Source organism: Zootermopsis nevadensis, unplaced genomic scaffold (assembly GCF_977971745.1).
Source record: "Zootermopsis nevadensis isolate Lab colony 2312 unplaced genomic scaffold, Znev_1.0 Znev_ptg000014l, whole genome shotgun sequence".
NCBI lineage: Eukaryota > Metazoa > Arthropoda > Insecta > Blattodea > Termopsidae > Zootermopsis > Zootermopsis nevadensis.
In genome coordinates this window covers 15,809-87,897 of record NW_028259146.1, presented here as the reverse complement: position 1 = coordinate 87,897, position 72,089 = coordinate 15,809, and the positions used below count along the sequence as shown (strand labels likewise).

Sequence of the window (72,089 nt, the reverse complement as noted above, 5' to 3'; positions counted from 1 at the left end):
CTGCAGAATCATTCATCTCTTCGGATTCTTCAATATCCAACTTCCTCGATAGACACGAATCTGTAAAATTTTATGAACGCTTGAAATTGTCTGTAGAATATCTCCTGATAAAAGTACATGACATTTATTCTTTAGCTACGATAATCACATCAAGAAGGATGAGATTGGTGGGGCACGTAGCATGGCAGAGATAAAAAGCACATACAGGATTTAGTTCAGAAGCACTGATTGGACAAGACTGAAGACATGAAGAGGAGGATAATATTAAAATGAATTGTGAAACACTGAAAGGAAGGGGAACCTGGATTGATACGGCTCACAACCGACACCACTTGTGGTCTCTCGTGATTCTTACGGTAACAATAGCAACTGAAATCCTTGACAAAATGATGGATAATTTTTCAAAATCTGACATGTCTCATTCCCGATAGCCAAAGCCGTTGAAAACAACACACTAAGATTTCATCTTCTTTGGAAGCAAAACTTATTCTCTAACTCGGATGTAAGAACAAATTTTGGGAGCAATTGCTTGTAACGTCTTAATCACATCTGTCTGGATAGAGATCGTGGCCTCATGCTTCTCCACAACTCATTTCTGAAATCTCACTTCGTTCTGTAGATCCATATCTGAAACATCTGCTAAATTCCTTGCATGACAGAATTTCAAGAAACCACGCGCTACAGCACACAGTCTACATAGCTAAAATTTAAACAAAGGATTTAAATAAAGTGAGTATCTTCTTTGAACACCGTTTGTCTACATTACTGGATCCCAAAAACTGTCGAAATCATTAGACGGCAAAAGACCAGTGCCTTTTCCAATTACGGTGGCCTGATGTCACACAATATATACGTCCTTTCATCACCGACACAATCAGTAGGGATGTGGTGGATGGAGCATGTAACAGGCTTCAGAAATGAGAAATTCATAAAGAATTAACTTTGTAAGGAAAATGTCACTTTGACAGCCCGGGGATAAGAAGCCGAGTAATATTAAAAGGGTATAATAAACACAGAGCGTCTTCAGAATATGAAAGTAAAACATCTTCTTCTTCTTCTCTGAAAGCAGAACTTTATCTGTAACTAACTAAAGGGAGGCGAATAAATTTTGAACAAAATTCCAAGCAAAATATCTGCGCTTCTGAATAGACATGCAGTTATATGGTAATTGACAAAATTTCATACTAAGAAGTGTCTGCACTATTCAACTTAAAACATATATAGAATAAAAGCATGCATACCCTCTGTCTCGCCCGCTCATTCTCCTGCATCTGGAAATGAAGTGCGTCTCCATTCTTCTTCGCAATAAATTTATGGTGTCTGAGTTCATTCCGCAGCTCTGTCACTGTAAAATTTTGTGACTACATTAGTTCATCTTCTTAGTCTTTTGTAGCTCGAGTTAAGATTATAACTACGGCTTCCAGGAATAAGTCTTGATAAATATCGAGAATGATCCCGCGTTACAGCTGACAATGGAACTACTTCTTTCAGGGGGGCAATGTCAACTTAAATATCTGTCAAAATCTTGGATAAGTTTTAAAATTTGACAAGATTCGTCCCAGAGAGCCATAGTTGTTCAAAATATGACAATAAAATCTGTTCTACTGTACAGCAAAACTTCATCTTGAACCCACTAGTTAGGAAATTTTTTTTTAAGATAACTGGAACAAACTGCCAAGCAGAATATCTGCACTTCTGAAGAGACATGTAGTTAATATGGTAATTGACAACATTTCATACCGCGGAAGTATATAATCTGTACTCTTCAACTTTGGACATAAACACAATAAAAACATACATACTCTCTGTCTGCATTTTGCTAATCTCTCTCGCCTGCTCTGACAACATTTCTCGTAATTTCTTATTCTCCTGTGTCTGAAATCGAAGTTCGTCTCCATTCTTCTTCGCACTAAATTTATTGCATCTCAATTTATTCCGCAGCTCTGTATCTGTAACATTTTATGACCACGTAAAATTGTGAAATTCCTCCTGTGAGGGTATTTCAGGAAATAAGAAATCAAGCATTACAGTTAAGAGCAAAATTTATACACAGCTATTTGAGTCCACTAGTGAATCATACGAATTTCTGAACCATTGTGTGGCAAACAAGCAGTGGCTTCTCCAATTACACCGCGTGACATCATACTAAAAACATGTCTCCGAGAGAGACAAAAACAACTGGGATGATGTGTGTGTCGAGAAGGCAGCATGCATGAGCCAGATGAGAAATTCATCAAGAAAATTATATTCGAATAATGTATGGGAAATATCACTTTCATGGGCTGGTAATGACACTGTTCGCCGCCAGGGGCGATATGAGAGAAAATGGCTGCCATCGAAGACAGGGGAGCCTTTTGTGTCCTAGATTTCCACGTTTACCGGTCTGTTATTAGTGCGCAACGGCGTTTCTGAACCAAGTTTGCGGCAGATCGACCCAGTTGGCATACAATTCGTAAGTGGTATTCCGAATTTAAGAAATGGGAGAGATGTAAGAGAAAGTCAACCGGCAGCTCGTCAGTAAGCGAGGAAACAGCGGAGCGGGTCCGAACAAGTTTCACACGCAGCCCGCATAAATCCACCGTCAGAGGCAGCACAGAGCTTGGTATTCTGCAGAAGACTGTGTGGAAGATTCTGCGCAAACTTGGAGAGTTTCTCTTTCCATAGGTACCAACTTTGTGCATCTGAACATAAATAACTCTACAGCACACACAACTTTCAACGTGTGACAAGGTTCACCCCGGAAAGCTGAAGTCAACCTATGTTCTTCTTTGGAGGCAAAGAGCTTTGTCTCTAAGCGAGACAGAACAAATTCTCAACGTAACTGGAAGAGAGTACTGGGGAGAATATCAGGGCTTCTAAAGAGACACGCGCAAACACAAAAATTGACATGGAATTAAATCTGCATTCAGAGTCCAGATCTCTATTCCCTGCCTAACGATCTTCTCTTCTGACCATCTTTTGTCCTCAATGTGAGTTTGGAGAGATTCTTTCAATTCCCTCACAATACAGCCACTCTTGTCATTGACTGGGCACACGTGAGCCGGTTTTGACTGGAAAAACAGAGAAAAAATAGGTCATTCTACAGACTAAGAATTCTCTGTAACATAATGAAGTTAATATTTAATCTGGAAAATCTGTTTCAACTTTGAACCATTACAGGAAACAAGAATTAAATTCAACACAGGAAACCAGGCCCAGGCGTCTAACCGGTAAGCTGACCATAACAAGGCGAGCTCGTGACATCATTCACCAGTCACACGGGGCTGGAGCCAGTACCCTGAGGACAACGAACTGTTGGTCTTTTCATGTTTTAACCACTTGGCGCGGCTGATAACCCGAGAGGATTTTCAAGAATTAAAACACTGAAGGCCAGTCTGCCTCATTGATGGAGACAAGCCATCATCTAAGAAATGTCTGCGAATTTCTACCAGACTGCGCAGGGCAACAACACGGAAGACAGCCATATTCCTCCGCAGATGGTTAGACAGCAATCATTCAGGTGAAGGAAACTGTGTTGACTAGTTCAAATAAGAGAGAGTGTTGTATTCAAGGAACTCGTATATTACGGCTCTACGACATTGCCATTTTGAAGGCATCTGAACCTTGCTACAATGTCACGTACACATTTGGCATGCAGAGACTTCAGAAGCAAATTTTCACTAACATTTATCTTACAAGTGCATGTAGGAAAATACGGTTGCTCAGAAAGAAACATCACTAATGTCTAATGGCCTTATGATTTATTTAAGTCAGTATTTAAATGTCACATCACATATTAGCTTGTTCGCAAAAATCTTTATAAACAAATGTGTTCCATTTTGTTGTTTTGGTTATGTTTCCTTTCATGTTTGCATACTGATTAATTCATTGTCAGGATCAATGTTAAGATATCAGGTAAAAGAAACAGTTGGAATTCTGAACCCACGCGGATGGTTAAAAGAAGGAACTTCTGAATTGATACAATTTAAATGTGGTAAAATTGAGGAGTAAAATATACTCTATCTACATCCATTAAAGAAAAGATAAATTGTATTTTGTTTCGTTCTATTTACAAAGCAGTGTATCTGAATTTTTCTTAAGCGAAGCTGCTTGTAATTTCATTGTTTTCTTTACAAAGCAACAAGTGAGATTTGAGGTTATCATGGAGGTAAGTATGAAGATGGCCGTCTTCAGGCTTGTTGCACAATTCAGTCTCATTTCCCTGATGATACAGAGAGCTAGCACCTCTGAAACATCGGCAAGCTTCTACTAAACAATGTATTCCAACAACGCACAAGACAATCACAAATAAAAAAAAAACTTTCTTAAAAACAATTTTGAATAGTACAAAAAATAATCCGATTACCGGAGGTCAGATTTCAAGTCAAACTATTTCTTCACTTACATCAGCTTCCCAAAATTAGGCCAAAATAATCTAAATACAAATTCCTTTAATTTGACAGTTCATCTTCTCTGCTCACAACTGAACGATAATGGATTCACATACACCACTCATCACAAGGCATCACATTACAAATATTTCCCTACTGACGCCATATTGGGAACTTCTGTGAAAAATGCAGAAAAGTTTAGTCACAGATGAAAACAAGCATTTTATATTTCTCACAAAACATACGTGGTCGTGATTCTTTTAGATTTCGAAATTAAAGTTGTGAAGGATAACAGACGCTTTATTTTACGAATTACTTGTCTTTAAATTGGGAGCCAGGAAACATTTCAAAGTATAAGATGGTAAAGTTGCGTCATATTGTGATATAAATATATATTATTTAAATCTTGTCCGTCTAATCACAATAAATTCTTATTAAATATTAAAATAATACAATAATTAACATTTAAAATATTAAATGATGTTCTTTATCGAAATATTCGATTTACATTAGACCATCATTTTTCATGTTTCATTGTAATATTTTAATATTTAATAAGAATTATTGTGATTAGACGGACAAGATTTAATATATACTTAATATATATTTCAAAGTATGTTGTAGGCTATACATTGCATTTGTTGATTAGTACTTAATACAAAGTAATGGCCATGGAAGTGTGAAAGAAAACTTTTGAAAATCGTGTCCACATATTTCAGTGAGAACTATGTAAAGTACGAAAATTGCATTGCAATAACCTCTAACTTCATTTGTGAGGAAGGTAAGTGGGATAAACGTGCATAATTATATCATATTGAAGAGAAACGTGTGTACATCGCCTGTGGACTACAGTGTTTACGATTATTATACTGCCAAATTAATTTTGAATGCAATGATACAAAACATAAAACAAGTGCGTACTCTGTTACACAGCCTTTACTTTCCGGTATCGTGTCGAAGTAGGCAGATACCAAATACGTTACTCCAATTAAGGGCGAGTTCCATACTTACTTTGTTCAGCGACTTTGATTTGTGACTTCCTTTGAAGTATTTTATAAAATTCTTTATCTTGCAGGGTTCGCTTTCACTGATTAACTTTTGTCTTATCTCACCACTTCGTTAGCTCTATACGGAAGGTAATGCGGCAAAGAAGTGAAACCAAGATCCGTTATCAACTATTTGTAAATATGGATCGACACCATTGGTCAGCTTTTAAATGCGCGCACCTGTTACGTAAGAAACTGATTGTTACGTCATCGCTCTACTCGGCATCGTTGTGTTAGATTGTAGCGGAAATAGCCGAGCTGCGAATCGCTTGTACACTGTGTTCAAAAAGTCACGCAACCATATGGGGAAACGCATGTAATTGGTTTTTTTTGTCCAGGTGGTGAAGAACACTGAGTAGCCATGGGGTACACGTTGCAGCAGCGTATATTTATAGTCACGCAGTTATGCCAGGACGCCTACGCAACTCATCCGCACAGTATTCAGGAATAGAAAGCGAACATTCAGAATTCTGTCGATGCAATCCCATGGCAAACATAGCAAAGGGTCCAGACCGGTGGTAAAGCACAGCTGATGCTGACCACTCATCCCCATCTAGTGCCGAGGTTAAGAATAAATTGAAGCTATAATGTATTTTCTTTCAGACTTTTTACAGATTCGAACTTTCTCAGTCGATCGCAACAAGGCTAGAAAATGGAATGGTCAGGGTATTGCACCTGTCAAGGGAGGGGGAGGGGCTCTGCACCCCTGAAAGTTATTTGCCTGCTCACGGCTGCTTATTTGAGACAATCAGTACACACAGCTGTCTGACGCTCTCTCCACCTTTAGCCAGAAAAAGTAAACATCGTAATTAACATGCCTGTGTGTGCAATTACAAATGCCAATACACACTTTTCCCCACGCAGATTCCAGTTTAATTAACTTCATTATAAATTGCCGTGTTACTGCATGTGTGACATTTTAGATGTGCATTGTACGTATACATTCACATCAATTGTTTTCAGTCAGGCATAAAATTAGGATTCGACGACCGTCGGCGTCGGTACGGCTGACGGATAATGCGCAATATATTCTCTGTTGAAGTTCTTTGAAGAGTGCGTCGACTCTTTCGTGTTGTTACAATTGGTTGAATGATCGTTCACCTCTGCTTGGGCATGTGAAGGTCATACTGCCTCCATCATCAGGACGAGATTTGAAGTTTTCACAGCGGTGAGTCTGAAGATTTCTGTCTTCTGGGTTGTTACGCTGTGTAGTGTGGTTGATGTTAACGAACGCTTCGGAGGTCATACTGCCTCCATCATCAGGGCGATGAGTATGAAGATTTCTGTCTTCTGGGTTGTTGCGCTGTGTAGTCTGGTCGATGTTAACCAACGTTTCAGGTCATACTGCCTCTGTCATCAGAGTATGAAGATTTCTGTCTTCTGGGTTGTTGCGCTGTGTAGTCTGGTCGAGGTTAACCAACGTTTCAGAGTTCATACTGCCTCCATCATCAGGACGAGATTTGAAGTTTTCACAGCGGGGAGTCTGAAGATTTCTGTCTTCTTGGTTTTTACGCTGTGTAGTCTGGTCGATGTTAACCAACTTTTCGGAGGTCATACTGCCTCCATCATCAGGACGAGATTTGAAGTTTTCACAGCGGTGTGTCTGAAGATTTCTGTCTTCTTGGTTTTTACGCTGTGTAGTCTGGTCGATGTTAACCAACTTTTCGGAGGTCATACTGCCTCCATCATCAGGACGAGATTTGAAGTTTTCACAGCGGTGTGTCTGAAGATTTCTGTCTTCTTGGTTTTTGCGCTGTGTAGTCTGGTCGATGTTAACGAACGCTTCGGAGGTCATACGGCCTCCATCATCAGGACGAGATTTGAAGTTTTCACAGCAGTGAGTCTGAAGATTTCCGTCTTCTGGGTTGTTACGCTGTGTAGTCTGGTCGATGTTAACGAACGCTTCGGAGGTCATACTGCCTCCATCATCAGGACGATGAGTATGAAGATTTCTGTCTTCTGGTTTGTTACGCCGTGTAGTCTGGTCGATGTTAACCAACGTTTCGGAGGTCATACGGCCTCCATCATCAGGACGAGATTTGAAGTTTTCACAGCAGTGAGTCTGAAGATTTCCGTCTTCTGGGTTGTTACGCTGTGTAGTCTGGTCGATGTTAACGAACGCTTCGGAGGTCATACTGCCTCCATCATCAGGACGATGAGTATGAAGATTTCTGTCTTCTGGTTTGTTACGCCGTGTAGTCTGGTCGATGTTAACGAACGCTTCGGAGGTCATACTGCCTCCATCATCAGGACGATGAGTATGAAGATTTCTGTCTTCTGGTTTGTTACGCCGTGTAGTCTGGTCGATGTTAACCAACGTTTCGGAGGTCATACTGCCTCCATCATCAGGACGATGAGTATGCAGATTTCTGTCTTCTGGTTTGTTACGCCGTGTAGTCTTGTCGATGTTAACCAACGTTTCGGAGGTCATAATGCCTCCATCATCAGGGCGAGATTTCAAGTCTTCACAGCGGTGAGTCTGAAGATTTCTGTCTTCTGGGTTTTTACGCTGTGTAGTCTGGTCGATGTTTACCAACGTTTCGAAAGTCATACTGCCTCCATCATCAGGGCGATGAGTATGAGGATTTCTGTCTTCTGGGTTGTTACGCTGTGTAGTCTGGTCGATGTTAACCAACGTTTCGGAGGTCATAATGCCTCCATCATCAGGGCGAGATTTCAAGTTTTCACAGCGGTGAGTCTGAAGATTTCTGTCTTCTGGGTTGTTACGCTGTGTAGTCTGGTCGATGTTTACCAACGTTTCGGAAGTCATACTGCCTCCATCATCAGGGCGATGAGTATGAGGATTTCTGTCTTCTGGGTTGTTACGCTGTGTAGTCTGGTCGATGTTAACGAACGCTTCGGAGGTCATACTGCCTCCATCATCAGGGCGAGATTTGAAGTTTTCACAGCGGTGAGTCTGAAGATTTCTGTCTTCTGGGTTGTTACGCTGTGTAGTCTGGTCGATGTTAACCAACTTTTCGGAGGTCATACTGCCTCCATCATCAGGACGAGCTTTGAAGTTTTCACAGCGGCAAGTCTGTAGATTTCTGTCTTCTGGGTTTTAACGCTGTGTAGTCTAGTCGATGTTAACGAACGCTTCGGAGGTCAAGCTGCCCCCATCAACAGGGCGATATTTGAAGTTTTCACAGCGGTGAGTCTGAAGATTTCTGTCTTCTGGGTTCTTGCTCTGTGTAGTCTGGTCGATGTTAACCAACGCTTCGGAGGTCAAGCTGCCCCCATCAACAGGGCGATATTTGAAGTTTTCACAGCGGTGAGTCTGAAGATTTCTGTCTTCTGGGTTCTTGCTCTGTGTAGTCTGGTCGATGTTAACCAACGCTTCGGAGGTCATACTGCCTCCATCATCAGTACGAGAATTGAAGTTCTCACAGCGGTGAGTCTGAAGATTTCTGTCTTCTGGGTTCTTGCTCTGTGTAGTCTGGTCGATGTTAACCAACGCTTCGGAGGTCAAGCTGCCCCCATCAACAGGGCGATATTTGAAGTTTTCACAGCGGTGAGTCTGAAGATTTCTGTCTTCTGGGTTCTTGCTCTGTGTAGTCTGGTCGATGTTAACCAACGCTTCGGAGGTCATACTGCCTCCATCATCAGTACGAGATTTGAAGTTTTCACAGCGGTGAGTATGAAGTTTTCTGTCTTCTGGGTTGTTACGCTGTGTAGTCTGGTCGATGTTAACCAACTTTTCGGAGGTCATACTGCCTCCATCATCAGGACGAGCTTTGAAGTTTTCACAGCGGCAAGTCTGTAGATTTCTGTCTTCTGGGTTTTAACGCTGTGTAGTCTAGTCGATGTTAACGAACGCTTCGGAGGTCAAGCTGCCCCCATCAACAGGGCGATATTTGAAGTTTTCACAGCGGTGAGTCTGAAGATTTCTGTCTTCTGGGTTCTTGCTCTGTGTAGTCTGGTCGATGTTAACCAACGCTTCGGAGGTCAAGCTGCCCCCATCAACAGGGCGATATTTGAAGTTTTCACAGCGGTGAGTCTGAAGATTTCTGTCTTCTGGGTTCTTGCTCTGTGTAGTCTGGTCGATGTTAACCAACGCTTCGGAGGTCATACTGCCTCCATCATCAGTACGAGAATTGAAGTTCTCACAGCGGTGAGTCTGTAGATTTCTGTCTTCTGGGTTTTAACGCTGTGTAGTCTAGTCGATGTTAACGAACGCTTCGGAGGTCAAGCTGCCCCCATCAACAGGGCGATATTTGAAGTTTTCACAGCGGTGAGTCTGAAGATTTCTGTCTTCTGGGTTTTTACGCTGTGTAGTCTGGTCGATGTTAACGAACGCTTCGGAGGTCATACTGCCTCCATCATCAGGACGAGAATTGAAGTTCTCACAGCGGTGAGTCTGCAGATTTCTGTCCTCTGGGTTGTTGCGCTGTGTAGTCTGGTCGATGTTAACGAACGCTTCGGAGGTCATACTGCGTCCATCAACAGGGCGAGATTTGAAGTTTTCACAGCGGTGAGTCTGAATATCTGTCTTCTGGGTTGTTACGCTGCGTAGTCTGGTCGATGTTAACGAACGCTTCGGAGGTCATACAGCCTCCATCATCAGGACGAGATTTGCAGTTTTCACAGCGGTGATTCTGAAGATTTCTGTCTTCTGTGTTGTTACGCTGTGTAGTCTGGTCGATGTTAACCAACGCTTCGGAGGTCATGCTGCCCCCATCAACAGGGCGATATTTGAAGTTTTCACAGCGGTGAGTCTGAAGATTTCTGTCTTCTGGGTTCTTGCTCTGTGTAGTCTAGTCGATGTTAACGAACGCTTCGGAGGTCATACTGCCTCCATCATCAGGGCGATGAGTATGAAAATTTCTGTCTTTCTGGGTTGATGCGCTGTGTAGTCTGGTCGATATTAAACAACGTTTCTGAGGTCATACTGACTCCATCATCAGGACGAGATTTGAAGTTTTCTGTCTTCTGAGTTGTTACGCTGTGTAGTCTGGTCGATGTTAACGAACGCTTCGGAGGTCATATTGCCTCCATCATCAGGGCGAGATTTCAAGTTTTCACAGCGGTGAGTCTGCAGATTTCTGTCTTCTGGGTTGTTGCGCTGTGTAGTCTGGTCGATGTTAAAGAACGCTTCGGAGGTCATACTGCCTCCATCATCAGGCCGAAATTTGAAGTTATCACAGCGTTGAGTCTGAAGATTTCTGACTTCTTGGTTGTTACGCTGTGTAGTCTGGTCGATGTTAACGAACGCCTCGGAGATCATACTGCCTCCATCATCAGGACGAGAATTGAAGTTTTCACAGCGGTGAGTCTGAAGATTTCTGTCTTCTGGGGTTTTACGCTGTGTAGTCTAGTCGATGTTAACAAACGCTTCGGAGGTCATACTGCCTCCATCATCAGGGCGATGAGTCTGAAGATTTCTGTCTTCTGGGTTGTTACGCTGTGTAGTCTGGTCGATGTTAACCAACGCTTCGGAGGTCATACTGCCTCCATCATCATTGCGATGAGTATGAAGATTTCTGTCTTCTGGGTTGATGCGCTGTGTAGTCTGGTCGAGGTTATCCAACGTTTCAGAGTTCATACTGCCTCCATCATCAGGACGAGATTTGAAGTTTTCACAGAGGTGAGTCTGAAGATTTCTGTCTTCTGGGTTGTTACGCTGTGTAGTCTGGTCGATGTTAACTAACGCTTCGGAGGTCATACTGCCTCCATCATCAGGGCGATGAGTATGAAGATTTCTGTCTTCTGGGTTGTTACGCTGTGTAGTCTGGTCGATGTTAACCAACGTTTCTGAGGTCATACTGCCTCCATCATTAGAACGAGATTTGAAGTTTTCACAGCGGTGAGTCTGAAGATTTCTGTCTTCTGTGTTGTTACGCTGTGTAGTCTGGTCGATGTTAACCAACTTTTAGGAGGTCATACTGCCTCCATCTTCAGGGCGAGATTTCAAGTTTTCACAGCGGTGAGTATGAAGTTTTCTGTCATCTGCGTTGTTACGCTGTGTAGTCTGGTCGATGTTAACCAACTTTTCGGAGGTCATACTGCCTCCATCATCAGGACGAGATTTGAAGTTTTCACAGCGGCAAGTCTGTAGATTTCTGCCTTCTGGGTTGTTGCGCTGTGTAGTCAGGTCGATGTTAACCAACGTTTCGGAAGTCATACTGCCTTCATCATCAGGGCGATATTTGAAGTTTTCACAGCGGTGAGTCTGAAGATTTGTGTCTTCTGTGTTGTTACGCTGTGTAGTCTGGTAAATGTTAACCTACGTTTTGGAGGACATACTGCCTCCATCAACAGGCAGAGATAAAAGTTTTCACAGCGGTGTGTCTGAAGATTTCTGTCTTCTGGGTTGTTACGCTGTGTAGTCTAGTCGATGCTAACGAACGCTTCGGAGGTCATACTGCCTCCATCATCAGTACAAGATTTTAAGTTTTCACAGCGGTGAGTCTGAAGATTTCTGTCCTCTGGGTTGTTGCGCTGTGTAATCTGGTCGATGTTAACGAACGAATCGGAGATCATCCTGCCTCCATCATCAGGGCGAGATTTGAAGTTTTCACAGCGGTGAGTCTGAATATCTGTCTTCTGGGTTGTTACACTGTGTAGTCTGGTCGATGTTAACGAACGCTTCGGAGGTCATACTGCCTACATCATCAGGACGAGATTTGAAGTTTTCACAGCGGTGATTCTGAAGATTTCTGTCTTCTGTGTTGTTACGCTGTGTAGTCTGGTCGATGTTAACCAACGCTTCGGAGATCATACTGCCTCCATCTTCAGGGCGATAAGTATGAATATTTCCGTCTTCTGGGTTGTTGCGCTGTGTAGTCTGGTCGATGTTTACCAACGTTTCGGAGGTCATACTGCCTCCATCATCAGAGCGGTGAGTCTGAAGATTTCTGTCTTCTGTGTTGTTACGCTGTGTAGTCTGGTCGATGTTAACCAACGCTTCGGAGGTCATACTGCCTCCATCATCAGTACGAGAATTGAAGTTTTCACAGCGGTGAGTTTGCAGATTTCTGTCTTCTGGGTTGATGCGCTGTGTAGTCTGGTCGATGTTAACGAACACTTCGGAGGTCATACTGCCTCCATCATCAGGACGAGATTTGAAGTTATCACACAGGTGATTCTGAAGATTTCTGTCTTCTGGGTTGATGCGCTGTGTAGTCTGGTCGATGTTAACGAACGCTTCGGAGTTCATACTGCCTCTATCATCAGGGCGATGAGTATGAAGATTTCTGTCTTCTGGGTTGTTACGCTGTGTACTCTGATCGATGTTAACGAACGCTTCGGAGGTCATACTGCCTCTATCATCAGGGCGATGAGTATGAAGATTTCTGTCTTCTGGTTTGTTACGCCGTGTAGTCTGGTCGATGATAACCAACGCTTCGGAGGTCATACTGCCTCCATCATCAGGAGGAAATTTGAAGTTATCACAGCGGTGAGTCTGAAGATTTCTGACATCTTGGTTGTTACGCTGTGTAGTTTGGTCGATGTTAACGAACGCCTCGGAGATCATACTGCTTCCATCATCAGGACGAGAATTGAAGTTTTCACAGCGGTGAGTCTGCAGATTTCTGTCTTGTGGGTTTTTGCGCTGTGTAGTCTGGTCGATGTTAACGAACGCTTCGGAGGTCATACTGCCTCCTTCATCAGGACGAAATTTGAAGTTATCACAGCGGTGAGTCTGAAGATTTCTGACTTCTTGGTTGTTACGCTGTGTAGTCTGGTCGATGTTAACCAACGTTTCGGAGGTCATACTGCCTCCATCATCAGGACGATGAGTATGCAGATTTCTGTCTTCTGGTTTGTTACGCCGTGTAGTCTGGTCGATGTTAACCAACGTTTCGGAGGTCATAATGCCTCCATCATCAGGGCGAGATTTCAAGTCTTCACAGCGGTGAGTCTGAAGATTTCTGTCTTCTGGGTTTTTACGCTGTGTAGTCTGGTCGATGTTTACCAACGTTTCGAAAGTCATACTGCCTCCATCATCAGGGCGATGAGTATGAGGATTTCTGTCTTCTGGGTTGTTACGCTGTGTAGTCTGGTCGATGTTAACCAACGTTTCGGAGGTCATACTGCCTCCGTCATCAGGGCGATGAGTATGAGGATTTCTGTCTTCTGGGTTGTTACGCTGTGTAGTCTGGTCGATGTTTACCAACGTTTCGGAAGTCATACTGCCTCCATCATCAGGGCGATGAGTATGAGGATTTCTGTCTTCTGGGTTGTTACGCTGTGTAGTCTGGTCGATGTTAACCAACGTTTCGGAGGTCATACTGCTTCCGTCATCAGGGCGATGAGTATGAGGATTTCTGTCTTCTGGGTTGTTACGCTGTGTAGTCTGGTCGATGTTTACCAACGTTTCGGAAGTCATACTGCCTCCATCATCAGGGCGATGAGTATGAGGATTTCTGTCTTCTGGGTTGTTACGCTGTGTAGTCTGGTCGATGTTAACGAACGCTTCGGAGGTCATACTGCCTCCATCATCAGGGCGAGATTTGAAGTTTTCACAGCGGTGAGTCTGAAGATTTCTGTCTTCTGGGTTGTTACGCTGTGTAGTCTGGTCGATGTTAACCAACTTTTCGGAGGTCATACTGCCTCCATCATCAGGGCGAGATTTCAAGTTTTCACAGCGGTGAGTATGAAGTTTTCTGTCTTCTGGGTTGTTACGCTGTGTAGTCTGGTCGATGTTAACCAACTTTTCGGAGGTCATACTGCCTCCATCATCAGGACGAGCTTTGAAGTTTTCACAGCGGCAAGTCTGTAGATTTCTGTCTTCTGGGTTTTAACGCTGTGTAGTCTAGTCGATGTTAACGAACGCTTCGGAGGTCAAGCTGCCCCCATCAACAGGGCGATATTTGAAGTTTTCACAGCGGTGAGTCTGAAGATTTCTGTCTTCTGGGTTCTTGCTCTGTGTAGTCTGGTCGATGTTAACCAACGCTTCGGAGGTCATACTGCCTCCATCATCAGTACGAGAATTGAAGTTTTCACAGCGGTGAGTTTGCAGATTTCTGTCTTCTGGGTTGATGCGCTGTGTAGTCTGGTCGATGTTAACGAACACTTCGGAGGTCATACTGCCTCCATCATCAGGACGAGATTTTAAGTTATCATAGCGGTGAGTCTGAAGATTTCTGCCTTCTTGGTTGTTACGCTGTGTAGTCTGGTCGATGTTAACGAACGCCTCAAAGATCATACTGCCTCCATCATAAGGACGAGAATTGAAGTTTTCACAGCGGTGAGTCTGAAGATTTCTGTCTTCTGGGTTTTTACGCTGTGTAGTCTAGTCGATGTTAACGAACGCTTCGGAGGTCATACTGCCTCCATCATCAGGGCGATGAGTATGAAGATAATGTTGATACTTTTCAGGATTATAAGAAAAGGTATGGCCTTACAGTCACTAAGAAGGCTGAACCTATGATGAAATCCAAGATACTGTTTGGCCCACAACCTGAAAAGCCTTGATGTTGGGGACCTTGTATACCGAAGGAGGGACTATAAGTGAAGAAATTCCAAAATGAAGCACTCAAATCTGTTAATATCACATTTGTACATTTTTCATTCATATATATACATCTTACATACATCACAAAGGATATTTTGGTTGTAAGTGAATAAAGAAATGTAGGAAACACTAATGTAAAATCAGATCTAATAACAACTAACTAACTAGATGGCTTATGGAACCAGAAGGTTCATCACCGAATTAACCAGACCTAATAATATTATAGCAAAACTAGATCAGCAAAACTTTTGAGAATAACATGCCCTTTTAAAACTTACGATTTACAAGTTGAACAAGCAATAAAACACGGAATAGTATCTTGAGGCTGAAATATAACACTCAAATTTAGTCGTACAGCACTAACTTTCAATACTGAAACCTTAAAAATACAACACATTACATATACAATCTATACAGAGAAGTTTTCTCATTTAATCTTAATATTAACGTTCTTTTCACTTTGGTAACAGTGACCTAAAAAACAATGAGGAACTATCTCAAACAGGGGTACATTTTATTTTTACCATATCATCTATTAGAATATACACACTCTTTCGTATTCAGAGACTAGATATTTAAAACAAATCGGACCACACACAAGAAACAAACAGCAAAACATTTCTCTAATCACCATTAAAATATTTAAGGTGTAATGGTGTTTTAGTGTGTTTTCTTGGACAAAGGAATATTTTTTGTATCATTCAAATAAGTTTTATTCTTTAGAGGGTCAAGGAACAGACAGGCGTTAATACACCTAATTTGCAAGAAAGAGATGAACATGACTAATGATTTTAATACTGCCTACAGATAACAGAGTTCTCCATTGTCAGGGTATGCTGTTCATTAAGCCTCTCCTACATCATTGCCAACCTTAACGTCAGGTGGTGAAACTTATCACAACATGTGGCAAAAGCCACGGAGATACAACCATTATTTCTAGAGTGGAGAAAATAACATTATAAAAAATTAGGTCACATAAGTTCTAAGCTCAGATTTCTATCACTTGACGTTGCTGCACATGAATTGACTACAAACTTACCAATCTACCAGTAACTTCATATTTGGCAAGAACCTCTATTTCACATGGCGTGTTTTAATGTGGAAGACTGTTGCCGTTAGCCCACAATGACTGACATAAAATGTTGTTCAAAAGTCATTGTACCCTGAACTTCAGATTACTGGTATTCTTATCCTAATCAGGTCTCATGACTAGAAAGTTCTTCCTGATCAATATGAAACACACTGGAATGACACAATGCGTACATACTGCAGTAACAGACAGAGAACATTTCTAGCACTACACAATAAAAATAAAGTACAGTGAAATTATACATGGTTCCAAAGTACTTACATATTATGTAAAATTATCAATTTAAACAACAATCCTGTTTCGTTAACTGTAATTTTTTAAAATTAATTTTGTGATAAGGGAGACATAAAAAAATAGTCCATTCTATTCAAACAAAATTCTACACAACTGTATACTTACATATATATCTTGGTATTCTTATTGATGTGGAAATTAATGGGAGAGGTTAATGTATTAGACAATTTTGTACGCCTTTTGGGCAGGCAGTTTCTAAACACAAGTATGTTATGAGATTTAAAAATATCTGTACAGAATGCAAAATTTATCAAACTCAAAATAAGTTGTTTTTTTGCAAGTGTTATGAATACTTTATAAATATATGATACAATAAATAATTAAACATATTTTAAACAACCTTTTCATATTTTCACATAAAAGTAATAATATGGCTACTGTCTAATTGGTAGTTGTAATTTTATGAAAACTTTTTCCTTTATGGGGGGAGGGGAGAGGAGAGAGGGAGGGATGGGAGAGAGAGAGAGAGAGAGCGAGAGAGACACACACATCTCTGCAAGCCATTCCTACTTTAATTTCAACCTCACCTTCATACCGTGAACCAAATTCTTACAAAGACAGGTCAGACAACTGAGACATGATGGTACAATTAACACAATTCATACACACAGAATAACAGGACCATAATTAAAAAAGGTACTATTTGAAAGCTGAAGTTGCTTTTAACAGTATAATAAGGCCACAGCTGTAGTTTCTATCCATTCAGCTGCATATCAGTTACACCCTTATAGCTCTTTATATACAGATTATAAAATTTAAAATTGCTTCACTACAAAATGTTACATGTTTTGAGTTGTGCCCATTATTCTGCGTGTGCAAAACATGAAGTGGAGGGCATGTCACTATCAAAATTTATTTGAATTTTCTTAAAGTTTCAGTTTGATTTATTTAATGAGTCTCTAAAGTTATAACAGGATTATAAAATGTCCTAAAATCACAGAAAACGATGATATTCAAGAATACTTCACTCTTGTTGATTCCTGTCATTAAAAATTTTATAATCATGGATTAATAAGTTTATCTCAGACCTCAGGGAACTGGGACAGCTCAGTTACTATAGCTACTAGGGTATGGGTTGGATGTTTGGGGTTCAATTTCTGGCAGAGGCACAGATTTTTCTCTTAGCCACTGCATCCAGACCAATTCTGGGGCCCATCTAACCTCCTATCCTAATGATACTGGAGCACTCTATTCTCTCCTCAAGTGAAAAACACTGATGTGTTTAGTTAACCATTCACTTCCATCAAGTGCCAAGATTAAGAACATTTGGAGCTATATCTCCATTCACCCAATTGTCTGCATGGTGTGCGGCTTACTTAAGCACCATGGACAAATTAACTTTAATATTAAATTATAAATGAAAACTTAATTTATTCCAAACAGGAAGTTAATGACCATGGCTCAGTTCTACAGAATACTCCATTTCTTAAAACATATCATGCAACAAATGATTAGTCCATCAGTACAGTGATTTCAAATGACAACAATGGAAAAGATATGACCAAGTACTTGCCAGTAACAGGGCTGCACAACTCCCGGTACTCTCCAAGAAGAAACAAAGCTATAATGTAACATTTTCGTTAATATGTGAGCACAGAAGAGTGAATACTCCACTTAATTCTCCACTCAAGTTTACCGAGTTCATATTTAAAAGTGTTCTGACACCATTTGCGAACCACTAATTCATAGCATTCACTCTTTTTGGAATAACTACTTACATTTGTGTGTGAATGTGTATAATGCATCTTCCAAATGCTCTCTTGGCTAATGTACAAAGACAATTTAATCCACGGTGACTTGCTAATGCTAATCTGTTAAAGTGTTCACAAACATATATCACTACGAGTTAGGTAGCAAACTTCATGAAATGCAAAACATGCACTTAAGGTTACAAAGGCACCTCTCTTGAAAAAACTATACATGAGAATATAAGGTTTTGTGTTTAATTTCAAGCCTAACATGGAGTGTCACCTATGAAAATGTACAGTAAAAATTCTCTTTTAAATGTTAAAATGAATTTTTTAATTGTGGTTTATTACTGAAATGACTGTTTGTTGATAAACTTATGGTCCTGAAAACAAATATTTAGGAGGTTCAAATTTTATCCAGAATTTTGTTAAAAGTTTCAAATCATGCAGTCTTTCTGAAGTACACACTTGTCCCATCTCATGGAATTAATGTTCAACAATTATATTAATCTACAGTATTATTCATGAGAAACAATTCAAATTCTGGGTCAGATTTGAACTGCCCTTGTATGTCAAGAGTGCAGTATGGCAAATGAAATGGTGACATACAATGTGATATAATCTCACATACTCATACTGAATGTTCTCAGAACTGAAAATCTATGTGCAGACAGTGCTCACAAATTATAACAAAAATGTTTTGTGAAGAAATTTAAAAGGGGAAAATTAATATATGTTCCTCTATTTATAAAGATGGCACTTGCTGCATTACAAAATAAAGTTAATCTATGAAGATAATAGTGTTATATACATATATAAAAATAAATTACATAAAATTAAAATACATATAGTAAAACATGCATTCAGATTTAAGAAAATATGTTACAGTTCGTATTATTAATCAGTGCCATCCTGTTTTCAATCAGCAACAACCCTTACTACAAAAATATGTTGTGCACCACTTAACAAATGATAACGGATATTCTAATTTTAATTACTCACTGCTACAACTTTGATATTAACAAGTTTTACTAAACAGATTTTATCTATGCAATGTTATTTGGGATCTCTGACCAAATTAAATCACCAACATCATCAGAAAGATACAGGCCAAATAAATTCTGAACATACATCTAGTAAACTGGCAAGTTTATTTGGGTTCAAGGTGGGGATTTTGTTAAACTCAACCCAAGATTTCTCTGGAGTTCGTCAAATCTATCAACATATTCAGCCACATGGTATGGCCTCAGTGGTGAAACAGGAATGCCTTCTGTACTCCTATAAACAGAAAATGGAAAATTAATATGAAATACTTGTATGTGACACTTCCAACCCTCAGCCAAAAATAGGCAATCAACTTTAAATGGAGTAGTTTGCATTAAGTATTTTAAGAGTATCAGTTGGTACTAAGACCCAAAGCTGAAACGCTGTGAACATAAAAGCCCACCACTGACCCAGTCTTGAGTCTGTTCAATTTAGTTTTCAACATCATAGTATATGCCCAACATAAATTACATTTTTTATCCTGAACTTCAGAGATTGCAGACCAAAATACCAAATAAACCTGTTGCCCTTCTAATTCAAGATAAATGCAAGAACCATTAAAGTCTCTTTGAGCTTCAATTATAACATTTTAAAACCCCAATCTTTCTCCTGTCAACTTACTGATCGAAACCACTCCTACCATAAAATCCTCTTCAATTCATGTCCTGCAAATCCAGAGACATGAGTTCCTTATGTCTCAAACATTACATGCTATTACAAGGGCTCAACAAGCACACTGACCTACTTGTCCCTGACAAATGAAACAAAAAAGCCAGTAAGTGCTGCTGCTGTGTTAACACACAAATTTTGTGCAGAGAAAATGGTATTTATGTCAACCTTAAAAGTAAACAGTGGTAACTCCAAATTAGACTCTTAGATGAGATCTAATTATCAATAGAAACAGGTAAGCCCTCTCAATTAAATTAGAAGTTTAAAATACAAACAGTTTGTCTCAATTATTATTTACAATAAAGGTATAGGTACATCCAGCTGTCTACTGCATGTTACTACTATTCAGTTGAGGTACAGATGTATTGGCCCTTTATTATTACCACCAGTTGCCCGATCTATATATGGCCAGTCAGAGTATAACAAAAAGGAAGAAAATAATAAGAGAAGAGGTAATAATCAAACATTTCCACACATTCACCTCACATGGTGCTGTACAAAATCAGTCTCCCACCTCTGCAACATGGGTCGGTCTCTACTGGGTGGAGACATGAGAACATCGTACTCTTGTGCAGGGGCTCTGCAAATTCCTAAACTGCTCACAGATGTTGATGACCCATGTCTTCTTGGACCTGAAACAACAAAAGACTTATGTAGGAAAGCAGCATGATAACAAAATATGTAAGTTGAGAAATGGGTATATTCAATGTATGAAACTACACAAAACACATATACTTGATACCCTTAACCTTTCGAATCAGATTGACGTACTTCAGCGTAACATCATAAAGAGCATCTTACAGAAGAACAAGATAGTAATGAAAAGACATCAATTGGACAGATTTTAAGAAGAAAAGTTGTAAGGAAGGGAGGTAGATGGAACCAGTTCAGAATGGTCTTTGGTATTAAGAGACTTAAATATTTGGATTCTGCTACCATAGTGGTAATGGTGGTATGTCACTGCCCCCCCCCCCCCCCCAACAACTCTGACATCAACAGGACCATTAGCAAATGTGCAAGGAATGTTCCACTATGTTTATATTTCCTAACTTGTTTGTCATGATGCCTAACATGTCGGATGTCTACAGTCATCAGGTACTCACATCTAACTAATCAGTTTCCTGCACCACTGCTGACTAGTGTCATAGCCACAGATATAGGAAACAGCCTACTACACATCATAAACATGTTAGGGAGTTATAATACAAGGAATGTTGAAACGCTTTTTACAGCAAACGAAGTCCGCAATAAGATGTTGTTTACTCACCATGATACGAGGACTGCGCACTGGACAGTGTACTCTCACTACAACCTCTACTCAGCACAGCACTGCTTCCTACCCGACGTCCGAGTCGCCACCGCTGCACCAAATAACGCATACGGGACAGCGCAATCATGACTATTGCTGCCGTCCTGAAACATGACAACCATGCAATGACTTCTTAAATTTTTAACAAGCACAGATGGAAAAGACTAAGGAAGAATAAGGATTGAAATAATTAGAAAGCATTTAAAAATAAAAACTTTGGAAGGTAAATTAACATATTACAGTATGGGCATGTTTTAAAAATGAATGAAGAGAGAATCCCAAAGAAGGCCTTGAATATGAAAGTAAAACACTGAAGAGGGAGGCTGAGATCAAGCTGGGAACAAATTAGGAAAGATGTCAGACAGGATAGAAAAACATGGGACGAAGAGTATCAAGGCAGAGACAGATGGAGAGGCTTGGTTGTTAGACAATCCATATAAAATGTAAACGCCTCAGGAAGAAGTTGACATAATATCAGTCTGATGAATAACTGACAGTATTAACTTAAAAATTAAAAAACTTACTTAAACCTTGTCCTTGGTTTTTTCTGAGACACAGAATGCTGCTGGTGAAGCATGGCTTCTTGTACACCAGACAGGTGAGCCAGGCGACTTACAGTGATTGCTTCTGACTCTTGATACCCACCAAGAACAACTAGAAGATACCTCTTCTGCCACACTAGAGCCTTACGATAGCTCTCTGACCGTAGATACTTTCCAAACAAGTGTTTCACCTGCAGAGGCATGTCTTATATTAATTAAGCTTTCTTTGATCCAAAATGCAACATAACATAACTGTCCAAAACTCCCCCCAAGCACCTACATGGCGTACAGCAGAACAGCTTTACTTTACTTTGTAAAAGATATTCTATAGAATTTATTTAACAGTGTTTACACTATAACTTCATAATGTATGGTAAATTGCATTTCATTTAAAAATGAACAGACTGATACTTCCAGTAAAAACCATCACCTTGAAACATGTGCCAAAACACATTAGCCTCTTAAAAGTAAGAACATGGAAAAACTCACTCTATCAGTGATGTCAGCACCTTCACCTATTCTAGAACCATGAATGGCATCAGCTTCAGCTTGAGCCAATGCCAATTTGAGTGCAGCTTTCTCCTGTGCCCATAAAGTTCTCTCTGCAGCAAATTCCATGTGTACTGAATCCATTTCAGCGGGTACCTCAAATGAGATAAAACACATCTATAAGATGCTATACAGCATGAGCATCTGACAGCATCATTAAGTGTGTCATAAAATAAAATAAGCAAAGGTTATTTAATGATATTGTAAGTTTTATGTGTATGGAATAAAAAATCATAGTAGTTCAAAATGTATACACACACATGGAAAATTTTTGCATCAATAGGAGTATAATATAACATATCTTGGAGCAATAGGTTGCGAAGTTACAAACAGGACTGAAATTGTTCAGGATATGGTTCAAAGGTACATATTTAAGTACACTACACATGCCAGTGGACAAAAACTAGGTCCAGGTCAACCCAGTTTACACAAAAAATGATTAGATTTGCAACAAAATAGTGTGTGCACACGTGTATGTGTTCTCTCTCTCTCTCTCTCTCTCTCTTTCCATCTATCTATCTCTGAAACTCTAGTATCCAGCTATGCATCCATACAGCATCACAACCCAGAAGAAAAACACCAACATATTCACTGCTGTGAGAACTTCAAATCTCAAGTTTTGACACAATGTTTTATAAATTCTTATGTCTAAAGCGGGTAGTTACTAATCACATAACAGAAACTTCAGAAATTCCACTTATATATAAATTTGTTCAGAATCCAACATTTTAATGTCATTAAAGAATAACTAATGTAAAATGCTATTAAGGATTAGAGCAAAGTAAAGCCACCTGTCCTTACCTGTGACCTATGTGCAGTCTTGAGCTGCTCTTCCAGATCTTTAATTCGGGCCTGTAGGCGTTGGCGCTCCCCTGTTAGCCGAGAGAGTGTAAGGGCTACTTCTGCATTTTCGGTCACATGTTGCTCCAGCATCACATTCACATTCTGAATCACGGGTATAGTTATATCATGCCACACTTTCATCATAACATTTTTAAAATAAAAGTTTAGAACACTATGCATTACTGGAAGAAGGTTCAGACATTTCAGAAGAAATGACCACCCCATTTCAGGGTATAAATGAAATGTTGGACGCTTCCGTCAATAATATACGACCCTACAACTCAGAAGACTAAACTGGTATACACTGGTGCACTAGTTTATTTTTTGTGACAAAAGTTCAAAATTATTGCTCCCATAACATATCTGAGTATTAGCATGTTATATTTTTTGAGAAAACATGTCTTGTTGTCCCTCTACAGTAAGCAACTCTCTCTTTAGCTGTTGGATTATTCCCTTCTCTATTTCTATCTTCTGCTGTCCCAGTTGCTTCTCCTTCTCCACTGAAGATTCAAGCTCTTCTGCTCTCTGCTGAACTCTTTGTAACTCCAACTCCAATTTGGTACCTTGCTCCTGCTCTAACTCCAGCTTCTGCTCCAACTCCAGCTTACCCTGATATGTACCAAAAAGATGATATAGGATCTTAAAAGGAGTCAGGCATACCAGCATTATCTTTATTTAAAAAAAAAGCCTAACACAAGGTTTTTCTACTTAATCACCAAGTCCTCCTTGTTCAGATTTTAATATCCATAAAAGATAAAGATATTCCTGTAACCTATGATTCCAGAAAACCTTGCATATAATAAGTATGCCCACTGTGCCACAGTACACACTATCACATCTTCCTTTCATCTTTCTGGACACATTTTGAAATGCTGTAAAATGTCTCAAAATTAAGATTGAATTATTTTTAAAAAATCATGCGACTGTGTCACAGACATAAATATCAAAGCTGTAAAAACAAATAAAAAGTTCAATCTGAAGAAGAGTCACATGAAGTCAGTGTAAGGAGAATGTTGTAATAACAGAGGTGCTTACGGCCAATTGGTTCTTCAGTGACATTATTTCAGAGTCCTTCTTGTTCAATATTGTTTTCAAGTAGCTGTTATCATGATCTACTTCTGATCCTGAAAAAACTTCACGTGGGCTAGTATAAAGCTGGAACAAAACATAAACTCTATTACCAACAAAAATATTACTGCTCCAATCATGCTGAAATCTGTATGTACCAATCCCAAGGTTCAATAACAGTTAACTAGTAAACAATGAAGTTAAAATGTTATATTAAGTTCACTGTTACAGTAATGGTTCATGTCAATTTGTCCCCTACAGGCTTCAGACCTTCTCTCATTAATAAGTTGACTCAATATGGTTGACAAAACAGAATCTCAGTGTGCATATGGGTTTACTAACTTTGTGGTACCCTGGTATTACACATGTGAAATGGGTGGCATGAAAGAAAGAATTCACACTCTTCTGGTGTCAGGTTTTAGAAATGATGATGGATGTATAGGTATGTCGTTGTGCTGTATCAACTGCAGAGAATAAGTTGTGGCAGGTGAGATGTGTGCAAGGGTAATCATGAATGAGAAGTAAAAAGGAATTTTGACGGAAGGAGTTGTTGAAATATTCATTTCAACTTTGTGAATTGCTATGCCTTATACTTCACTTAAGATTTTACCTTCTGGACCATATATTTTTCTTAAGTTAATAGAGTTTTCACTCTACTGCTCAAATAATTGACTTGTGGTTTGCTCATAAGTTTGATTTATACACAATTTTAATTATCCAGTATTGAAATAATGAACTTTCTGTATAATCACTGTTCTTTTAAAGCACAGACATAAATCAACAGACTATAACTGTATGACAGAAAGAAGACACTCAATAACAACCGCACTCACCACATCATCTCTATCGAGACTCAGAAATCCTTCAGTAATGTTTGATTTGTGGAACCTCATCTCATCTCGTGGACCAAACATACGCTCCATCTGACTGCTCCTCTGAAAATGTCCAGAAATTTAAGTCTACCACAATCAAAACCCCTGTTTCTCCCACTTTCATATTGTTCTGAGAATGAGAAATTGCAGAATAAGAACAATATATAAATGACTAACAGAATAACACTTTATTTAAAGCATGGCAGCAGAACTAAAGGCTCCAAAATCACGGTATCCAAATTCTTATGTTTCCAAGACATTTCATCAAAATGTTTTTGTCTATAACAATTAGTCCACTCTTCTACATCCACAATCATATGTCCATTTTGTCTTAGGATAAGTCACTTGTTTGTCCTCAAACATTTTCTCAAATATTTTTTTGTCCAAAGTTATATGTCTCATTGCGCTTATCTCACTAAGAATTTGTTTCTGTTCTTCAGATGGTGAAATTACATCTCACAATAGTACTAAAGAAAGAATAAACAATTGCTGACTATTGCAGTAATGTCTATGATGTAACTGAACTGCATCTGTTTATCCAGTTAATTCTGAAGAGATTAAAATTATGACACATACAAATATAATAACATCAGTTGAAATAATAGCTGTGTTCAGAACAGTACCAATACTTACATGGAATGTCATCCTTCCACTTTGCGTTTTCTTTTACAAAATGACAGCTAACACTGTAACTCAGATGTAAGAGCAGTGCAGTCTCACTGTTGCAACCAGTGGGACTAACATTAACAGAGTTTTTAGTATTTAAGGAGTTAAATCAAGAAGCATGAAATGAAAATTCTTCTGTAACACTTTTCATCCTTCTTATTTTATTTAATTCCTTAGAAACTGAAAGACAAACATGTAAATGACTTTTGAGGTTCTCACAGCGGTGAGTATGAAGATTTCCGTCTGAATATCGCCCTGATGACGGAGGCAGTATGACCTCTGAAACGTTGGTTAATATCAACCAGACTACACAGCGCAACAACCCAGAAGACGTAAATCTTCAATTATGAACATATTGCTCTGATGATGGAGGCAGCAAGGACCTCTAAATCATCAGTAAACTTCTACCAGACTACAATCCAGAAGACAGCCATCTTCATGTATATGACTTCCACCAGTTCTATTTAAATAACAGAGAAAGAGAGCACCCTTTACCTCTAACACACGTTTCTCTGCCTTCAGCTTCTTGCAGGTCTCTGTGAGCTTCTCAATTGTTTCTAATTCTTCATTTGCCTTTGTATGCCATTCCTTTTCTTGTGCCATCATAATTCTTCTGGTTTCCTGAAGAGTTGTTTTCAACTCCTTTACCTAGAAAAAGATATCAGGGACACAATATATTTTATTTAAAACTGACAGTGACTGTACATAAGCACACATGTGCTGAAACTGGTCTAATGATAAATACAGACTATCAGTCATCACTGGAAGTAATTCCTCAGAGTAACTGACTCTACCAAGTATAACACTTATAACATGGTTTGCATATTTTTAGTACAAAATATAATAAACTCTGAGAAATGGCAGAACAAAAACATTGTTCTAATAGAGTATATACAGGATGCACAAAGGAAGAAGTTAAAAGATGTAAGATCTGCAACTGACTGTTTTATCTGCAAAAGTGCTAATCACTTGTCTTCAATGTTTGGTTACACCTGAAACGTTCTTAATTGAATACATAAGACTACTTCATTACATGCCTCCTGGTCCCTGGTCTCTATTGTCTCACGGAGTCTGCTAAATTCCTTCTCCTGATCACAGACTTTTGTCTGCAGTTCTGAGTTTGCTTCTTTCTTCTGGCTGTCTGTCTTTTGACGCTGTTCATCCAATCGTGACTGTAGAGCTGAAATCTTGAGAAGCTGTTTTTCCATGTATTCCTGTAGGGCATCTCTTTCTGCAACCACATCCTGCAACAGTAACTCAAAAATGAAACTAATAATCATCCATCAATGTTTCCACCAGGTTTCCATGTTATGAGGTCATTCTCTACCTTTACTGATTCATGAACAAATAACACCAGTGGGATTTTGTATCTACCACAAGTCTACAAGTTATAAAGAGGAAATTACTAATACAACTCTATTCCCAAAAATGAAAGCATCAAGAACACATTACTTCTTCATTCTTCTTGACTCCCTTAAGCTGCATCTCTAGGTCTCGTATTCGCTTGAGAGCCACTTCCTCTGCTCTAGAGTGCCGCTGAAGCTTGTCTTGCAGTCGATGTAATTCATCCAGTGGCAAACAAACAGGAGATTGAGTGTTGCGTGCTTCTTCAGGAGTATCACATCGAAAGGCATCCAGTTGTTCCCTATGTGAAATGATCAAAATTTAAACTGAGTATCATTTTAAAAAAATTACAAATTATTAGCACATATACAGATGAGGTAATTTCTACAAATTACAGCTTATAAACAGAAATCCACAAAATAACCTCAACATAATGGTATAGTGATTCTTGTAAATTATCATTATAATCATCTTCTCATCACCATTAATTTATAATTACTATAGAATGAGTCTGATATGTCAGTGGCAACACATCTCGGAGACAAAAGACTAATTATTCCAACTGGTTTAATGCGGTTTTCCTTAGTCCATCCAGTCAAATACCAGGACAGTACCTTACAATAGTCCATGACCACATCCTTCCACATACCTCTCAAGTCACTATTCACAATCATCCTACAATATCTCACTTGATGCTACATAATTTAAACAACACAAAATTGCCCAAAAAACAATCATTATAACCAGTAAATTCAAAATGGTTTTGTGTAAATTAAGAGTAGAATTTGGCATCTGAATACAATCTTCACATATTTTTTATGCTCAAATAAAACCTTATCATAGGCATTTGTTAAATATTTATTTTATTAAAAACCTTCAAATAATTTGAAGCACATTAGGATGTCAATTAATTAATGCTTTCCGAAATAATCATACACGGTACACCGTATTAAACATAAGCCATCCACATGCTTTACCTCTTATGGGGAAAAAAAATCCCATAACAACTGAATCTTGCTTATTAAGTCCTCAGAAAAGTACAGAAATTTAACTGTGACAATAATTTTGTTTTGTTACACAGTGGCTTCAATTCAATCAGAAATCTTGCATTAACAGGTATAAACATTTCAGACCTTTCTTATCCAATGGCAACAATGTCTATGATTTATCCATAATTTAGTAACACTTCCTGAAATGCACAAATAATCAAGAAAATGAACCACACCTTATTGAAACATCTTCAGAAGGAGAACTGCAGCTGGCACTGGACACAGTGGCATGATATGATTCAAGGTCCTTGGTCTTCTTATCTACTGCTGCCTCCAAGTCCCTCAGCTGAAACAAAATTATGCATGAAGCAGTCACGTCAGTCAGTGGTCACCCAACAAGCACTTCCACAACATGAATTCTCATATACTATATCAGCGACAAATTTAATGGGAAACAAATGAAATTCAGACCAACACATTCCTTTATAAAATATGTCACACACCTGTGCCTTCATCTGCCGCAAGGCTGTAGAGTTTGAATGAAACTGCTCAACATGCAACCGATGTTTCTGCAATTGTTCTTCAAGATGGCTGATGTGCTCTGTCAATTCTGACTTGCCAGAATCCAATCGCAATGAGTTCAACTGTACATAAGCATAAAAAAGCACCCTATAAAACTGGAAACATTGTCTAGGGAAGTAATCCACAGTAACACAGGCCCTAATCCTCAAGATCATTACATTATATCTGAATTTTTGGTTAAATCATAAAACAGGCAGCTAGTTCATGATCTTCTCTTAACCAGTGTACCATCCATAGTCCCAAAGTTTTGACTTCTTCCCCTGCCTTTTAACTGTCTGGCCATGCTCTCAGCAAGATACAAATATTCTGCTGAGACAGAACTCTTCTTTCCATGGAGATCAAAATAAATGTGCCCTTTTGAGGAGTATTCAACAAGCCAACCTTGGTAGAATGTTACCAGGTAGACTTTTACATCATAGACTACCAGTATGTCTACATGTCTACACATGGATTTGAAGGGGGGGGGGGCAAATAGGGAGGTAGCAACCCTACTAATTGACATCAGTGAAAAACATATGATTAGGTTCAGTTAATTTAATTCCATTTTCAGTATTTTTTTCTGCAAATATGTACATGCACATGTTCCCAGTATCACAGAACTGAAATAATAGGTGGCACTTCATAGGGTAACATAAATTCATTCTTGCAAAGCTAATTATCATTACAGATATCACACTATAAAGATTCATAAATTCTGATGTTGGTGAAGCCAACATTACATAGAGATGTAAACTATTCTCTTTACATTCAATACTAATATAAAACATATTTAAATAAAAATTGTAGATCCTAATGAGACCATATTTTATGCTATGTCATAATCTCTTTCATATGATGAACCACTTTGAACAAAAATATTACAAATTTAACCCAAGCTTCATGTAGAGTAGAAATTATACTGGATTGATACAAATCAAATTGAAATTTATGTGGGCAACTTTAACTGTAAAAATTAAACACCACATTTCATTAATATTTGTTGAGTGGTTTTGGAGATGATATACAGATGGACAAATGCATAAAAGTTGTCACTCACTTCCTCTGCCAGTTCCTGATGAGTCCTACTCTGCTGTTCCAGTATAGCATGCAGCTCACACAACTGCTGTTCTACAGCAGCCTCATGTTGCGTCTTTGTCTCAACCTGACTCTCCAGTTCACCAATTATATCTCGCAACACCCAGATCTGTAAGAACAGGAGCTTCAATCTCAGCACAGAATGTACTCATAGACAAAGCTATAAAAATGTATACAATTATCTTTTATGGTGTTTCATATGACTTCAGAACCTATAATAACATCACAAGTTAATTTACAATAATTACTGCAAGACACATTACATAAACTCTCTCACACCTCAATAACAGCCACAATAAAGAAAACAATTTTTCTTTAAACCTTTAAGTGTTATTGTCAAATGTTTCATCACTATCCTAATCACACTGCAATCAAAAGTACAGTAAATCCCTGCATATGCAGGATGCAAGGTGCCTGGAAATGTCATAAACACATTTAGTAAACTTAAATATATCGAGGGGAATGCTGATTAGGAAAGTCAAAATAGAATTTATCTGTATGTGTTCATATTAAAGAAAGTATACTTCATATAAATAATACAGAAATACACAATTTAATAACAAGCATAAAATATTCAATTACCTAATGTAAAAGTGAGATTTATATTTTTGAGTTGTTATGATGCCCCTGCCAAGTTCAATGCCACTCAGTCTGGTACTGCATTAACTATATACAAGGGTAATTCAAATTAAAACAATTGTCTTACTATAAAATGAGTGTACTGTTTTACAGTAAAACTGATTCACATTACTTCTCAACAGTCGCATTGTTTTTCTCAATATATTTTCCGATGATCCACCAATGCCTTGATGGCATCATGGAAATAAGGTCTAATTGGAAGATGGCTGCCTTCTGGGTTGTAGTGCAATTAAAACCTCAAAACCTATCAAGGTCTGATTAGTCACACAACCAATTTCACATCACACAGCATACCTCTGTCATTTTTTTTTCCAAATTCTGCTTCCTAGGTTTTATCCATGAAAACATTCCTGTCACAAACTGGAAAGAATTAAACATGATTTCTGACAAAATATGTGCAGAATGATTAAAGAATGAAAGAAAGTCTCAGATTCTGAATTAAAGAGAAGCCTGCATAAAACAGAGAAATGTTCATGTCCATTGGTGTTCCCTTATGGCAGTACCTTGTCAACAGCAGCTTTCAATTCTGTTTCTAATTCTTCTCTCTTGATATCAAAGTCTTTCTGAAGAGCTGCTGCCATCTTTTACTTGCAATTCTAGTGACTCCACCTGTCAAAACATTACATCATAACGCACATGAGACACACATTAACAAATTCATTCATTGCAATACAAGATCCCGTGATTGAATGAGTGCTTGAGTTGTTATGATGCCCCTGCCAAGTTCAATGCCACAATGCTTGAGTTGCAGAAATTATCACTTATAAATATCACCAAAATTGATAGTTTCAATACAGAATTACTTTTAATAATAAACACTTTGCTGATGCACGAAGATAGCAAGGTATGTTAATGCATTATGAAAAAATTCTGTTTACTAATGAAATTAATTTCCATCATTACAGTGCAACTACAATACTGCTTATGACTCTTCAATTATATATATATAATTCCTGCTTCTATCCCCCAACTGCATAATCAAAACTTCCTGACAATAAAGTGTGCAAGTTTGTCAAAATTCTTCAATCTAGAAAACGTTTTTGACATAAATATGTCTATGCGGAAGTGTCATTCGGCAAAAAAGCGTAACGAAGATGTGTAACGAAGTTGTGTGAGATCCATATCAACAATGTATAAATATGGACCGACAACAATGGTCATCTTTTATATGAACTCCTGCGTGCATTGTTATGTTACCTAAGAAACTAATTGTTGTGTCATCTGTTTACTCGGCATTGTTGTGTTACATTACTGCCGTCAACAATCAGCTTTCGTTACTACGAAAAGAGCTGAGCTGTGAATTGCTTGTAGAAGTGCATCGTGGATTAGATAATTTTGTGCTGGTAAAAACGTTTTAGAATATCACAATACATATCTTATATAAGAATTATTACATTTCATTACATTACATTACAGAGACATATTTACGTCAGATTCTCCGGAACCGTGGTTCCACTGTCAACTTTTCCATGCTTATTTTAAATTTACCTTTTCATCCAGCAATAAAACATATAATCAGAAATAGACTAGTCAGAATCAAGTTAAAACTGACTACAGTGAATATTAAATTTTTCTGAAGAGTATATATATATATATAGTGAAAAACAGTGTATACTCATCCTGAACTCTGAAGAACAAGAAATTGTCAGATGGTGGTATCATAGTTGTGCAAAGATTTCTGTTGGTAAGGTTTAATAAAACAGGTGTCCTTACTGGCAACAGATGACAAGATAAGACAAACCCCTGACAAGGAGTCATAATTCTTTTATATGACAATTTACTTAAAGTCGTCAAAGCAGCATACTTCTTATCACTCAAAGTTATGAAGAGTTTTCATTTGTTTGTGTGTAATTTAAAAGAATTCTGATTTCATCAATACATACAATTTTACATCTTTAACAAAACAAGCCATTCTGAAGCTGTTCTATAAACAGTAATAAATACATTTTACAGCACACTTTTATTCAATTATGGGGCCATAACTGTTATATGTGACAGTATGAACTATGCCCGTTCTCTAGGGCTTGAGATGAAATGACATGTATAATTTTCAACTACTCTATTCAGCACCTGACGAAAATACCCAGTGTGTCTAAATGTTTAAACATAACAACATCAATATAGTACTCCCATAAAAATAAAGTGTTTATAATTCTAAAAGCATTACATGCATGTTATTCGCATCAAGCAAAACTATAATACAAGTTACTGGCTTGTGTTGAACAGTAACAACTAACAAAAAGCTTCAACATGGCCAATAACCTGTGTTTTTCTGACATACTCATGCAGCAAGAGTTTTCGTACACTCTGTAGCTTGTTACAGGATGGCCAACAAAATATTATGAGGGAATACACATAAAATCAATGGTTATTTAAAATGTATCCCACACAAAATATTAACAAGATTTTGGACTTCCTATATAAACTATCAACTAATTTACTCGATTACCAAGAAATTTATTTTCCTTTTACTTTACTAAGATCATCTAAATATTCATATTTAGACAGTTCCAAAAAGAAGAAAATGAATTAAAATAAACACAGGGAATCCTATGGTTATTTTCTGTGGGAAAACAACTAAGTGGAGAAACAGAGATGCCACATCTGTACTAATAGATCTACAAATAATTTCAGTATTTCAAGTTTGGTACTTTGCCTATGTAAAACACTAAATATAAAGTACCAGTACATTTAAAACAAATATATATTATAATAATTAATTCTCATTTCTCTGTATATTCATCTTAATGTTATCCTCCCATCTTATTTTTTGATCTTACAAGTGAGTGTTTTCCAACTAGTTTTCCCACCAAAATCTAGTTATATTTAAGTATTAAATGTTATTTCAGCTCATACAAAATTGCCAAGAGAAGGTAGTTCTGGTAAACTGTCTGCACATAAAAATGACAAGTAATTTTATGTGTGAAGTGTGAAATTGCCAAATCATTTATATACACTGTGCAAGTTTGTGCTAGTAACACAGATTCAAAATGATACAGTTTCAGACTACTAAAGTGTGGTAGTTAATTCTCTTTTCTTTCATTCATTGCACAGTGTTTTCTTCTGTTTCTTATACAAACAATAATACAATGTTCTCAACCAGTAACATCTAGGTGAAATTTCAGATTCTCAATGCAGCAAGTATGAAGATGACTGTCTTCTGGGATGTTGTCCCATGAAGTCTGGTAGAAACTGACAAATGTTTCAGAGGCTCTTATTGCATCTGAAACATTAGTCAATTTCTACCATACTGCATGGTGTAACATCCCAGAAGACAGTCACCTTCAGTAACATCTATTTTCAAAATTATAATATACAATATCATCAAAGTTCCTGTTCAAGCAACTTATGTAAAGCATACATATATTATTCTGATTCCCATTCAACTTTCTGAAACTCTCAATAATCTCAGCACATGCTGTTACCACAAACCGCAAAACAGATTCACAAACATCTTATCAAACCAAACACTGGCCACCCCTAAACAGCAAAGATAGCACAGAGTAGATTCAAACACTTGTTATAGCGGTGTTAGTTATAAGAACATGATGAGAAACTCACTGTCTGAATTCTGACGAGTTGCTCACTGCCCTCTAGTGCATCCTTTGTGCATGAGCAAACAGTTCAAGAAGAGACAGAGAGAAGGGTGGGGTGGAGGTGGGGTGCATGGTCAAGAAAACAAAAGATAAACAACAATTACTCCATCACCAAATCAGACAATGTTCAAATTAGTATGTAAATGCTAGTGTTCCATGATGCAAAACATACTGGAACAGGAGTAGCATTTTAAATCCTGATAATCTACAAATACAATTTTATATTTCCTCAGGTAATAGCCATCAATGGTTTGCCATCAGATTTTTTAAATAGACAAATAGGATTATTTTATTTTTTGTAACGTGCACAATAACAGAAAAAGATGTAAACCTACATTTTATTGAATCTGATGCAATTTAAAAGTGACAGGAAATGTGGACAAACTTTTCAAAATACAAAATGATTCAAGCATTAGTATATCTAGAATATAAATAAGATTTGCAGTCACAGCTAAGAGTGTTGGAGGTGGGGGGGGACAATGGTAGACTCTGATTAAATTTGGCAGTGAAAGGAATCATCAGGCAGATATATAATTGCAGGAAGTTGAAAATGGATATTCTTATATATGTGACAGTTACATTCTAAATAAATGAAAACAATAAACTCTCAAGATGTTTTCACTTCAGGTATAAATTACATAAAGAGTAGTGTTCCAGAACTTTCAGTTACCAATATTTATATGTTCATTACATGAGCAAATACAGCAGAGTGCAAAGGCTTCTTATTTTAAATGTATTCAAACTACAAAGCATAACCACCCAGCAAGCAATCATTTCAATATAAATAGGGCACTGTTCCCATATTAATGTTAAATCAAACTATCTTCATAGACAAGGAAATATATCAGTACTGTACATATTAATTGAACATTCAACCAAAACAGAAAGAAATATATGGTATGCTGATAAAATGCAGAGTTAGGAAAAGGACAGTAATGAAATAAAGGGGCAAATAAGTCTTCATGCTAAAGTGGACATAAATATTCAAGTTCTTTCTCTGAAGTCCCCAAGGCACTTACAATTGAAAGACAAACACTTGCAGCAAGACATTTAACATCTTATACAATTTGCCTATGTAGTTCCAAGTCCCACAATTAAGACGAATTATTCTGCAACTGACCAAAGAGTTCACTTTAAAAGGCATTACTTCTAGCATAATTTCCATTTCACATAGGTCAACACGCAATAAACATATTTATGCTGGTCCTACATGTAAAAAATATCTCTGATATCTATAGAATGCAGGACAAACAGGTATGGTGACTCTAATAAGCAGTTTCTTTCAAGTAAATTAAGTTATGATACCTATAATTTATTCTTAATCAAATTACAGGATTACTCTGTGCATACACAAAAATATCAAACCAGCAATGTACTGGAGATATTTCTAACACTAAATTTGCAATCTAAACAGCAATATTGTGCAAACAGCTCTACATTTGTTACACTTTTTAGATGCATTTCTGGTGTACTTAAAAGATAAGACAACTTCTATAACGGTTGTTCTGCTATTTTTGTTCATTTGCCAACAAATTATTACATGTAATTCCGTATTAGAGTCTTTAACTAGTTAATTTTTCAGGCTGTATTCCTTTTAATCCTAGTCATAACCACTCAAAGCAAACTAAAAAATGAAAAACCAACCTCTTTAGTCAGGCGCTCACGTTCATTATGGTCATGATCTCGTTCATGAATCTGCTCCTGCAGCTTGGCAATTTCCCGCAAGAAGTCATCTCTCTCCTGTTCTCGTTCAGCTGCCTGCTCCTCCAGGAAGAGGCGTGTGGCTCGCAGCTGCTTATCTGCAGCCTCAACCTGCACAAAACACAACACGTACAGAAATGTTGGACAGATTTGTGGCAGATGTGGGCAAAATGTTGACAATCCCTCCCAATGTCAACTAAAATAACAGCATGTAAGACAGCATAGTGAATATACTGATGGCAGTCTTCTGGGTTGTAATGCCATGTGGACTTGTATGAACATGCCAACATTTCAGAGGAAAAAACTGCCTTTAATATCAGAGGCCCATAACTAGCATGTGAGCCAGTGTTGTAACCCTTGATGATGCGGGTAGTGCTGCATAATATCAAAGCTAAAAGAAACATATATGCATTTTACTTTTGCCTCCCTTCAGAACCTCATGTTATTAATATTCAGTGATATGTCTGACAAAAGATTATTTCTTTCATGCCAGACCAACACCGACATATTCTCAGCTAAGCAGCCACACACAACAGCTGTAAATCCAAACAGCAAAACACAACATGCCACCTCACAAAGTGAAGATGTGTCAATATTATCTCCAAAATTATTTACCTCTTGACAGAAAACCTTGTGAATCTAGGGAGGAGTGTCTAATGAGACCTGGCAGAGAAACAAAGATACCAAAATGTACTCAAATTACTAATGATACTTCCCAATATTCTGTTATCCTTTCTCTAAACAATTTGTCAAATTGTGCTGACTAAAATAAAATCTGGGGTTGGTAGGAAGGTATAATCTCTTAAAAGATAAACCACAATGGCATTTCACATATATTCACAAAAAATGCTTCTGTCATTAGACAGACCACATCTACTAACTAACATTATTCACAGCAACAGTTCTTATTGGAAAAGTTAAAAAAGTACTTGCCTGTTGCTTTAAATCATCATGTTTCTTACGAGCTTCTTCTGACAGACGGTCACCTTCCTGGCACAATTCTTCGATCAGCTGGAGATGTGGGGACTTGTGATCACCAGCTGTCCTCTTACTTAGGACAGATCGAGCTACAAACATAATTTTTTTTCATTCTATAAAGGTTTGTAACAACTTGTTGATACACAACACAGTATAGTAATTGGAGAATTTTTTTTGGATTGCTGTCCACTGTCTGGACTGACATACAGCATTTCAAAAGCCAATTCACAATTTTAAAATATACGAAATCAGAACACGTCTTGCATTTGACAGTGTCTAAGGAACCAATTACTAAATCTTACAATCAATGGCATCTTAAAATTGAAGAAATATGATAATATCCTTCTTGTGCTGATATACATGTTTAACTAATTATGATATGGTTTTTAATTACAATGCTTGAGTACATTCACTTACAGATTCACTTAAGTTATAAATAACATCACACATAAGAGAAAATCAAAAAATAGTAATTTAATTCAAAGAAAAATATTTTAAACTTTTAAACTTGAAAGAATGCCTGTCTTCTTTTGCAGTTTATTTCATGATACATTTAGTAGCTCAGACAACATAGCACTGAATGACAGGACAGGTAATGAATAATTAATTGGAAGCAATGCTTCTATTCACAACTCTGAATTAACGTGAATGCTTTTTGTGCTAAATTGATCCTCTCGGGTATTGTAGCTAAAGATAAAAGCAAGATGTCACCCACCTTTATCTTGCAACTCAGCCATGTTGTGAAGCCTTCGTGTAAGACTAGGTTGAATGCTTTCACCAAATCCTTCTGTAACATCCTCCATCTTTCCAAGTTCAGATTCCAATTCTGTGACCCGCGTCCTTGCTGCTTTCAAATCTGACTCCAGGACTTCCTGCATAGTTTCCAGGCTTTTTAGATGATCCTGTAGGACAGCACGCTCTCTTTCCTTTCTCTGAGAATTTTCCAGCTGCATCATAAGCTCATCCTTTTCTTTTACCTCCATAGCCAGTTGGTTGGTCAGAATGTTCACCTTCTCCTCCAACAACATTACTGCATCTCGTGTAATTTGAACAGTTTTAGGCAAAGTGCCTGAGAGCCCAAGGACAGCAATTGCTTCAGCTTTCAATCTTTTCAAGCAGCTGTCAAGTTCTGATCGGAAATTCATGGACAGATCTTTGTTTCCCTCTATGCAATCTAACAAGTTGTCTTCATCAATAAGGCTGTTGATACTTGAAGCATCAGGAGCAAAATGAACCCTATGAGTTACATGGGCTGAACTGCTACTTTGTCTGATAGGTACAAGAGACTGATCAAGATGGTGTGATGCTATTGAGACCTCATCACAAGTGACTTGATCTTGTACCACTGATATGTCATTCTCTTGTGGGCTTGTTACAGTGGATTCTAATGAGAAGGTCTCTAAATTCTTAACGCTATTACTGCTACGTTTTGCTTCTGTGTTATTACCACATTCATTGTACATACTTTCAGTAACAGATGAAAATGCATGACCATTCACTTCAGATATGTTCTTTCTCAATTCCATGCTATTTTTAAATTCTTCTGGCTCAACCCTCAGCAATTCTCCAATAAGAGTACTATTCAGCTCATCTTCACAAACAGTAAAATATGCAACCAGTTCCCCCAACAAGCACCTCAAAGTGACAGTCATTTTCTTTAGATTATCTCTGTGAATAAATTATACATTGCAGTATGAATTATCAACAAAGTACAAATTTAGTTTATAATTAAAAAAAATAATGATAGTAGCAACCTGTAAACTGGTGAGAAGCATATGAAATACTATGACACATTTTTACAATCAAGTACAATAATACAGGTTTGAAAAAATGTGTTGAAGTTTATATGTGCCAGTACATACATTGTACTTTTAAATTTATGCAGCAAATTTCACATTAACTTAATATTTCTAACAATGGTATGTAGTCATAAGTACAAATATTAATTTTCTTGGACCCTTCCATCTTCTGGGTTCAGAACCGTTAAATTCAAAAAAATCTTACCATGCTAGACAATTAAAGAAAAATTGTTTATTACTGGGAATACATGTCCCACAAGCTACTAACATTTTAGGAAAGAAAATATTAAGTAACCTTAAAATGTTAAGAAAAGTATGGATTACAACGCACCATACCACACAATTGTGACAATTCTCAGTTCAATGCATAATAAGACTAATAAAAAGCATTACATAAACTAAACTACCTCAAAATAGACTAACCTATCTTCCTAACTTAATTTAGCAATACAAGCTACATGCATCTAACTGTTAATTTAACCCAATATGTTTTCCTTCATATTATACAAATATGTTTGTAAATAAATCAGTAATACCACATTATCAGCAATAAACACTATCTTATGAAGATATGACAACAAATAACTTCGACCAAACATACCTTTCCTTGATCAACTGCTCCAGATCTGCATGGAGGATCGAGATAACATTCTCAGTTCCCTGATCTGAGCTACCTTCCAGCTTAATTTGCATTGCAATCTTACACTTCTCCAACTGAAATATAACACATGATTAAAAGATAAATTTAGAAATGTATAGTCTCTAATTTATTAATGGTATTCACCTTAATATTTAAATCTCTAGTTGGGAAACAAGACATAGAAGGGAAAATAACATTAAAATGGATCACAAGGAAATAAGAAGTGGAATATGTCAACAGGATTCAATCATACCAGGAAAAGGTCTGGAGGGATCCTTCTGCAGTGGCATTGTTCACATAAGAGAACTTGTAAGTTCTCGGTAGAAAACTGCTGTCCTACACAGCAGTGAAAAGTTAATAAAATGTAATTCAGGTAATATAACAATGGATTCTTCTTGGACAATCAGGCATGTGAGAATGGAGTAATGGGATGACCAACTGTACATGAACTTGGTTAGGGCAGGTATGACTGACTGCCTGACTCTGACACTGACCCATTTACAAACGAGGAGACAGAGCTCTGATAGCCAGCTGTAGGTATAAATACACATGCAGTCATACCACTCACCACATAAACTCTGATTATGGTGGTAGAGACAGTCCCTGAAATGTCCGATTACAACGCCACCTTCACATGACTGATCACCCAAGACAGCTTCATTACACTGTCGCCATAACAGCTTCAAATCTTACATAAAGTAGATTTCTGTCTTCTGGGTTATTGCGCTGTGTAGTCTGGTCGATGTTAACCAACGTTTCAGAGGTCATACTGCCTCCGTCATCAGGGCGATGATGACGGAGGCAGTATGACCTCTGAAACGTTGGTTAACATCGACCAGACTACACAGCGCAATAACCCAGAAGACAGAAATCTTCATATTCACCGCTGTGAGAACCTCAAGTCTTACATACTTACATAAAGTAGTTCAGTATTATGTTAAATACTAAGTAAAAACTGTTTATTTATACAAGCAGCACTCAATAAAGATGAAGGACCAAAGAGGGGGGGGGGGGGAATCTCCATGCATTCTAAACTTCTGAAGAGATAGAGGTAAGAAGTCAGCCTCACATTCCAGTTACTTTAGCTCTGTGTGTAAAGTATGGGGGACAAATTTAATATGAGGCTAAGAAGGCAACACAGCCAATAAGAACCAATCAGAACATGATGGCAAAGAGAGAGTGCCTGCCCTGTCAGGAATCAAACCCTGGCTGTTCAGTCTGCAGCCATTCACTTTACTGCTAGAGCTATGTCACAAGCTAAAAGTCAACACAAAGTACAAGAAAGAGTTGATTCAATGGAAGTAATACAGGAGAATCACAGACAAAATTATCAGAAAACACACCTGAATGATCTGAAACTTCAACGACTGCAATTCCTGTACCATACTGTCTATGAAAGTGGTTTTGTTAGTAAAGTTGAATTCAACCTTCTGTGTTAGTAGTGCCATCTCCTGTTTTAAAAATTCATGTTACATAACAGTTATAGTGCACCAAGCTAAAATAACAGTGGATGCACAATTGCATGTAAGACCGTTTTTAAAAATAAGTTCACATTTCATTAACAGGTTAAAGAAAAGTACATATACGAATACAACAATGAAAAAATTGCTATAATTGTGATAGATGTAGCATCTTCACCACAGCTTTATATTGTCAAAAAATATAAAAATATATGTAAAAAAAATACAAGCAGTAAATAAGTACATGTGCAAACAATGAAACAATCTTTATGAAAAAATGTATGGAAAGGTCAGTGTGAACAAGTTTTTAAGAGATAAATGCACCACAGTAAGAATTCTGGAACACAATAATTCAGTACAAGCTCTGCCACATGTAAGTATAACAACATGCTGCAAACAATGGTATCTCACCTGTACCTCATGCTTTGTTGTTTCAGCAGCCATCTGTCCCTCCAGCACTGCAATGTCCTCACTGAACTTCTTTGTCAGAGACTGCAACTCTGTTTCATAATCAGCCTTTAATTGTGCCACTTCTTTAGCATGCTGTTCTTTCAGGATAACAATCTCTTGTTTATAATGAATTGCAAATTTCTCCTCAAGCTCAATTAATTCTTTTGGGCGAGGAGTATCCTTACAGTCATTTGACAGAAGGGCCTAAATAGGAACATGATACACAGTATTAATATGTCAATTTTAATTTCTTTCTGCTATTGGTTGCGCAAATTATCAAACCAAGCAAGCACAAATACAGCAACAGGACAAAAAAACATGTTCATTAAAAGCATACTTTAACCTTTTCCACGCTACAAAAGAGATTTATTGCTCAGAAGCACCAGCTACTTTTGCTCTGAATATCTTAATTGTTTGCTTATATCAATGATGCAATTTCATGCTACTTCAAACTGTTCTATATTTTCACAGATGTAAATACACAATCAAAGATATTAATTTCCAAAGCAAACTCATTATGGATATAATTGCCAAGCTACATAAAATACTGACCAAAAGTTCCAATGATCAGTGTTTTAATATTAAAAACAATAAAAAATTCTGCAATAAATGTTGAATACTAATAAAGCAATGTGAGAAAAAATTGAAGAACAAGTTCTAAAGTAATTACACACCAAAATTATCCAAGAGATGTTAATTCTGCACAGACATTAAAAACATTTTTCATCATTTACTTGGTATCTAAAGTATGTTAACTGAAATCTGATTTTAACTGTTAAAGCAGTAGCAGTGTACTGACTACTATGGATTATTATCCAAAGAGACAAGGAACATGCATGCAAAAAATTGGCAAAATTTGTCCAGTTGTTGATAAATGCAATGTTTTCCACTTATCCAATAAAAATTACACAGTATGAAAAAGATACTTAAAACTTCAATAATATGTAAATCTGAAGAATTCACTGATGGATGGAATAACACCCAGATTCCTGACCCTTCAGCTGTTAGAACTGCAATTATTGAAACAAGTGAGTCACAAAATATCAAATTATATAAAATGAATAGTCTCTAAGTATTTTTGTGCTATATTGAATTATAAAGATGAAAGAAAAGAATACATTTACTGAAGGTATAATGTACACCATAATGAAACACAGGGCTGATGCTAAGTGTTTCAGATCAAAGTTCACTTGAAACTATCTAAGGGGTGCTATCAGTTGTTGATACAAATAATCTCCAATACCATTACTCACTTCAATGTGTCATGAGACTCATAAAGTTAAAGACAAAGATGTAAATGTGTAGTGAGAAGAAGTGTAACTATCAAACTTGTGGTGTCAGAAGAAAATTTGCCATAAAATTTAGGGCCATGGTAAACCAGGACTATTTAATTAATACTCTGTATTTCAAGGAAAGAGAGTATTTTTAAATAAATATATGAACAAATTAAAACTTTTAAAGAAAACATAACAGGAAAAAGTTACATAATAATTTCCACTTTTTATTTCTATTTACATAAACACAAATATTGTGCACCTGCATGGAGAAATTTGAATGATGTTATGCAATATAAACGTGGCATAACAAAGGTCCATTCAACCATCAGAGGCAGAAGCATAATCCTAACTTTTCATCAGATTTGCATCTTATGTCACTTGTATGCAAACAAATAAATATATGAATATTTCACTGCAATCAAAGGAAGCATATTACATTTAAACTTGCATTTTAATAAATTCATATAATTATTTTTTTAGCCTGTAGGGTCTCAGAATGCTGGCACTGGGAGGGTTAAGAGCTGTCCACACCTGAAATCAGCTATGTAATTGCACCATGACCAACACCAAAAGAGAGAGACAACAGGAAGTACCTGTATTTGCTCTTCCAGAGATCTAGAAATGTCATGCTTTGCTTGTTCAACTTCATCATGCAGTCGTCTCTCACAGAGGGCTCTCACCTGGTCCAATTCACTTTCATGCATTTCCTTCATTTCTGCAATGGCGCTAGCAAACTTAGCATCCTACAGTGGCACACATATGGTCAAACAGTTAATCACTCTAGTGACACACATAACACATCAACCTAAGTCCCACCACACATGCATACCTATCAAATTTCAGTTCTGTCCAAAGGCTCTTCATTCATATAAACATAAACTGATTGTTCAGTATTTCAATGAATATCAAATAATAATTACATCGATTTCAAACATGAAAATTTAAACCAAATATTTACCTAGTTTAATTATGTACACATTTTACTTGCAAACAGGATTTTTATATTATGCAGTACCACACAGACTATTAAAATTTCTTGGGCTTTCACTTTGTATGTGATTACCAATATAGGTATGGGCTTAAGACTATGACCTATGACTTATGATTGCAACTGGAGCTCTTATTTTATAAACAGAATTGTGTAACATGATCAACATAATATAAGCAAATTAGTGAAAAATGACAAAACACATGAAGGAATGCTTGACGGATAATCAAATTATTGAAGGCACTGAAACATGAACTACAGTCAAAATGCCACCGTGCTACTGCAATCCAGCACAAAAGCAATACACGTTCTGTCAATTTAACTAACTCAGAATTTTGTCTCCCTGTAATATCACAAGAAATTATCAACAATTCCGGTTGTGTAGCTTTCAACTCAATTTTATAATGAATTAAAATTTGAACAGAAACGTTTTAATTCACAATTCACTATTTCTAAGCACAACTAGCTATAAAACATGTAATTTAAAAGTAAGTTATTAGATTAGTTATTCATCAAGAACATATATAAACAAATTAGCAATCATTATAACACAAAACACTAGGTACAGTGAACAAAATGTTATACACAGGCAACACATGAAAGGCATGAGTGAAAGACAGAGGACTACGTGAGTTGTATACAGAGTGCAAGATGTTCACTTTTTTAAATACCACTTGATAAGAATCACTACAAATGTATGTGACAAAATTATGTTCCATAAAATGTCTGAATGTGGCACTTGAAACCATGCTGTTCTTAATCTTATATATTTAAAAATTCAATAATTATTTGCAACAACTGGGTTGACATTGCTATTTATCTTCCAGCATTCTGTAAAACATTTGTAACTACACATTCTACAAATTTAAAATGGGTAGGAACTAAAAATCTTTCTGGCACAAAGAAAAGCTCACATTACATAATCTAATATTTATTCTAATTCTTTTATATTACTTTATGACAGCAACAGCAACAACTAAACTCAATACCCTGTCGTCACATTCCAGATTGTCCTCAGTTATATCATCTTCACTGGCCACAGAAACCTGATTTGAAGAACAAACAATTTTTAATAAAGATTCAAAAGCTGTACCTTATCTTTGATTTTATATTGTAAGTGCTGAATAGTGTGCAGTGTTGTCATTTCTCTGGCAGCTGCGGAGTCTAAGTCTGCAGTGCCATAAGTTTCATCTGCAGACACTGCTGATGTTGCTACATTCATCACTTGAACACGACATGTATTCTTCTCTTGTATGAACCTTGCAATTTCCTCTTGTAAAGCTCCAATCTCTTGTTTATGTTTATCTTTCAGCTGCTGAATTTGAACTTCCCATAATCTTTGACATTCTTCCTGAACTGCTTGAATAGATGCTTCATGTTGTATTTTCAATGCTTGAACATCCTGTTGATGTTGCCTTACAAAATCTGACATCATTTCCTTCTGATTTGTCATAAATTTATCCTGAAAATTATAATATTTCTTTCATTAACATGTATCGGTCCTATCAAAAATAAATGGTTTGTGTGTTATTTAATTATGCTGAAGCAACTGCATGGTTATATGGTTCTAAAGGTTTGTATTTTCTTTTAACCTTTTCAACTCTCCAAATAACAAAGACATAATGTTTTGAAGGCTGGGTTTTTCTCAAACTTCAGGTAGAAAGATAAGAGCCAAGAAAAGTTCCACTGGATAAAGCTACAGAGCCTTATGATAAGAACTAGCTTTATCAGTTTATCAAATGAGCCCCGCAGAGAAAGCATCTCTTCCTTTTACCAGAACAACAGACAGTGTCCAGGTTTAAAACACTCTCTCAAACTTTCCAACAGTTTTTAGCTATCTCTCAAACAATCACTACAGTCCTCTCTATGGTTTGAACAGTCCAATGGAATTATAATGTATGAATGCTATAAATTATTGCAACAAAGTGGGTTCATTCTGTTATAAAGTTTCAACCCAGTCTGAAATGAAGTAAATTAAAAAACATCTATCATATAGAATTTACATCTGATGTATGGGAAAATTTTGTTTTGCACAGGAGTGAAGGTTAAACAAACCTGTTCTTCTTCTGCACTTTTCTTCAATATAGCTGTAAGTTCATCAAATTGTTCTGTCATTAATTTTCTTTCAGCTTCAATAGTTGCCTCCAGTTCTTTGGCATACTTCTCTTGCATATGACTTCTCAATTCAGTTAACTTATTCTTGTACTCTTCCTCACATTGTTGTTTTACATCCATTTGAACTTTCTGTACCACATTAACCTAAATAAGAAGCCATCAACAATCTCATAATAATAAAACACACAAAACAGTAAAGAAATAAGAAGAAGAAGAAGAAGAAAAGGGCAGACAACAGATCCCCAATTTATACATTTTTATTATTACATATTCTTTTAATGAAGGGCAATTTTTAAAACAATAGACAAAACTTTTGTTATCAGTTGAATACAAATAAAATGCTGTTAATTTAATTTGGAATTAAAAAATGTTACTGTAGTAATTCCTCATTTAATTTCTTATTACCACAGAACTATAAGAATCACATAAGGACCTTTGATAAGTAAAAGTAAATGTGCAATCTTGGTAACTCAGCCAGCAAAATAGTGCATTTCATACTTTCATATGCGCATGCACACACACACACACACACACCATAGTAAAATCACTGCTGGTGGCTACGTGTATTCTCTTTTGTTCATCAAATATCCTACTTTGAAGCTTTATAACGAAATTAACTACAACCACAGGAGCACAATCATGTGTGTTATCATAACTTAACCTCACCTTTTGAAGAATCACATCAGTATTTGTTCTTCCGATTTTATCAACATGATCAGCAATTGAATCCTCAAGTTTCTGAATATGTTTAACATGTTTATTCAAAAGTTCAGACTGCATGGCTGCAACATGGTCTTCTTCCTCTTGTTTCATGTTGTATGTGAGACTTTCTATCTGCCTTTTTAACTCTTTTTCAAACATGTCCTTCATTCTTCCCAGTTCCTTTCTGTGCTCATCTGCCATTTCTTTCTGAACTTTTTGTATTTCATTTGTGCATTCTAGATGGACATTACTCAACTCCTTGGCAGACTCCAACTGTAACTTTTCTTTCAGATTCTGGATCTCTTTTGCATGTTTTAATTCTATATTCTGGATTTCTGTTTTATGAGTATTAGATAAATCCCTTACTAGGTCTTCTACCTTTGACTCATACTCCTCCCTCAACACTTCCATCTCATTCTGGTACTTAACTTCCATTTCCAGCTTGACTGACTCCAACTGATCTCGATATTCAACAAGACGTTTTTCAAAGTCTATTCGATAATGTTCTTCCAAATCCCTAGAAATATTTAAAATAATAAATTATATAAATTGAAAATCTGATAATTATTCATAACACCTGCCTACCTGGGCAGAAGATTCCATATTTTCTATCCTGTACCTGTAGCTACACTTTAAAACAAAATGTCTACATGTCTACTTTATTTACTTCTAATTTATTAATGACACTTTCAGTATCTCAGACTATACAGCATTAAATAAATACTGAATAATGAATTGGAAAGGGCATTGAAGGAAGTGGTCATGACCTAATTAAAGGCACTGTACCAGAATTTGCCTGGAGGGACTGAGGAAAACCACAAAAAACCTCAATCAGTATAAGTGATGTCCAAGCTGAGATTTGAACCTGGAACATCTTGAATATGAAGTAGGAGTGCTAACGACATGACCATGATGTTCGGTAACAAAATGCCACAAATTAAAAAATGTCAGTAATTTCCTATGACCTTTGATTTCAGCATTATTAGGGATGTGCAGACAGTTCAAAAATTGAAAACTTTGCTAACTATGTCAGTGTAGTGGTGACTGATACAATTTAAATAAAAAGTATGAGAAATAACATCTAATGTCAAAGCTAACCTGTACATGTGAAAACATTCAATTCTGGCTGAGAGTATTAAACTTTACAGATAAAAATTTTAAATCTCAGGAAATGTTAACTGCCACTTACAATGATCCACATTTGAAATCAAGTAGGATACTTTAACCTGATCACATCTACCACTTCACTTAACGGCCAGAAATAATTTCTAAAACTTTTTGAAATAATTACAAAATCAGTGATTCAGATTCAGTGAGAAAGAAATTTTAATTCATATACACTTGTTTGACACAATGAGTCATTTTGAGAAAACTGCTATAAATGTCTAAAATACCATGACACATGGACTTCCTCTAACAGTTCACTGTTATTCAGCTGGCCAAGAACTCCCCTACTGATACGTAATCATTATGCTGCACAAATAAATAAATGAAGTCTTACTTGAAACTTGGCTCCACACTGTAAGAGTCACAGATGTGTGTGAGAGCTGTCAGACGCTGACCGTGATCTCCCCCAGTATAGTACATGTCAGACACAAGTTCTTCATTTTCCAAGCCTGAGCTACTCCCAGAAAGTTTCCGGCTATGCTGACTAAACACTTCCTCCGAATAACTGAAACACAAATCAGTGTTAGCATATCTTGTGGTATGATGAAACAGACATCTGGAAACAAAAACACGTGCCAGGCAGGGTTTTTAAACTATTCTAAGGTTTCTGCTGGCATCAAACTAGGATATAATCAATCAGTTGCAGTACAATTTTAGAAACTATTACAGGACTTCGCGGGAACAACTAGAAAGAATGGAAGATTCATGTATTCCAAACACATTTCATAAACATCAACATCATACTTTAAATATTTTAGGTTAAAATCTTAAAATTATAGCTGAAACAATAACAGAGTAAGGCTAATCCAGGAAGATGATACAAAATAAATGTTATCAAAAAAAGAGCAGAAAAACTATCAGTAGCATAAGAAGTTTGTTAAGATTAAAACAAATAAAGTTTGTTGCCACCAGCATGTATGCTACACATGGATGACAGATTCCTTTGACAGCTAAATATATGACCACTGGGAAGACCAAGGATGAAATTGAGAAATCTGGGGATAAGGAAAGAGTGAACACAGATACAAAAAGAATGCTCACAGAAGGAGAGAGAAGAATGTTGGGAAGTTTATCATAAGACAACCTAACCTAACTAAAATATCAATGCATAATGACAATGATGGTATTAAAAAGTTAGGTTAAATAGTCTGTCTGGAAACATAAATAAATAAAATGCAATCAAATTATAGTCATCATTAAAGCCTACCACAAAGATTAGTACAACAGAGAACAAATGCCTGTTAATAAAATTCTATTCAATAGTGTATATTTATAATGAAGAAGCAGAAATATATAAAAATAATCACCAGTTGAAAATTGCATGTGTTAAGTGTATAGCTGAATGCAGTACTTTATTATGATTCAATTAAATGGGGAAAGTGAGAAAAGACAATCTCAGCCACAGATGATGATAGTATTAGTTCATTTTTAATTCATAAAATTTAAAAAGCATGTTGTTTAGCAACTTTCATGTAAATACCACTTGGGAGACACAAGTGCAGTTAAATCAACATAAAAATGGACCTTAGGGACATGGGTCACAAGGTAGTAAATTGACTGAAATGGCTCTCAGGATAAGGTGCAGCTGTGGACTGTTATGTTGAAAGGGACAAACCTTGCAAGTTCTGTAATAAGGAATGTCTTAATCACTTGAATATCTACTGATATCCAAAGTTTTCCCTTTTCCATCAGTTAGTTAGTTAGTTAGGTACTTCATTCAATTAGCTGACTGGTTAGTTACAAAGTAACATTCCTTTACAGAACCTCCTAGACAAGTGGTTCTCAAATATGGCTGTCTTCTGGGTTGTAGTGCCACATTGCTTTGTACAAGATTTCCCTGATAATGGAGGCAGCAAGGATCTCTGAAATGCTGGTAAACTTCTACCAGACTACACAACACTATAACCCAGAAGACAGCCATCTTCATACTCACCACCATGATAACCTCAAATCCTAGCAAGTATAATTCTATATCAAATTTCAACTTTCCATTTCTTTGTGTGTACTTGATTCTAATAAATAATAATGCAAATGCAGACTGTAATATTGATGAAGTCAAATTACACAGAAAAGGAATGCTTTTATTAGAGTATTCAATATAAAACATTACCAATGTGCCTAACATGTGAGTATTTTGTGTAGAAGAGGGTGTTTCATATGCTACAATAAACTTGAGGACAAATGGATTTTATGGAAGAACAAGAAAATTAGTTCTCCTATTTCACAAACAAAATATAACAATGGGAATATACAATGATTATTAATCAAAAAAGGGAATCATAATAGTTTTTTATGTACTTAACTTGCACATACTGAACAAAAGAGAAAACAGGAAATTTAAATAGGTACATTAGAGCTAGGTCTTATCAATACATTTAAAAATCAAAATATTCATTCCTAAGAACACACATAAAAATGCAACAAAAATGCATACTTTTACACATACTTCAAAATGCACCAACAATACAAACTACCATGTCTGACAATCAGACATAAAAATAACAGGCACAAACTTACTGTTTCTCAACATCGGCACATTTCTGTTCAAAGTACTGACGTAGTTCTTCCATTTCCTTGGCATGTTTAGCCTCCATTTCCTGACGCAATTCTGTGAGGCCAGAAATGCTGCCACATTTCACATTTGCTATGAGATCACGCAACTTTGCCACTTCGACACTGTGCTCATGGGATAGCAAGTCCACAGCCAGTCTACATGTAGTGAGAGGTGCAAATATCAAACTACTTCATGTAATATCAGATGGTCTAATGCAAAACAAAACCATATTCTGTATTCATACACTATTGTACTTACTTACACAATCCATGCATTTATCATGGCAGTTTTCAATATGTTCCAATGTGGCTATGTGCTATTTCATAACACCAAAACTATTTGACTTCATTACCTGAATTCATTCAATGTTGAATAATGAAGCAAATTATACAATTCTGGTCCATAGGATATTTAACAATGCTAACATTATTTAGCATCAAAAGATATTATTACGATTATACATGATGAACTGAAAAGGACCAAGGCTAACATCAAATAATAAGTAAAAAGTTTGCCTGGAACAACTAAGTAAAATCAATAAATAATTTCAGCCCATTCAATCAATGCCGTCTGAGATACAAATCCCCTGAATTTAAGTCACACAAAATACTATGCTTTCAAGCTGCTTGGTACAGGAAGAATTTACTCAGCTGGCTCATTATGGTAAATACTCTTTCTCTCTGTCATATTTTCATTTCTTAAGGAATGACTATAATTGGTCAATGTACTAAAAATATCCACTGTCATCTAAGTCAATGTCATAGGGTCTTTATAGAAAAACTGATAGTTATTAAACTGATAAAAAAAATCCCTGTTTTTGTGGAACCAAAAGACTCATTACAGCATTCACAAATGCCTGTCACTGGACCATATCTGAAGTCAGTCAAACCTAATCCACACCTGTACATTCTGTTCACCTCATCAATTTTAATATTATCCCCAATCTATGCTTAGGTCTCCAATACTGATACCCAGCCACCATCCTGTTCAAAACACTATTTGGAAATTCTGACTTACATACAGCATATTACATATTTTACCTTCAGAAAGTATTGAAGTAATGACAATTTTCATAAAAGTATTGAAATTTCAGCCAACCCAAAATGAAATGGTTAAAAAGTAAATAATCATAGTTTTGTTTTGTTATGACTTTAAACACAAATTAGATTCTGGTTCTGAAATTATTTATTATAAAGTAATAATCAGCAACAGTATGATCTGAAGCTTTCACAGAAACTAACATTAATAAAATCTTTCTGGGCTATCAGCTGAATCAATTTGTTAAAAACTGACATTCCCCATCATCAGGATATGATGTCATCAAATCCTGAAATAATAATAGTACTTTTCACTGTCGATTACAATACAAAGTACCATTAATTCTATAACACACAACAGGTTGCTTTCCTATCATTTAAATCCTGAAATATCAATTTTTTATGAACTGATACAGCTCACAGCCCGGATGATGTTATTAATCAGCAGTTGCATATAGAAAACAAGATATGAAAAATCAGTTTTAAAAAAAGTAACTGCTACTGTGAGATTTTATGCTGACTGGTGTATATGCATTTCACAGTGCTTCTATTGCCTATCTTTTCTTTCACAGTACAAGCATGATAGCTAAGGCAAGAATTGTGCAAATAAATATGGCAGTTCTTCATGCCAGCATAAAACATTACAAAAATAAATATATATACAAACAGCAATGCATGAAGCTGTAGTTATAAATCATGCTATACAGCAGCACAGAAGCTTTGAATATGCAAAAGCAAAATTAAAGGTAAAGCTGCCACAGATAAAATAAGCAAAACATACTAAAAAACATTACTTCCTTTCTCTGCTGCAAAAGTATGCAAGATGTTCATTCACATTAGAGACCTACTTGTGTTTGTCTTGGAGCTCTTCCTTCTCTGCAGTCAATTTGCTTATCTGATCTTGTAGACTTGCTATTGTTGTTCCTTCTTGGACAGTTCTTTTCATGTGTTCAACTTTCTCTACAAGCTTGGAATGTTCAGCATCTAACTGAGTTTGCAGACTATGCAATGCTCCCATGTGACGCTTTGCCACTTCTGTGTGTAAAACTGCTTACAGAGAAACAAGATGCAAATACAAGTAACAAACTGATTCCTAGGCTATTCAATGATACAATTTCAACTGCACAGCATCAAATAAAATGGAGGCATAGTCATAAACAGACAGTAGGTAACAATTTATTTGTTGGAGTAACTGTGGTCTATTTCAAGGCAAGCTATTATCTTAACAACCACACAAAGAAACAGGGAAATCATAAAAACATGTCAGGAGTCAGCTACCTAGCCAAGATTTTAACAGGGTAACCCACAAACCTTTAATAATATATGACCCATTCAAAGATAAATAAATACTAAAATCTGAGGGATATGTAATATCACAAAGAATTTATTTTAAAAATGCTGCACCCTCTTGTCTTTTAAACAAATTAGATTTGAATGCAGGTCTAAGTTGACTCCAGGCACTACACAGCTTCAGTTAGTTACTTTATTTTGCTGTAAGATGAGAATCTATTAACAAAAAATAAATACACAGTCAAAATATGTCTACAGCAAATGAAGAGTTACTGACAAATAGCAAGCAGTAAAATTTATAATTTCTGACATAAATCACTAATGATGGACAAATGCATCTTTCATCAACACAGCAGATTCTAAACAATCATTAGTTGAATTATAATTTATTAAAATATATGTGTTCTTCGCTCTGTCGACTGGACTCGGCACAAAACTAGTTCTCCAGTTACCTGGGCATCAGTGTGTTCAGGTACAGTAACAACTAAGTAATCAAGCATTAAACATTTATGAGCAAAAAAACACATTAATGTATCAGAGACAAAGCAGTTTGGTCACATTATTCCTAATTTTCACAGTCACTTGTACAGTGCAGTGATAACCAAATTTTGAAGAGCAACAGCAACACAGAAAATAGATAAGAAACCCAAATTTACCTTCTGCCTGTGCAAGTAGTTGTTCTTTGCCCTCAAGGAGCCTCCTAATGTCAATATGAGTTACAGATATTTTTCCTGGACCATCAGCATCTGACTGCTGACATTGTGACTCCTCTTGCTGCCACACCTCATAAATTTGCCTGTTCAGAGCCTCCAGTTGTTCCTGACAATCACTGTACCAGGTTTGAACCCATCCCTGAAACATGTCACAGATGACCTAATTTCTTCTGCATAACCTACATTACAGCTGACAAATTGATTTTAACCTATAAGAAAAATACTTTATATATTCAATCATCTGTGAAATAAGAAACAGACCAAGTCTGTGAAAGCCAAAATCAGAATACAACAATACAGACCTGAGTTTTTAACAGTAGTCCATAATTGCTAAATCAGATCCCTACTCGCTCACATTTTCCTTAAGTCTGGTTCTTTAATTTGAAAAACCTAAGAAATCTAACCTTAAGAGTTGATGTGTATTCCATGCACATTTCTTGTTTCAACTGGTGCACACTGCTTCGACTCGACTTGCCATCATGTGGTCGTTTGAGCAATGAAATTTCTAATTTTAACCCTTTTGTTACCTCATTCAGTTCATCATTGTGCTTTTTATTTAAATCCTGAAACAAATAAGAAAATAATATATATTTCCACCACGTGGATACTTCCAGATCATATTAACAACAACATTTATTACAATAATTTGTTACTTAATTCAGGCTAAAACTATTCCTAAAGGAAGGTAAGAAGCTTGTGTGTATGATTAGAAATGTATACAACATACAAAAACACCACAAAATATGAACTCAATCTACTTGACTGCAGTAAGGGTATACTGCTCAGACAAAATTAGGTACACTACATCATGATAAGGAAGACATTGAGATACAATCATGTAGGTAACAGTATCAGAGATAGAGTATGAGAATTCTTTTATAACTAACAATATGAGAAACTTGATCACAGTTACATTACCTGGCGAAGCAGCAGGAGTTCCTCCTGCCTCTGACTTTCCAATTTTGCTTGCAAAACTTTCAGTTCTTCTGTATGTTTCATGATGAGGTTGGAAACTCTCTGTTGGTGGACTGACTCATGTTCATGCTTTCAAAAGATAATGAATGAAAAACATTATTTTACACGTATCTTCAAAGTATAAAATATTAGTCTCAGAAAAGATAGAAAGATTACATACCTGGATAACTTTCAAGGCTATGGCAATCTGTTGTTCAGCAAACTTATCAAACTTCTGTTTCAACACACTGTATATTTCAGTATGATGCTCATCAAAGTTGTTCTTCATATTATCCAGTTCATTTCTTTGCTTTTCCTGTTAAAAGAATCAATGACATTCTTACTGCACTTTCCACACAAGTAGATAAATTAAAGCATCAAGAATTCATGTCAGGGATTACAAACGAATAAATGCTCTCAACACAGCACTCCCACATTCCACTCAAACAGCATTAATTACTTCAATCTGAACAGTTCAATACACAACAACATATACCACCATAAAACTGTAAATACCACTCAGGTGACTAGCACAAATACACAAACACAAAATGGAAGGTGCTAAATCAAAGTGCATATAAATATGAAAGTATTATGTTGACAGCATTTTGTAATTTGTATAGTTCAAAACACAATTGTATGTTCCATTACAACACATCAAAATAGCTTCCTAAGTGAACATTCATCAGACTCCTAAGTACCATATCTATTAATAACAATATAGAATTGCAAAACTCTACACTGAAGACAATGGAGTTTCTTCCACCTCAAAATTCTGCAACAAAAGTATGCCACCTGGATGTTTGTCAATAATATGGACTTAATTCCACATTTCATGGGTTCAATACTTAATATATCAGGACACAAGCATTGAAATGGTGTTCTCATTAAGCCTTCCTTCCCATTTGGAAGCAGCATTTTTAACCACAATTTCAGATTACTCCATCAACAATTTTTGAATCCATAGCAAATTCAAACTTTTATTAAGTGTGTGTGTGTGTGTGTAATGAAAGCATGGTGATACTCCCATAGCCAGAGCAAATGGAGAAGAAAAATGTTCAGAACTTCGATACAGGTACAGTTATTCTTAAACAATTTAAATATTATTTTTACCTTTCAGATTAAAATTAAATGCTTGAAAATTATGAACATCCTGTAACTTTGCAATTTGCTACACAAAGCGGTTTTTTCAAATATCTGACAGCCATTCTAATGAGAACATTAAAGTTGAGTACCAGTGTGTTACTTATTATAGACAATCATAAAATCACCTTTATTGCAGCCATTCCTTCTGCCTCCAGTCTTGTGACTAGATTTTGACTGATGCCAAGCTGACTGTGCAGTTCAGAGTTCAGGAGTGCCTCCACCTCTTTTGCCTTTGCATCCAGCTGCTGCTGTATACTCATAAGCTAGAAACGTATGCCAGTAAATTCATTAACTCAAATGAAACTTCAGATCACATACTGTGCATCTACAAGAGCTGAAAAAAGTTTTCTTCAGTGAAGTAAAGTGAAACAATACGGTACAGAGTGTGTAAAAATATTAGCTTGCTGCCCGATTCATCAGTCTAGAAATGTAATTGTGCACTGGTCATGTACTTACTCTGTGGTCTATTGCACTATGCATCATAACATTACTGCCATAAGACCAACAGCCTATACAAATACCAAACAGATCATATATATAGCTGCAGCAACCGTTTAGGGAACTAAGTAATTTTGTAAAAACAGAAAAGATGAAGCAATAAAATGCAAAAAATTTCTTAATTTTCTTCTTCTGACTCATTCCCATTTTTGTGTGTTCATGGAGAATTTCTAAATACTATATCTATATACACTAAACATACTGCAAGTATAGAGGAAGTTCAACAAAAACCTGCCAGAGAGTGATTCCTAGAGTTCTGTTTGGCCAAATTATACTGATAACACATGCCTTGAGACATGCATTCCATTGAGTTACCAAATCCTGATGTCTTTCCTGCAGTATTCTGCAGTCTGCACTTAAAAGGTATCATACACTGTCAGCTGTACTTCAGTGTCCAGCATCCCCTGTGGCCCATTAAATGAAAACAGGAAGATGAGAGGTATGCACTGTATAGAAAATGTTTAACATCTTGTAATAAACTGAAGAGTCATTAGACTTCATGGTCCTTACATGCAAATGATACGCTATGGCCAGGTTTCTAATAAACCTTGACCAATGTGAATCACCCTCAGGCAGGATTCTGTATCTATAATTATGGTAACCGAACAAGGCTCAGTAGAATGCTCACAATCTGACAGTCTGGGCCAGAAGAGCACAGCTTCTTTTATAAAAATACATAAAACCAATCAATTTTTAAATAAAAAAATGTTTATTCCCAATATGTATAATTATTTACAAAATCAGTCTTTAAGCCTGAGCCATAAAAGTGCCTTAAACAAATTGTGAAAAGCAGAAAACAAAATGAATTACACAACATTAGCCCAAGCCGTGGTGGACTTCTGGGTTGCTGTGCCATGTAGCACTTTAGCTGTGCCATCATTTTGAAGGAACATTGTGCCTCCATCTTTAGGGCTAAGTTCTGTCCTGAAGGTGGAGGAACATGTTCCTCAGAAATTCCAGCACACAGCCAAAATGCAACATAGCACAATAACCAAGATATCACCATCTATATTCACATTACTGTGAAAACCTCAAATCCTACAATATTAGCACCAACCTATGCCAAGGCTTAAAAGATAGATGGATTATCCGTAAATTAAAAATTTAAGCTGGCAACAGTTCTGACCCAGACTACACTTTACATTAAACATTGACCTTAACAGTAAAAATGTACAGTTACCATGTATAACCTTATTCTGACACAGCACAGAATGTATAAGTTACAAATCGAAAATAATGCATGAGTTCACTAAATATATGGTTTTATGTTCCATGTCATCTCATACAGTTAAAATTAATCTGAGTATCTTTACTGTCAGAATCAAACTACTGTAAAAAGTAAATTAAACTACATAAATACTGTTCTAAAAAAAATTACACATGATTCCAACCCTTACAAATACCCCTTCTTTTATCTCTCTTAAAGCAAGCCTATGGCATGCACTTTTGATACAAACCAATAAATGCATAATAATATATAATCAATTATTTTAAATTAAGCAGGAATTATGAATTCTAACCCCTTTCCTGAAATAAAACTCATATGCCATTTCCAGAGCTCATGGAAGAAACAATTGGAAAGTCTCAAAGAATAACACTAGGATCAAGCACAGCAAACCATAGACAACTTATGACTAACTTAAATTAAAACTCGAAGCTATGTTTTAGAAAACTTGCATTTAAAATAAGTCTCAAACATATCAGAAGTAATATGAAATATCATTTGAAACATGTCTGCCTGATTAAAAACAAATTTCTTAACATTAATACTGCATCTGTGAAGTCAGGTACATCTATTAACCAACATCTTAACATTTACAAAAGTTAATTTTCTTTACCTTGTAAAAAAATATTGGGTATTGTGACTTTTTAACACCAACATTTTCCAGCAGAGTATTACTGAAAATACTGGAGATGAAAGAGTTAACAGTAATCATGTTTCAAACATGTAAAATAGCCTCCAAGAGATCAATCACTTCTGACATTAACCTTCAAGTCAAAGTTTTAATACTAAGTGTACTTTGTAAGGAGATGGCAGAGTGTATCTTCTCTGCTTGCCAACCACTTGTAAACAAAGTTGCTCACATACACTTGCCATAAAATGGTGAATGACTCTAAGGTAAGAATATCATGGGGAAAATGTCCAAAAAATAAACACTTTTCTCAAATATAGGACTATATATCAAGTAGAATTACTGCTGCAGAGAAAATACTACACACAGTTCATTGTTCATTCCACTTCGTCTTCAGTTATTTGAACCACAATATTTCACACTACATGGGCACCTCATATATCATTTTTGGAAACTGTTACTGCAAAACCTCAATGACTTTACAGGCTATGAGACTGCTGTCACAGTCAAGAAATAACAAGTAAATATTAATAGTACAGAAATAAAATATCGTTTTATAAACATCAGAACATTTTTCGTAATTCTAATTTTTCTCAATGCAGGCAACCCTAGTTACAACATATACAATACTTTATCAGTTCTAGTTGTATAAATAAATAAGTGTAAAACTCTCTGGTCAAAAGTCAATGTCAAATGCCATGACAGACCATCATAATAGGAACCTGCTTCTCAAGGATGGAGAGACAACTTGTAAGCAAAAATGCATCACACAATGGAATGGATCCGTTAAAGAAACCTCAGAAATACATCAGTAACTACATAGGAACCTGATATTACAATGGCAGTTTCAGAATTCAGTTCTTTTTATAGCTACTACATACACAACCACACGTCATTATTACGGAGAACTATAAAAATACCTCAAATTCATATAAATTAATAATCATTATCACAGTAAGATTTCTAATATTACATATGTCAAATACAAGGCCCGCTATTTACTGGAGTTCTGCGTTCTTAGACAGTGACATGAGAACAGGGCATAGAAAACTACGAAACACCTAACCCTGAGACCTGAAATTCAGATTCAGTATATAGTATATGAGGTAAAATAATGTACAGACACCTCAAAGAGACCAATATAGATATTCTAAAAAAAATACAACTTAATTGGGAAACCTACTTATAATCCCATATTAGTACAAAATACTGACTCCATTAAGAGCTACAGAAAATCCAAATTGCATAATTTATTTCATCTGTGATGGTGGAATAGGCAGCATGCCATTCAGTGCCATACCTCACCAAATTCAAATTCCATTTTTCAAAACTGAGTACTTTAGACTTCTCTCTTAAATAGTTATGTATTAGTAAATATGACTTTGTCCCTGGTTTTCATAAGTGAGGTTACAAAAAGAAAGTATTCTTACAATAAAACTAAAACTGAGTTCAGTAATTTACCATGACATCCAGCCAAGGAGTTGTAAATTAACACACATACCCCACTCACACCCTCATCCTCAAGTATGACCACACAGGAAAACACATACTTTTCTGGTTGAAATCTGTGTACAGCACAACCAAGATTAATTTCTCCTGAAATCATGTTTCAAAATACACGCATGTCTTGCATCTGACATCACATAAATATGGCAGTCTTGTATATTGTGTACCTATTAGTAAATACCAAAGTATATATGTGTCATGGCACAGACATAGCTGCATTTACCTGTTCTGTGTGCTGCTGCTTAAGTGTATGCACTTCTGACATGAAATTCTTCTGCAGTTCTGTCTCACGTATAGTAAACTGCTCCTCCAAATAAAGTTTAAGGCGAGCTACAGCTTGCTTGTGCACCTCTTCCAGTTGGGAACGCATCAACTCTAACCTCTCCTGTTCACCAGTGTTATCACTCTCAACTGTGGATTGGTCTGACTGCTGATCAAAGCCTTCCAGAGTCCTTGCAGAGCTTACTTCAACCTATGACAAATAAATTAATGCAACGAAACTGCAAACAGGCAAGGTCCTGAGAACTTTGTTCTCCCATCTGAATTACAAAGTACTCTTACAATTTAATGATCAGCAGTTTCAGAGGTCCTTGAGAGGACCTCATGTTTCTGCTTACCGAATGCTAGCTGATAAAAGAAGAGCAGTGGAACTCCGGCTGTAAAAATATCCCTCTACATTGCTCAGTACTACTGAGCAAGGAGGCTAAGTCATCAGCACTCCTGCTTAATACTAATGAAGTACCTGGTTTAAATCTTTACCTAGAGACTAGGTATCTTGAAATATATTTTCTGCAGTTCTACTTCCAGTACAGTACCCTAAACCAGATCATGACCACCTCCTTGCATATCCTTTCTAATTTATTAATCAACCTAACATCTGATGGTATATAGTCTCAGCCACTGACAGCATTGTTAAATAAACAAAAAATGGAATTTTGAACTACACACTTGCTTGGCCCTGAGTTCCAGTTGCCAGTGCCGGATACGCAAATCACGGTCACGTATCTCAGCCTCCAATGCCAACTTCTGTGTCTGTAGTCGGTCTTCTTGGTCACGTAGTCGGTCCTCAATCTCATGAAGATCCTGCTCCAACAAGCGTTTCTGGCGTGTTAGCTCCTAAGATAACACACCAAATTGCAATATAGAGAAACATACTAAGCAGGGTCTTCGGAACTTTGTTTATTTACTTACTGAATTCAGCATGCTAACAGAAAGCAAACAGACAGACTTCCAAAACTATTAAAATATTACAAACTACATAGATTAAGAACCCAAGAAGAATTTTCAAGAGGCTGTGCGATGAATAAGTCTGGAATGGGCAATGAGTCACCTAACTCCTTGACGTAGGATGGTGTCAAATCTTCACATACTACTACCGCAGAGTCAGTTAATTAACAAACGCAATAATCAACTTACCTGGAAAATGTTATCTTTTTCTAGCATTTGATGTTCCATCATCTGTATCTTGAGCTGTGCACTCTTCAGTTCTTCTCTCTCATTTTCCAACATTATCTTGATCACATTCATCTCCTAATTCAAAATTAAACGTATTCATATTCAAGCACAATGTAGTATGCAAAAAATGTTAAAGGAACTGGCTACAGGCTGGATGGCCAGGGTCAAAATCCCAACAGGTTTATTTCCCCTATCTTTTAATCACTTCCAGACCAGCTCTGCCCCCACATGCCATGTCCAACAGCCAGAGTTTTGACCTTGGTATAATACTAAGAAGAAGAAGAAGAAGAAGAAGAAGAATCCACAGGTGTCTGTCTCCTCTTCCCCATATCTCAGTAAGATGACAAGTTTATTTACAGCTTAAGAAATGAGAAGGTTTTTTATGTATCATGAAGGGAAAAAGGCCACACCAAAATAGATGTGGTCCATTTCCAAACATTCACCTGGAGGAACTGACAAAACCTTTCATTTGTGGTTAGCTTAAGAATAGGTGAACACCCTTATTTCAAAAACAAAGATAACTATGACTTAAATGTAGTTGTCACATCAAGACCAGTCTTCAAGAACACCACAGATTTTTATACAATTCTACATTTTACACAAATGTAACTGATGCAGGCACTATAAGAATTAAATATGATAGAGATGATGAAATACAGACTCAAATTGTTCTACACTACTAACCTAGATGCTCTGTGAAGTGTTACCAAAGCTTCACAGAAAATGCACCGGTCTTCTTAAGAAATAACAAATATGCAAAAGTAAAACATGTGATCAAGATGTTTAAATCCAAATTAAAAGCATTAGAGTTTGATTTATGTATTAACCCACCTCAAACTTTTGCAATAATTCATGTTTCTGCCTGTATAATGTTTCCTGTAAAACTCCTGTGGAACCCACAAGTTCTGCCAGGCTTGTGTGCTGTTCTCGATATGCTCGCAATTCAGCCATCAAGTCACTCTGCTGCTTGTCCAGATTTGACATCCAACTTTCTACCTGCTCATATCCTCCAGCCCGCTGAATTATGTGAAAAAATTAGATTAATAATGCTTACCTATTTTGGGCATACAAACAAAACTAACAGATGTATACAAATTACAAATATTACAGATGAAGTTTCTACACAACACTAAGAAATGAATAGAACTCAAATCAGAACAATGAGTTTCCACATAAGAAATCTGTACTATATGGCCATATTTCAGAACAAATTCTGTACTGCAGGAGGGAGTCAAGGGCATTCATTTTCTTTTATAAAATATACCTGCAACATTCCAACATACTGTTGTTGATTCTTAAGTTTGTCAAGAAGAGACTCTTTCTCAGCAACCAACTCTGTGTTGCTCCGGAGAATGAGTTCCAGCTTATGTTGTAATTCAAGCATGCCACTGTCACTACTGGCATTGCTGTTAACATCTGTCACTCCCGAATGAACTGCTGCACTATCACTCTTCTGAACCATTTCCAGTTCCAAAGTAAGTTTCTCATTATGATTTTTCTCATCCTCCAGGGAACTTTTCAGAGTTTCAACTTCAATTTCAAGTTCTTTTAACATACTGTGCAATTCCTCCTGTGATGATGCTGGAAATTAATACATTAATATTTAAATTACAAGTTAAAATTAAAAAGGACACATACACATCTTACTAAAAAAATATCAATAAAGCAATCTGTCAATCAGTTCTTGAAAATGGTAATTGTCAAGTTCTCTGAAACACTCATAAAGAAGTCTACTACATCACCCAATAATGAACAGATGAGATCAAACAAACCACAGTAAAGTCCTTGGCTTCAATAATTATAAGCTCTTTGTCTTCATATTCATTTCCATTTACTTCACTATCTGATCAAACATTCATCTGTAACTCTGCATTTGAAATGAAATGAAAAGTGACTCACTACAGACAGGAGTGATTTCAGTGTGACCCGTCTTCATCTGCAACAGTCGGCTCCTGCTAGACTCACACTGCTCCTTCTGCATGCATAGCACAGCAAGTTGCTTCCTACAAGCTCCTAGTTCTTCTTTGGTAGCATTATGCTGTTTCCATGATTCTTCAAGTTCAGAACGGACCCTAGCCAATTCTTCATGGTACAAATTAATTTTCTTTGCATATTCTCCTTTAGACTTCTCTAAAATTAGTATTTTCTCATTTAACAACTGTAAAGTTTGTTCTTGTGACCTCATTTTCTCCTTCAAAAATACAACCTCTTTTGCTTTATTTCCAAGATCAAGAAATAAATTTTCTATTGCAGTACAATTTTTCTCATCAATAACGTTTTCAAGCCTTTGTTTTACAAGCTGGTGCAATCTGTCTTCAGTTGCAATTTTTTCCTTTGCTAGTTCAGTATTTAGTGTTGTCTGCAAATTACGAAATGTTGTATTTTCATGTTCCAGGTCAACAACCTTTGATTCAAGGTAACTTTTTTCTTCAAGAATAGTATCCCTCTCTATTCTAACCTTCTCTAATTGCAATAATTTATCCTCAAGCTCCTTACAGTGCAACTTGGCCACACTGCTTTCTTCAATATATAGGAGTTCCTGAAGTTCCTTCTCCTGAAATTTTGACTCCAAAGTTTCAAGTTGATTTGCTAATTCTATTTTCTCTCTTTCAAAAACAATTAACTTTTCTAACAATTTTGATGAACAGAATGATGAAACAGGCTCTGGCACATTCATAGTACTTCTTTTCCGTCTTTTCAATGGCCCACTATCAGAAATCTGATCTCCATCTTCACTGTAATTTACAACTTCAGTATTGTCAAAACTGCTTGTAACATCTTGACCACTGCTGACAATGGATTCAGTCACACTAGCACACTCCAATGGAGTCACTACAACACCAGCACGTGTCTCTGTGGCAGGAGGCAATTCTGATCCACTAGACGCCAATACATTCTCATCTACACTACAGCTTGTTTTTAACTTATGTAACTGAGAGGCCACGTCTTTGAGTTTCTCTTCAGTCATCTTCTTCTCTGATGCTAACTGATTCCTCTCTGCTTGTAAATGTTTATATTTTTCAGAAAGTTCATCTTTTTCATACTTCAGCTTCTTAAACAAATTCGTTGCCTTGGCAACTTTCAGAGTTAGTTCACAACTATCCTGATTCATTTGTTCCGAGTCCATTTTCACAGTGCACAGAGCCTCCTCTAGCTCCTGAATATGTTCTCTAAGCATGTGCTCCCCTTCTTCTTTTGCAGCCAGTAAACCTTCGAGTTTCAGGTACTGTACAGTCATTTCTTGCAACTGCAACAGTACCTGGACCACAACACCCAATATCCATCATCCATGTAATCCAGATTAAAATTAACAAAAAGCTGATGAACCAACCTGACAGCCACTCGAACACTTGAGTCTTCATCTCCTGCTGTTGTAGACATGGTATTCCTTGTTGATGCAGCAGAAAATTCACTAGTTCAAATTGAGCCCTGCATAAAGTTTAAACATTTGTAACAACCTATCACACTCACTTAATAAAGCAGATTACACAATCACTGAAACACGAACTTGTCGTACAACCATCACAGCCACTGAAAATCTGCAGAGTTCACACAATTTAACTTTTATTGCAATCTGTAATTCTTAAAATGTAGTATGGTTTACACATAAAAAGTAATTTAACTAATCACAACCAGCAGAGCTCTTCTCATGAACCTAAAAGATGCTTCGTTACTGGAGAAATTCTACTTTCTGTAATGTAAAAAGTTCATTAGTTTTCATAAAAGCCCACAAATGCACCCTATCCTGAGTCACAGGAATTCAATTAATACCCTGCATCCTATTTCTTTAATTTCCATTTTAATACTCTCCCATCTATGCCTAGGACTTCCAAGTCATCCCTTCAGATTTAGCAAAACCCTGTTATGTATTATACATACCTCAACTACCTCCTCCTCCTCCAACAATTTCTTTTCACTTAGCTCCAAACATTCTCATCAGTATCCCATTCTCACTCATAATCCATGTTTTAACCTAAGTGACAGACAAAGTTAAAAACTGTCGTAAAAAACGCCTAAAATAAATGTCCATAAAATGTTCAAGTTTTCTAGCAGTAGGAATGCAAAAGAATCTGAACCGAATGGTGGAAAGTCTTACCCAAATTTATTCTGCTCTTAATTTCTTCATGAATTAAATTCTGATTTGTTACTGTCGCTCCATTTCTTCGCGAAGTATTGATTTATTACTGAACTTGGCCACATTTTCTAAGGACTTGTATTTTCTTTTGCTATTTATTCTGATGACGAAACATAATCGCTATCTTTGCGTTTATATCAAGAACAGTATCCTCAGCGCAAACTGTCCATTTAAATTACAACCCCTTCTTGCCTTGGGCCTACTTAATGGCGTATACAAAGGCAAGAAAATAGCTACTCAGAATAAGAAAATATGAAGATTTATATAACCAACTGCTTTTTCGACTATTCCAATCTACAAAATACGATCCGAAATTCACAAATACCCAATCCCTAAATTCTACAGGCACAAGCACAACTAAACACACTGAGCTGACATTAAAGACTGTTAGTCTCTAAAACCACACAACCGTCACTGGTGGACTACGAATAATCGCACAGAATAATCCCCACAGCCATACTAACTCCATCTGTGAACCTGTTCAAAGTGCACCCGGGTTTTGCCTAAATTTACAAACCTCACAGCAATGTTCTGCATTGACCAATATGCAAGCAGTTAATAGAATCATCATAAAATGAAATGCAAACACACTTAACATATTTCGCACAGACTGCCCAACATACAAAACGATAACACAACCTCAAATCCTACTACCTAAAAAGTTGCCAACGGATGTAGCTACGATATAATGTAATTCTGCTGCCATCTATCCACATTCATTGTAAAACTACTGTCTGTAACAACATTCTGACGGTCAGTCAGGAGCACTACTTACCATCCAAGTTCCTTTACCTATCCTCCTTCTCCTGCCCCTTTCTTAAGACATAACGTTAGCTACAAATCAATTTAAGAAACCTGAAAATGGTGGTCTTTTAGGATACAGCGATCCGGTAGAAATTGACAGATGTTTCAGAGTTGTGCTTCTGAAATGTCAGTCAATTTCTACCGGACTAAACAGTGCAATATCTCAGAATACAATTACCTTCTTGTCAGCACTGAAAGCTCAGATTTACGAACTACACAAATGATAATGCAAAGAAACATCTCCACTTTTGAAAGTGTATGAATGTAAAGTGATTGTACTTTTGAATGGAACTGCTGAGAAACTTTCTACTCATGTGAAAGTCTGACGTGACATTGGTTTTAATCACTTTACATTTCGTCTAAACAAATCAATCCAGCATTCCCTTGCTGAAATGCATATTGAACAGTTACGATTGGGTAAACTTCAATGAAAAATGTCCTGTGTTGAACCTCATGGAATGAAAATCAAAGCACAAAATAGGTTGCTTGTCCAGATATCAAATAAACTGAATAGAAGTTACCATGAAAGCCACAAAAATTTAGATTCTACACTTGAAACGACATTATAAACAAACACAGCATATACGTAAACTTCCTCATTTATTTTCTGTTGTTTATGAATCATCTGCATTTACCCCAAAACCACAGACTAATATAATAATTCTACAAGATTTGTGCACATGTACAAGATTTGTAAACTGAAAATCACATTTTTGAAAATATTGATTTTAATGATATCATTCATAATTATTTCAGGTCAAAATGTGAAAGAAAGAAAAAACAGCTATTTAATGCCTTTATAGGGGTATTGATACTACCGGTTCCATTTGAAATGTGGTGGTATGACACATTACCTTTGTAATCTCCAACGATGTGGCCCCATGAGATTTGACCTAACCTCAGTTTTATAAACTGTATATTTTGCATTTTGTTTCCACACTGCTGTCCTTAATATTTATAAATCCATAATTTTAATGAAATAAACTGGTGTTGCTAATCAAGATGACAATCACAATATACATGATTATAGAATTTGTACAGTCTGAGACAACATATGCGACCTGTGCTCTGTTAAAAGCAATGGTATTATCATAATATGTACATAAATAATGATCACTTTATTAATAAATTATCTATACTTGTATTTCAAAATATATCCATCATAGTACATTGTAACAGTATTTTAAATGAGATTCATTTTCTGATATTGCATTTGCATATTATATTAAAATGGCAAGTACACAAAACACTTTTCCAAGTATGCCGGTGGCCCAAAGAGTTCTTGTAATGTCCCTGGTCCACCTACTAAATATACACTTCATGATAAAACTGTAGTGCACTGAAGTCAGGCACTCAAAACAGTTTCTGTTTTTGTAACATATTTCATTTTTAAATCAAGCATCATTTCAACTTCACATTGAAATTAGTGTGAATTTTATCATGGAAACCCTTTATTTATTAAATATCTTTATATTTCTTTCAAACTAACATGACTCACTGACTTTTCCAAATTAACCAACACACAAAGACTGCCAGACTCCTCCTGCATCACTTTGAAGAACTGGTGTTTATCCATGACATTACTTGGTAAGCAAAATTCCCTTCTCATGCTGTGTTGTGTTCACATTGCATTAGTCCATCCTCTCATTCCAACTTTAATTAATTTCTTCTTTTTCCCCTTTTCACTCCTATGTGAGGCATAAGGCCTCTATTTTTAAAAGGTTTCAGTAATCAGTTAGACCAGTGGTTCCCAACCTTTTTGTGCCTAAGGGCACATTTGAGAGTTTATGAGATCGTGGCGGGCACCAACCAATCAACAAAGCCAAGTTTTCTTTTCTCTGGACAAATAAGATATGGACACCAAGAAATACACAAAACAACACGTTTAATGATACAAGAAACCATGCAAACAAAAATACGTACTTTTATAAGTACAATTATTATTATTATTACTCAAGTGGGAAGTTAGTGTGATGTTTGGCGCTGCATTTGATTGGCCAGTTTTTCAAATTTGGGAGTGTAGGATGATGTTGCTACTCACAAACAATCATCAAGATTGGCGTCAGTAAGTCGAGATCTGTGCTTTGATTTTATGATGTTCATGGTTGAACGGCCTTCATTATTCAGTATAACCTCTTTCCGTAGCAATGCGGGCACCCAAAAAACCCTTGGTGGGAGCCATGGTGCCCGGGGGCACCGCGTTGGAGACCACTGAGTTAGACATTTGGTAGGACTCCTTGGACAAGCGATCGGCCTGTCACAAGGCCTTTACCTGCACACAGGACATCACAACACAGAAAGACACTGACAAACATCCGTGCCTTGAGTGTGATTTGAACCCACAAATCCCAGTGTCCAAGAGCACGAGGCCCACGCCTCAGACGGTGCGATCACTGTGACCAACTTAATTTCACTGGACACTAATTAATTGCCTCATCGTACATGCTAATGTCTCTGATTCTGTGGTTTGGTAATTCAGTTTTTCCCATATGAAGTGTGGCAGCTTTGTCAGTACAACATACACCGATTCTATGAATGGTCATTACTGACTTCATATTGGCATTTTGCATTCTGAATGTTGTTAACTTAAGAATTCCCACCACCTTTAGCACAACGTCAGACCCAACTACGATGGTTTATGGGGTGTCCCATTAACTCGTTCCACCAATAAGCTGGACAGGTACTCAACAACTGCATACTGCTTGGCTTCTTGGGCAACTTGCATCGGCGTGACTCCATCTTGATTTCTTAGCATCAGGTCTGCTCCAGCAGATATCAGCCGTTTCACTATCGGAACATGGCCAAACAGGGCCGCTGCATGCAGAGCACTTTCCCCATTCTGATACAAAGTAAGTGACATTTTAGTGCGTTTGTCTTCTTACAACAAATATCTCTGGTGATCGTAAGGGTTCGGTTACAGGCGGTTTATCACAGAATTAAAACTTGTTTGCAACAGGACCACATGAAGTCAGGTTTATGGACCTCATGCAGTCTGTGTGCAATTCAGTACTCGACAGAAGGGCAGGTGACAATTAAACTGTTCCCCCTCTAACTCAAGAAGTTTACATAGTCTAGAAATAAGCAAAGAATTAAGGTCATTAAATGAATAGCCAAAGGGGTAGTATGTTGTCTCAAGGGTACATATCCTGCTGGCATATATGTACCATTAAAAACTTAGGAAATGCCATTCATTCCTACAAAGTCCAATGCGTGCATGTCCAAGTTGGGACCGGCCAGCTAAGGGAGACAACCCCGACAGAAAAACATCACTCCCTCAGGATTGTTGAGGGTTGGACGCGAGGCTGACAACCTCAATCCGTAAAACAAAGATTTGTTTCGAAACTTCAAGCTAAGCCTCGGGTGAAAGATTGAAGAGGCCAAGGTTCAACTTTGAACTGTAGTTCCAAGAAGAAGAAGAAGAAGAAGAAGAAGAAGAAATGAATAACTAATGAATAATTTAATGACATTATTTCAATGCACAAGCTACATAATGCCAAATGAGATGAAAAAACGATTATCATGTATGATAACTGGTAAAGATTTGGAAAAAGATTATTATGTCCTATGCGAAGGTGTATACCCAATCTTCACCTGTAGAGACTGAGGAAAATTATGAAAACAATAGGACAGCCGACAGTCCAACTGAAATTGAAACCATATGCCTCCTGAATACAAATCTACAGCACCGATGTTATATCTTATTAATATACATGTTTTGTGTGCACGTAACCTCAGCAACGTTTATTTTGCTACTTACAGGCAGAAGTCCAAGAGATGGCTGGTACTTCAGTAATTCTTCTACAACACTGGAGTGTCCTTTGTGTGAGGCTTTGAACAGTGCTGTGGCACCATCCTGCAAAGCACATGCAGATATCCACATGTCAGAGCAAAGCTCTGTTTCAAATGTAGGTATAAACATTTAAAATATTTCAAATAAGAGACATGAGGAGGCAAATACAGAATGGTCCTGAAATATATGGCCAAACTTTGGGAGCCTGTTCCATTAATTCTAAGGATGAATGAAGGTCATATAGACATTGGTCCAGAAATGCTTCCTATCCGAGTTATAGCCCTTCAAATCTGTGCATCAGAGAAAGTGTTCAACTTTTCCTTGCAGCAGAAGATAGGGACGTAAATGGAAGGGGAATACAATGAGAGGAAATAAAATCCAAATCCAAAATTATCCCAGTTGTCCCATCTGGAGCAAAAGCACATGGAACACAAAGCAATGGCAGTGTTGCTTTACTGTGGGTTTCTATGTGTCGGAAACTGGACCAAGAGAAACTTACCCTCAAATGGCAGACAGCAGTATGGGGGAGAAAAATTGGTCTAACCTATCTTTGTGAGCATGTATGGCAGGAACAAAGATATCTCCAGTTGCTTGTGAGGGAAGAGAAACGTTTACACGATGCATTCAGATTTTAAGGTAAACACATTAATAATATCAAAATATGTTTCAAAATAAGAATCCAATGATAGCTGAAAATATAAATACAGTGATATTCCTTCACAATGAAAGAAATCTTGCAGAATAATTGCTCGAGCAATGGTTTCCAGTGGTGACATAAATTCTCCTGAACTATGTCTAATTTATTTCATTGCTGTAAGTGGGTTCTTAAGAAAGATATGTTTTATCAAATAACATGCACTGCATAGTGCAACTGGGATTTATGTTAGGCCAAAAAGGGATAAAGGGATTTTAAAACCTGGTACTGTACAGATTAATAGAAGATTCTTCAATGGAAAAACACACAAACACACATTCCTAATACTGTTGCAATAAAGAAGCACTTTCATTATTCCAGTACAGTTTGTTTCACGAAAAGCCCAGATTAAGAATAAACACAACTTTTGAAAAGTCATTTCAAGATCCTTCAATTCGTACGAAAATTAACTTCTGAACAGCATCACCAAATTAAACTAAATCAGTAGATTGAAATTTGCATATTCTCTTTGGAGTGACTTCATTATCATAACACACAAATGTGAGAATAACGCCAAAGATATAAAAGACTAAAGAAACAACTTTCTTTAACACATCATATTTCTAATTCTGTGGAAATAAAACAAATTACTATTTTTAAGTGTACGGACTGGCCACCATCTTCCCCTTAATGGTCCCGGACAAAAACAGAGATACAGGCTGTTGAAGATGGTGACGGATCATTTACGGATTTAAATTCTGCTAAACGCTTCTCTGCATTCCACCTCATATCAAAATGTCAATGTATGCTCTGTTCATTTAATTATATTAAAATATAAGGTAACAAAGTCATGTTATTGAAATCCAAAAGTGAAACTTAAAAACGATGTTCTTAAAGAGCAAGGACGCTAGAGGTTCTTACATATTCTCGTCCTGCCCTTAAACAAACAGTAACATAAGGCTTTCATATCATTTACATGCAAAAGGAAATAATTAGAATAATGGCTGGTGTCAAAAGGAGGGTATCTTGTAGAAAATTGTCTCGTAAATTTAATATACTTCCACTTGCAAGTGAATTTATACTCTGCTTGCTATTATTTGTGGTGGAAAACTTGGATAAATTTAAAAGAAATACAGATGCACATAATTTAAATACAAGACGTAAACATGACCTATATGTGCCAAATGCAAACTTTGCTAAATATCAGAAAGGAGTGTACTATACAGGTATCAAGTTGTTTAATAATCTTCCACCAACAATTAAAAGTCTAAATTATGATATAAAGGTATTCAAGCCTGCATTGAAAGATTACCTCTTCACTCAATCCTTCTATTCTGTAGATGATTTCATCTCTGCTGAAAATGTTTAAGCTTTATATCCATAATCTACGTATATGTAAAGCAAGTTTTGTATTTATATTTAAAACTCAGAGGTTTATGTATATTAATTTGTAAAATTATTTTTCATACTTGTATTGCAGAATCTAAAATTTATGTACACTGACATGTGAAATACGTTCTTGTACTTGTGTTTAAAGTTCTGAAGTGTATGTTTATTATATGAAATGACATGTTCTACATCGTTTGGTTGAGTCCTAAGAAGGATCTATGGAATGTAAATAAAATCAACTCTACAAAATAAAGATTTAGTATGGTGCAAAATTACTCATCTTCGTTGCATTACAATCTGGAGAATAAAAATTACACAGAAACCTCTTTTGCCCATTTTGGAAAGAAAAACTGTCCAAGGTCTGACACAATAAACCAATTTCATCTTCACACACTGGCAACTACACCGACTGCCTTTCACAGAATCCAGAGGTTCAATACCATGATCACATGAGCATGCCACTGGAACCCGTCTTGAACCCAATGAATGGGTTCTACATCCTCGTACATTACAATGATAAAAACAGAAATGTTCCAGTCTGAGGCCAGAGAAAGGAACCAACTACAGACTCTTGACTTGGATCACACCAGGGATGTCAAGCTCACATACTCAAGTCATGGCCTTGCAGGTGGTTATCAATATTTCAGAGGACCACAACAACTCCAACTTCAGATCTGTACCCAGAAGATGGTGGTGATACATCTCTCTGAGATGTTGGTAAAACGTAAAAGAGTACAAGACTTCACAATCCATTAGACCACAATTCACATTTTAGCCACTGTGAAAACCTAAGATCTCACATATTCTAATTTTAAGCAGGTGTGTTAACACTGTTGTTTTAATGTGAACGACACACAAATTTTGTGCTAAGGGACACAGTCACGCACAGACGTCCACGAACATGGTCCTCGAGGATTTCACCATTATCCACACACATGTACTAACACTCCTTTTTTTTCAGACTGCACTTTGGCACTTTAAATATTCTTTGTAAAGGCAGAAATGTCATATGTGGAAGAAGAGAAAAGAGTCTGGATGAAACACTGGTTACAGGACTGTGCAAAAAAGTCACTTTAATTTATTTAAAAAATTATAGCAGCATTTCTTAAAGTGTGGTATGTGTGTCACATGTGGGACACAAAATGATTTCAAAGGGTACATGCCAAACAGTAATTATAAAAAACTGTTCCAGAGTTCTGCCTGCTGTCAGATGAACTTTGAATTTCAAGAAACTACTAATAAATTGGTTAATACTCATAAAGGTCATAGGTTTCTGTACATTTTTTTTGCTTACCTCATGGCCACTTGAGAGTTAACTGACTC

General features: G+C 36.6%; 1 protein-coding gene and 1 pseudogene across 5 annotated transcripts in view; both read right to left on the bottom strand.

Moving 5' to 3' along the window:
- Positions 1–14,899: 14,899 nt before the first annotated feature.
- On the bottom strand, positions 14,900–64,828 carry LOC147873815 (uncharacterized; annotated as a pseudogene).
- Positions 64,829–65,536: 708 nt separating this feature from the next.
- LOC147873814 (fatty acid synthase-like) overlaps positions 65,537–72,089 on the bottom strand; it is a 22,103-nt gene continuing 15,550 nt past the window's right edge. For all 5 annotated transcript variants that reach the window (XM_087348915.1, XM_087348914.1, XM_087348918.1 and 2 more), the window contains 2 exons: positions 68,711–68,806; positions 65,537–67,792 (listed from right to left, as the gene is read on the bottom strand). In XM_087348915.1, the coding sequence (XP_087205041.1) occupies positions 67,580–67,792; positions 68,711–68,806 (309 nt within the window). In that variant the 3' untranslated portion in view covers positions 65,537–67,579. The remainder of the gene's footprint in view (positions 67,793–68,710; positions 68,807–72,089) is intronic.